Here is a 72,089-nt window from a genome sequence, read left to right as displayed (position 1 = left end):
GTATAAAAACTGTTAAGAACTAAATTCTAATATAAAAAATAATAATAATTAAGTGGTATAAAAAGTAAGGGAGTAAAGAAATCATAGTAGAACAAGATAGCAGGAAGTATCTCTTAAACATTTCATAGAGAGGGAAATGGAAATAGCTGAAAAGAAAGTGAATTAATATTGGGGTGATTAGGTCAGATGAACATAAAATAATGTTAGTCAGGGTTGGTACAGGGGCACAGCCATTGTGTTTTGAGGTAAAGCTTGAGTTTCTTTTTAAAGAGAGATTTAGAGGGAATAGATGAGAGTTCAGACGGACTTTCATTGGTTAGAAGTCCTTGTTTTTGCGGTGCATTCCAGTCCTTGCTAATATTTGTTGCACCCAGTCAGACTTTCTTTGGCAAGTTTATGCCATTTTACATGCCTCTTTGCCTATTCGCACATCTGTTATAATGTCAGCTCAATTAATACATGATAGCTTTCCAGTTCCAGCTTAAAAACAGAGTGTATAACCACACCTATGACATTAAAAAACAGAATGAGTTAAATGCCTTAGCGAAGCATGTACAAAGCTGTCCGGGACACTCCTTTGTCTTTAGAGTACTAGAAATAGTTGAACCAAGTTTTAGAGGAGGAGACTATATCAATTTATTGGAACTCAAAGAACTGAAATGGATTTTCAGATTAAAAGGGCATTACTATCCTGGTTTGAACCTCTACGTATCTATTAAACCCTACCTTAATGCACGTAGGTAATATGTTTTAGAAATTTATATTGTTAGTTCCATGTCATGTAGTTTGTTTATGCATTTCTGTTTTAGTCCTAAGAATTTAGTTCATCCTGTTTTTGGGTTAAAATAGTGGTATTGCATTGGTTAGAAAAGGTGTAGTTGTCAGCTATTTTATTTATTGAATGTAACCATTTGGTTAATCGATGATATACTTCTTGTTTTCCTTCCCCCCCCCCTCCCCCCCTTTCCCAACCTTTAGCCTCTTCACTTTCTCCTTCCCCTTGCCTTTTTTCATTTTTTCATTTTTTCTTCCCTCTTCCCTTCCCCCTTTTTTCTTACTGTTACCTTTTTCTGGTTTTCTTTTAAGGTCTTTAAGACTTTGCAAGCTACGTAATAACAGAATAAACTAAAATGATGAAACATACTGCAAAGAAATTATGAAGCATTCATGCATAGAAGTTTTTAGATTAGATTTTTAGAAAGTTTTTTAGAATGTTTTAGATGACGAAAGTATACTTTTTTGATGAATTAGTTTTCGTATTCATATTTATACCTATATTAATATTCAGATTTGCATATTTATATATATATATATACTTTTTATCTAGATAAAGAAGCTTATCTTCTTAAAAACCATAGTGAACATTTTATAGTTGAAGTCTTTAGAAGACGACATATATATAGCTGTATTATCTTGAATATAATTTCATATATTAAATTTTCCTAGCACTATTCTAAACTAGAAGACAGCACCACAGTCTGTATAGTTGATGTGTAGAAATTGACCTGTTTTTGATGCATACTTAACTTTGTAATAGTGAGTGCATAGAATCAAGTTTCCACAATGCTTTAACTGAACTTTCTTGACTATAGTCTTTTTTAAAAAAACTTAATTAGTTTAATTGAACAATTGATTATGTTAATTGCTACCATAATTAATCAATTATAAGAAAGTTTTGAGTATATAACAGGTTGTTTCATTGTATTGTTTTATGGTCTGAAGAAGCGTACAGGAGTACGCGAAAGCGCTTACCAATACATTTTCTGCTTTTTATCAACAAAGTCGTGCAGAGTCCGAAGTTTATATTTTATTACATTATTATTATTATTATAGCTTTCCAGTTATGTGAACTTGTTTCTTTGCCATCTGTACAAATCATATCAGGTTTTCTACAGGGCTCTTTTCAGAGGACTAGGCCTTTACAGTGAATATCACAGTATTAATCCCACCTTATGTTTCTGTAGTAAAGTTAAGATTTAAAAAATAAAATTGGTAGAAATGTATCACCATTCTGCTAATGGTAGTGAGTCTAGTTTATTCATGCACTATACTAAATTTGTACTTTTTTATTGTATTAAGTATGTTCTATCGCTACTACAATAAGCCCATATCGACAATCCAAATTTGGAATTATTAGTTTACTTTGCGATGGTAGGAAGTATTGCTAGCTATGGCAGGAGGAGTAGGGCAGTGGATACGTAACATATGTCAGTATAGCTAGCTGGAGTTTTATAAAGAATTATATGTCAGTTGTATATCAAACTTATTTGTACAGATGCTTGTGGTGAAATTGTATTTGTAAAGCTGCTTATGTTAAAAATGTAGTAACAGTGGGTTCTGCTTAACAGAAAAGAAATACGCCTGTATGTCAGATTGTATTGTAACTTTTGAAATGAATATATTGTAACAGAGGATACTGGAAGAGAAAAGGTTAATCACAGTCCAGCTAAATTTGAAAAAAATTAAATTACCTCATTTAGGCCATAAAGATTGTATCTTACACTTCCGGGTGCAGCCAGAGATGAAATGTCTGTGAAAACCTGGACTAGGAATCCTACTGTATTGTCCTTAAGAGTGAACTAATTGCTGCCATGGAAGGGTGGGAGTTTTGAAATGGTTTTATAGCTTCCAGATGCTATAATGCATCTCAGTAAAGCTCTATCTGTGTGTATGGTAACACATAAGTGCTAGCAAAGGAGGCAGTGTGGGAACCAAAGTCAGATGACCAGATGTATGTGATGTCATTCTGTAATCCAGCACTAAAATGATGTTTAGTATGATGTAAAAGGATATGGTAGTAAGAATGGACCAATGTCAATTTATTGCTAAAATAGAAAATATGTTACATAATGCACTTGAATATAAAAGAGTTGAAATAGGTGACATACACAATTGTTATAAATATATTTCAAGTTTTCTTTATGACAGTTTCATGTCTGGTGACTTAAATGACATTACATAACATTTTTGCAATATTAAAAATCCTAAAATTGTTGTTTTGTTTGGTATTCTGAAAGCTCATAAATGCTTATCAGACCCCCCCCCCCATATAGGCCTATCATTTCGTCCCCTAATTATGTGACAGAGGGCATTTCTATTATGGTAGACACCTTTTTAAACCCTATTGTTTCAAGTATGGATTCTTTTTTGAAGGACTCCTGGATTTTTTTAGAAAATATAAGAATGTTTAGTAATGTTGTGACATTTGATTACAACAAACATATTATGTTTACATTGGATGTGGTATCATTGTACACTTGTATACCACATGATTCAGGTATAGAGCATGTAAGAGCCTATTTAAGTCAATTCACCAGAAATAATAGTACTGCCTTTAATTTTTATTGTGAATTGTTAGACATCATTTTGAATAACCATTATTTTTTATTCAACCACAAGTATTATAAGCAAGTTCAAGGTATTGCCATGGGCTCTCCAGCAGCTCCATCTTCTGCTAATGTAGTTATGGGATGGTAGGAACATCATGCTTTAAAAGGTTTTTTAAACACTTTTCATGTTTTATTCTACAAGCGATTTATTGGTGACTTGGCATTTATCACTGAAGGAGGGTCAGAACATGTCATGTGCTTTGTTGATCAGTTAAATGCATCTTCTGTATTTTTTAAATTTACCATCGGAGAAGATGGCAATATCCATAAATTATTTGGAAATTAATTTAAAATGGGATATTGTAATGAATAAATTTGTTAGTCGTATCCACAGGAAAACTACTTTCATGAATAGTTATTTACACTATTCAAGTCAACATCCTAGGTCCATTAAAAATAACATTCCCAAAGGACAGTTTATTAGAGCAAGTAGGATGACTAATGAAAATGATTCTTTGGAATAAAAATTTTTATTTATCAAAAAATGTTTTTAGATCATGGATATGATGAAAGTTTATTAAATGAACAAATGAAATATGTTAGGGACAGGAGAGAAGTTTGGTATCTGCCCATTTTAAAACAAGCACTTAAAACAGGCCCTAAGCTCGAAAGTACAGTAGATTCAGAAAATAGACATTCATGTTTAGACATGCCCATGACTGTTGATGTGGGCATTATTCATAATGTGGTTGAAAAAAACTGGAAGAATCTAGAAGGGAATCATGATTTATTAAAAGCTGTTGGATCAAAACCAAAATTTGTGTACAAAAATGAATACAGTTTAAAGATGTTATCTGAAAAATGTAGAGACTCATTTAATATAAACACGGCATCAGTAACAAATAGTAGGATAGGCATGTATAAGTGTAATGCTTGTAATATGTGTAGAGACATCTTAGAAGGGCCTTACATTGAATTGCCCCATATTACTCATACTATTCCTGTCAAGGGATTTTTTAATTGTAAAAGTCAGGGAGTGGTTTATATAGCAATTTGTAGTTACCGCCAAAGATTTTATGTAGGCATGACCACTAGACATCTGTATATCAGAATAAGAGAGCATATGTATGACATGAAAAAGAAAGATAGTAAAAATGCTCTGTACAGACATAGTATTGAATATAAAGGTTTAAAAAATGATTTTCTGTTTTGGAACAAGGAATATTAAGTTAGATAGGAGGCAGTTTCAAATATTATTTAGAACAAAGGGAGACCAAATGGCAGATAAATTTGAAAGCAGATAGAATACCAGGATTAAATGATGTAATAAACATTAAATGCTTTTTAAAAGACAGAAGAGTATACATGAAGAATTGAATGTGTAGCTGTTTTTAAAAGTTGATTAGTTAATTGTTTTATTGCATTATGCTCAATTTCTGAGAGACTTGGTTGGCTACAATCACCTACATTAGAAGCTGAAGTTAAGTGCAAACTTGCAATACTGTATTTTAAAAGTCTTCTGTTAAGTGCAAACTTGCAGTTTTAAAAGTACTGTATTTTATTTTTTTTTTCTGTTACCTAATTGTATCACTGAGATTCTGTGGTGGTGCAGCGGTAGCATTGTTGCCTCACAGCAAAAGGTTCTCCCATTTGATTCTTGGCTTGGGTTGGGAGTGCCTTCTGTGTCTAGTCTGCATGTCCTCCCCACGATCGAGTGGGTGTTCGAAAGACATGCGTTGAATGGGCACGACCTTTGTTGAAGGTTGGGCATTGGGCTGGCAAGTCGATACCATGAAAAACAACTGCCAATCATTAGCGGACCGGAGTTCCGCTGTGGTGACCCCTAACCGGGGAAAGACAAACAACAATCTAATTGTTTCACTGAATAGTGTGCTGTGTGTCTCTCTGCTGTAAGAGGGGGTGGTGGTCTTCTCTCTTCTTTGTTATCTGATATTTAACTGTTAGCATAGAGGGTTTCATCTGTACTTTAAGTGCTAGCCACAAAGTTTAAGAATTCATTTTATGCTCAATTTCTGAAAGACTTGGTTGGCTACAATCACCTGCATTGGAAGCTGAAGTTAAGTGCAAACTTGCAATACTGTATTTTAGTCTTCTGTTAAGTGCAAACTTGCAGTTTTAAAAGTACTGTATTTTATTTTTTTTTTCTGTTACCTAATTGTTTCACTGAATAGTGTGCTGTGTGTCTCTCTGCAGTTAGTTTCCTACCCACCCTCCCTGTTCTTGTCTTGGTCTTAGTGTTGGTGGCTCTGGAATTGCCCGGCCCTACTGTAAGTCTGTATTTGAACACTCCTCCTGGGTCCATCTCATTGCTCACTTAACCATGTACAGTAAGATCATATTCTGAGTCTAGTGTTCACTCTGCTTAATACAGAGAGAAGATTTGAGAAGTCCAACCCACTTAGGTTCTTACTTCTTCTCTCCTTGCACTTTACTAAAAAAAAAAAAAAAATTGTACTTTATTCAACTGCTTTTACTGTATTTATGTTTCCTCCTACTTTATTTTGCTTTTGCCTCTTCTTAAAAATACTCAGTTTTATTTATTCTGCTGCATTTATTACTGCTTAATAATAGCCTGATTCAATTGTACCTGTTATTCTAAGTCTTTTGGTTTAAGCACTTGGACTTCGTACCAGTTGTTTTACATTAAAAAGGCTTGTGGTCTGCACTCTTGTGGCAGGACAGGTAGCTTACATCCTTCTAAGCTGGGAATTGCTGATTGAAGGCTCAGTGTCTGTTATTCTAAAAGTGTAATAGTTCTGGTTTAAGCACTTGGGCCGCAGACCAGTTACTCTACATTAAGAAGGTTTGTGACCTGCACTCTTGTGGGAGGAGAGGCTGGATTCTGCCCTTCTGAGTTGGGAATTTCTGGTTACAGGCTTATTATGCCTGCTTATTTGAACTGTTTCTTTCTGAAATTGGTGTGCCTTGTTGCTGTAACATAGACCAGATTCAGGCCTGCTGAATCTAGCTTTGTTTGTATAACTTGAGCACTGATCCAGACCATCTTTTTTTGGAGAAGTTTCTTTTGCACCCTAGTGGCAGGAGTGTACACTTAGAACTTGTCTGATTGAATACTGCTGGAACACAGCTCAGTTTTGAGCTTTTTCTGGTTAATTAGGTAACTTCAGTTTGTTCATTTCCTATTTTATATATATATATATATATATATATATATATATATATATATATATATATATATATATATATATATATATGTGTGTGTGTATATATATATATATATATATATATATATATATATATATATATATATATATATATATATATATAAAATGGACTTTATTCATCTGCTTTTACTGTATTATTGTTTCTTCCTACTTTATTACTAGGGGCATTGACTACAACTCTGATCTGAGATATATAACAATAAGTATAATTTTTTGAGCATTTAAAGTGTTTTTTTGATTGTATCTGCTTTATTTTCTGAAACAAAAACAAAAAATAACTAAAAAAAAAACTCAAGGCTGTGTTACAAATTTCTGTGTCTACCTGTACCCTACTTGGATAGAAGGAAGTTTCTCTGTTCACCTGTGAGAGAGGGGAGCTTTGAACAGCCTATCTGTCCCTGGAGGAGTGGTTTCAGCCCAGAAATTAGTAGTTTATTGGCTACTTTGGGCTAATTTCTATCTCTTTCATTTCCCTGCTATAAAAAATGTATTTGCCCACTTTTGCACACTGGCCAGTGCCTGTTAGCTAGGGTATACTATTCCCAGCTCCACAAAGTCTACTCTTCAATTTTTCCCTTGGAACTAGACAAACATTCAACATAAGCACCCAAGCCATTTATTTCTCAGCCTGGCATTTGCTCAAAACTCATAGCAAGCACTTAGAAACCCTAGCACTAGATCCCCCTATACTGTACAAAAGGAGAAGGCTCTCTATTTGATCTCTCCAGCCAATCAGTAAAACAGTTCACTGTACCTATCCAGGCATGTCCAAATGGCAGATTCAGGTGTACTCTCCAGTCCAACTGGTGAATCTGGCCATTTTGAGGCAATTTTACAACTGCCTCATGTACACAGACAACCCTCTCCTCCTACCACCAAACACTAATACATGTGACCAAATTGGAGGCTAAGCTCTCTCAACCCAAGACTGGATCAGGCAGTCAAGAGAAGAAGGGAAATACTTGCATGTCACCACCAGTCTCACATAGACCCATTAAACCAATACACATAAATACATGAAAACATACTCAAAGGCTCTAAATAAAAATTTGCAAAAACAACAGAGACCTCCAAAGCGGACAGCCAAGCAAACTCCACCCCCCCAACACAAACCATGAAACACATACTTCAAAAAACCAGTGTGCCACGCAATCAAAGCCCTTAAGGCAAAATAACATACCCAACACACTAGTAATAGGTGATTCTATAGTCAGACACACTGATGTCCAACTCACTAGACTGAATAAGGAGAAGGTTACTGTTAGCTGCATCTCGGGTGCCAGGATTTGCCACATAACACAAGCACTCAGGTCACTCCAGAACAAGTACAAATACAACTCTGTCATTGTCCATGTTGGTGTGAATGACCTGAGCCGTACCTCCCTGGACTACATGAAAAGAGACATGGAAGAGCTCTCTGATCATGTAGCCCAGGCCGGTATGACCCTGACACTGAGTAGCATCCTGCCCTCACCAAGAATGATACCACAGTATAAAGAAAAAATTCTCAATTTCAACAATTGGCTAAGTTTCTGGTGTCATTCAAAGGGGATCCAGTGTCTGTCCACCTGGGATGACATGCTCAACAAGCCATGCTGCTTCTCTAGAGATGGCTTGCACCTATCACCTTTAGCCTTTTGAATACTGGCCAAGGCTCTTTCCACCCCCATAGTGCCTTTTTAGGCAAGGCTCAAAAAACAAACCAACCGCCGTAAATAGCACAAGTAACAAAAAATTGAGGGTAATAGTACTCAGTGCCAGAAGTCTAAACCTCAAAATGCACGCACTCGAGGCACTCCTCAGTATGGAAAAATTTATATATGTGTAGTAACAGAAACCTGGTTTAAGGCTTCAGAGAGCACCCCAGCACTACCAGGCTACAACTCATACCATACATTTTGGCCACAGAACCCAGACTGAAATACAAAAGGCGAGGGCATATCCATATTCATCAAGGATACCCACACGTCCAGGTTAGTGGCATAGCACGATGCTTCAGAGATCATCCTGATGCAACTAACAATGGGCAAAACTGCAATTCAAATTGTAGCTTGCTATAGATCACCCACCATGTCCCAGGACCACCACTCCATGTTTCTGGAAACACTGGGAAATATAAAGGTCTTAACAAACACCTTAATATTGGGTGATTTCAATTACCCAGACATTAACTGGGAGAACTACTCAAGTATGAACTCCCTTGTCAAACATTTCTAAGAATTTATAAACTCAAACACCCTGGATCAACTGGTCAACACTCCCACCAGAGGTGACAACATATTGGACCTGGTCATCACCAACATGTGTGACCAGTGTTCCGCACTGTAGGCAACCCCTTGCTGGTTAGATCTGACCATAAACAAATCACTCTGGATATCCACATTTTGCCCCACCTCCGGACAAGGAAACCACCATGAAAAACTTTTCAAAAACAAACTTGACATTACTTAAGACCGAGGTGGAAAGTTTCAAAGCTCCCATGCTAAAGGATAACGCTGTCCAAGCTGCAAAATCCTTTACTAATGCATTCTACTGGCACCTACAAGAATGCATGGATCATGCTATCCCAAGCAAAACCAAGACTCACTCCTCCAAGAAAAGGAAACCAGTCTGTTGGATCCCTGCCATAAACAAGCTATACAATAGAAGGAGGAAACTAGTACAGAAAAGAGTAAACCCTCAAGAAGGGGAGACATCCCTGAGCAGTATCAGCAAGAAACTATGATCCCTCATAAAATCATCCAAGGCGAGCTTTGAAAGAAAAATTGCCAAGGACTCCAAAGATAACCACAAGGCATTCTTTAGCTATGCCAAAAATCTAAGTGGAAATGCTCAGATCTGATTAGAGTTAGTGCAGAATTGCACAGAATACACTGAACCATCTGATATCACCAGCATCCTGGCAGACAGGTTCAGTGCAAACTTCACCCCTTGTCACCCCCAAAAGGGCCCATAACCATACCAGGAGAATGTAGAGTCCCTAAAATCACAGACACTCAGATTAAAACAGCCTTCTCCAAAGCCAAAAACACAGCATCAGTGGGACCGGACAGTGTCCCAGGCTGCGTCCTACACGAGTTCAAAGACAAACTAATCCCTTGCCTAAACACACTGTTTAAACTCAGCCTCTCCACAGGCTACATACCCATAGAGTGGCACACAGCAATGGTTATTCCGCTCCACAAAGGTGAAACCACAACAGACCCCGGGAACTATAACCCTATAAGTCTGACTAGCTTGGTCTGCAAGGTTATGAAGCGCATCATCATGGAACTCATTAACAGAGACATTGAGAACCTGCAAACACTGGACCCTACCTAGTTCGGCTTTGTTAATGGCAGATCATGCCTCCTAATCCTGGTGGACTTCTTTGAGACAGTTACCAAGACTATAGACGAGGGAAAGGTGGTATACACAGCCTACCTAGACCTTGCAAAGGCCTTTGACAACATTCCCCATTCTGGTATTATAGACAAGTTCACCAGCCTGATCATAAACCCCTACATCACAAGATGGGTTGCCAACTGGCTGACGGACAGAACCCATATGGTGAGAGTTGTGGGAGCTAGTTCCAACTCTAAACCAGTTACAAGTGACATTCCCCAGGGCTCAGTCCTAGGACCCCTCCTGTTTGGCATATACTTCTCAGAGGTACAGGCAAGTACAGGAGGACTATGGCTGATCAAGTTCACAGACGACTGCAAACTAGGGGCTATAATTGACTCAATGGTTGACACAGACATCCTCCAAAAGGTCTCACTGAAACAAATACCAGGTGTCAAAATCATGGCCTCAGGCTAAATGCCAAAAAGTACATAGTTATCCCCTTTGGAAAAAAAAAAACAAAGTACCCACAAACTACCACATAGGTTGTAGTCCCCTAAATACAGAAGATGTAATAAGGCATCTGGGGACCCAAGTAGATAGTAATCTCACCTTTGATAATCCCATTGCCAAAGTGGTTAGAAAATCCTAATATGTGGCTTACCAAATCACAAAAGGGTTCACATTCAGATCAAAAAAGGTCATTGTGCCCCTCTACTCATCACTCATCAGACCCATCATAGTGTACAATGCCCCATTTGGGATGTACCTTACAAGACACCTGCAACAGCTGGTAAGACCACAGAAGTACCTCACCAAGAGGATCAGTGGCCTCAAACAGATGCCTTATGCAGCTCGACTGAAGAAACTCCAGCTGTACTCGGTTGCATACTGCCTACTCAGAGGTGACCTCTGCCTGACATACAAGGCCATATCCAACCCAGAACTGATGGACATGCTCGACCTAAAGAAAACCATGTCCCCTCAAGCCACACCCTCTAGGGATCTAAACCTCAAAACAACAATAAATAGGACGTGCTGGAGGGATAGATTCCTGTCCCAGAGATTTCACATGCTTTGGAGCAAAATTCCAGTCTACATTAGGCTGAGCTCCTCAGTAACACTCTTCAAGAGAAACCTTGACGAGTGGTTGGGAAACAGAAAGTTTACCCCGGGGATCACTTCAGTGGCTCTGATGGACAGAAGCACAGGGAACTAATCTAAGGGGCAGCGAAAGCCAACACATTCTGGCTAGGTTATAAATGTCTTTGGACAGATAGCCTAGTACCTACCTATGAACCTATTAATTGAATGGAGTGTTATTCAATTATGTTGAGAGTATTTAAACAGTGTTATATGTGCAGTTTTTTATATTTCTGATGAAGTCTTGCTGACAAAAGTGGTGATTAAAAAATATTTACGCTAAATTCCTGTCTTTATTTCAGTCGTGGTAGAAGTTTTTTTCATTTTATTTGTTTTTGTGACCGTGCACTTTTGTTTTTTTGCACTACAAATAAAACAAGTATTGTAACCAGTTTTCTACATGATCCAGATTCACAATTAATACGATCATATCCTGTAAATTGCCGAAATCATTAAACAGTGGCTTATAGTCCCAGCTGACAGACCAAATCCTCTACTATGCATTATCTTTGGAGCTGAATATCTGAATGTGTAATAAGTTGCCTTTTGCATACAGACAGCCAATCACTGAATGGAGACTGCCACCTCTACATGTGTTCTTAGATGTTACCTGCCCATAATAGTGGCCTTCAGGAAGTAATCCACTCTTAGGAACTATCATATTGACAACACACCCCTTAGGCTTGATCCAGTAGTTAGGGACTTAGGGGCACACATAGACAGCAATCTAGCCTTTGACCATGATATGTCTACAGTAGAGAGGAAATCATGCTATGTTGTGCAACTTATAAAGTATGGTATATAGGTCCAAGGAAGTCATTTTTCCACTGTATTTGGCATTCATTGGATCTATCACTACAATGCCCCATTTGGTATGTATGTAACCAGGCATATCCAACAAATGGAACATCCGTAGAGGTTCATCACTAAAGGAATACATGGAATAAGTAAAATGCCCTATGCAGACCACCTCAAGGTACTATCCCTGTATTCTGTCTCTTACAGGCTGTTGAGGGGAGATCTATGCCTGCCATACAGAGCATTGTCAGACCTCACTTTGATAGACTTCCTGCATATCCACAAAATAAACAAGACCAGAATAACCCTTTCTAAAGACTTAAAACGTATCTGTGATATAAACAGGGCCTGCTGGAGAGACAGATATATATCCCAGAGAATACCCTGTTTCTAGAATAGGCTCCTCCTCCATGTGAAGCAAAGTTCCTCCCTAACTCAATTCAAGTGTAACTTGGACAATTGAATGGGGGACAGGAGATTCATCCCTCGCTTGGCACTTATGTCTCTAATGGAAACAGACAACCTGTAAATGGTTCATCTCCCAGGCCTCTGCTTGTAAATGTTTCACCTCCCAAGCCCCTGCTTGCACATATGAAGTGTACCAGAACTTGTCAGAGATTTGGAAGGCATGGCTAGGCTTAAATAGACCCTTGTGTTTGTTACCCTAGTAAAAACCTATGACCCTATGAACCTATCATGCTCATGTCCAGGGTACATCATTCCCTACCTTTGTAATAATAAGTGGAAATTCTTGCACATAAGATAGGTCTTCTGTTACCTGACATCATTCAAGCTATTATATGCAGAATGAAAAACAGAAACTGCATCTTAACCACAAACATTTTCCTCATACGCTTAATTTCAATGAAACCTTAATGGAGGAACCCAACTATTCAGATTTTGTTTATTCTTACTGCTAGAAATACAGGAAGTGCTGATGATGTTTTTGTTAACAATTCATTTTTAATCACTTGCAGGTTTTTCTTTTTTGTAACTTAATTACTGTTTATTAAATTAGTCTGCACACTTGTAATATTGTGCACTAATCTTCAACATTGTCACGGCATTTTAATACATTATGCCGTTTATTTACTTAACAGTTTTAAACATACAATGCAGTTAGATTTTTTCCTTTTATGTGTGAAAGAACTATCAGCAAATCTTGTTGCTGGTAGTTGCAGAAATATTCTGTTAATAATAATACTGTATGATATTCTCCCTCTGCAGTACCAATGAAAAGTAACACACATACAAGTCAGCAGTAGATTTCCAAGGACACTGGTTTCCTCATTCATAAGGCATTTTATTGGAAATATAAAACATAAACATCTGGGTTAGTTTCTAGTCAAAACATAATACAGAGTAATATAGGATCTTCAGTGATTTCTTTATTAATATTTTATAAATATTAAAAATGTAAAATAATGTAAAACCTCAGGCACGTCAACATTTTTATCATATCATTCTAACTTGTGTCTAGATTAGGTAACATGCAATTCTGTAATAAATGGAAGTGCTTAGTGTAAAGAATACACTTGTATTGAATTATTTGCATTTTCTGTCAGCAAAATATGAAAGTAACATTTTATGTTAAATTTTAACAAGAATGGAAGACAAAGAAAAGGGTTATGTTTGGATAGTACAGAACGATGGGTCTGATATGGTTTTCAGATTTTCTGGTGACAAGATGAATTACACAAGCAATACCTTACTGAATAGGTACAACCTGTACACAGATCGTATATCATTGGTATGTTTTCACTGTTGTGCATGAATGTATGAGACCACGGGTTAGGCAAAATATCTATATTCATGCTTTTAAAGTAATTGATGGTGTAAGATTTGCAGATGTCAGCAGATGTGCCTATATGTTAATATAGCAATAACCCATGCTTGGGTGTGGGTAATGCTGGATTTACCCATGGTTGGTGAGGTTTGGTCATGAGGGCGAAGGCTGAGTAGCCAAGCAAAGACAACAGTGGGTAAATCCAGCATTACCCATACCCAGAAGTGGGTTATTGCTATTATCCAATGACATTATTTAAGAAAAAAAAAATTACTTTTCTTAAATAATGGTATTGTATAATGCCTCCTTGCTGCCCTTCCACAGCTGTCTGGCATTCTGCGGTAGTTCTGATGCACTGCGCATGCGTATACATACGCAGTACATCAGAGCTGTGGGCAAAAGCAATGGAGAAAGCAAGATCTCCGTTGCTTTTTACAACTTGTCTCGCTATGTTAATGAGTTTAACATAGCGAGACAGCTTTAAAAAAAGCAATGGAGAATCTCTGTTGTTTTTTTTAACGTTGTCTCCCTATGTTAAACCCATTTAACATAGCGAGACAGTTTTGAAAAAAGCAACGGAGAAAGCAAGATCTCCGTTGCTTTTTAAAGTGTCTCGTTATGTAAAATGGGTTTAACATAGCGAGAAAGCTTTAAAAAAAGCAACGGAGATGCACTGTTGCTTTTTTAAAACTGTCTCGCTATGTTAAACTCGTTTAACATAGCGAGACAGGTAAAACGCAATAGAGATTTTGCGTTCCTGTTGCTGTAAAAAAAAAAAAAAGAGTTATACTAATTGAAAAAGTCCGGGCGACCGGACCTTTTTCCATTACTACAACTCTGATTTACAACGTGCATGCTGACCAATCAGCATGCACATTTTGGAATATTAATGGGGGGGGTCGTTGTTTAATGATGTATATAACCATGTCTTATAAAAGAGTGGTCCTAGATAGTTTTTACAGTAGTACTTCATTTAAATCACAATTGCATCTTGTCAAGAAATTCCATTATTTTGTCATATTGTGAAAGCTCGGAGTTGATTATAATTTTAAGTTGAAACATAGCCCCTCAATTTAATTATGTTTATTTATTTGACATTTGTTTGACATTTGTTGACTGGGAATGTTTGACTGAGCTTGCACCCTTTTTCAGCAGAGGCCCAGGGAGAAAAACTCCATAAAGTATTACATGCACCATAAAACTATTTACAAACAGTACAGTATACATGAGGTAATAAAAACCTGCATTATCATTCTTGGATTCCCAATTATAGCATGTGAGTTTAAAATATGTTATTTACAAAAAAGGCAATAAAACAATATGTTATAGTCATTCATATATCTCCACTATATAAGGAGTTCTCCATTTAGAGGGGAAATAATAACAATTAACTCAGAGTTTAAGATCAGAGTACAGAAAGTACTGTATATCAAATCGTAGTTCATACAGGCAACAGCATGCACGTCAGTAATCAGAAGCAGATGGGAAGTTGATAGAGAGAGCAGGTGATAGAAAGAGGCTGTGTCAAGAGAAAGAGGGGTGGCTATGGGTAAAAGAGGGAAACATTAGAGATTTTTTTTTTAATTAATAAATAAGAGAGGATAGTAGTAGTAGTTAGAATCAAGTGAAATCTGAGAAAGGGAGTAAGCTAAGTGGGAAAAGAATGGAGGAAAGTTAATATGAGTAGTGGAGAAATTTAGTGAAAAAAGGAGTTTCGAATTCTGCGGCTAGAATTAAGTATACATTGAGAAGGGGCTGTATGCAATGGGGGTCAGGTGATTAAGTTCATGGTGGTCGTGTACAGGAGCAAGTCCAGGTATTAGTAAAGTGGTTTTTTAGGACAATTTTAAATGGGTGGGGTTGTGTGATAGATCTGATTGTTAAAGGTAGCTTATTCCAGTGGATAGAGGGAAGATAGTTGTAGAGGGTTTCTCCAATTGATTTTTTAAGTTTGTAAATGTCAAGAAGGTTTTGGCTGGTGCTTCTAAGTTTTCTGGTTGGGAGGTAGTAATTTAAGATGTTGGAAATGTTAGGGCAGAAGCAGGGTTTATGGAGGATGGAGTGGATAATATTAAGTTGAGAGAAAAGTTGATTGGGGAACTCAAGCCAGTTCAGTGTTTTCAAGGCTAGGCAGTGATGGGATTTAGGTTGAGTGTTGGTGGTGTAGCTAGCTATTTTGTGATATGTATTCTCCATCTTATTCAGTAGTGTTGTCTATAGGTTAGTGAGGATTTGGGAGCTCACCTCACAGTAAGACGCTCTCCGGTTCGATTCTCAGCTAGAGCGTCTTCTGCGTGGAGACATGCATGAATGGGCGTACCTTCGTTGAAGGTTGTGCATCAGGCCTGGCAAGCTGGTACGTAAAAATCAACTGCCAATCATTAGCGGACTGGAGTTCCACTGTGGCAACCCCTAACTGGAAAAAGCCGAAAGACACAAACAAACAATAAGAGACAGGATAGGAGGTAAGCAAGAGAGTGTAACCATCTTGCCTCTGGTATGAGATATCTTTTCTTTTGGTATAGTAAGCCAAGCTTTTGATTAGTATTTTTAATACAGTAATTTATATGAAGGACCCCTAGAAGTTTGGCATGGGATTCAACATTGATGGTGGTGTTGTCTAACAAGGTGATAGTGAAGGCTGAGGTGTTATGAGAGAGTGATTTAGGCAGAAATAGAAGTAGTTTGGTTTTCTTAGCATTGAGTATTAGCTCGCTATTGGTTAGCGAGATCTCAATACTTGTGAAAGTTTGCTGGGTTTTGGAAAGCAGGTCTGAGAAATAATCAGTGGAGGTGATGACTGTAAAATCATCTATATATTGGATGAAAGTTGAGTTGGGGCAGGATTTATAAAGATTGTTAGTAAAAATGTTGAAGAGAAGAGGTCCTAAGATGGATGCTTGGGGCACACCTGTGGTGACTGGCAGAGGAGGGAACAGTATAAAAAAAATCTAACAAATTGTTGCCCATTGGACAAGTAGCTGCTGAACCAAGAGATACTGGATGGGGACAGACTAATTTCGGTTAGTTTAGTTAACTTTGACTTTTTTATTTTACTTCTATTGTTGTGCTTATATTTGTGTGTGTGTGTGTGTGTGTGTGTGTGTGTGTGTGTGTGTGTGTGTGTGTGTGTGTGTGTGTGTGTGTGTGTGCATGTGCGTGCACGCACGCACATTGTGTGCATGCATGTGTTAGTGTGCGTCTCTATTTACATTTCTTTCTACATGCTTTTTCCTCCCATGCTTGCTGCCAGTTGCGCCTCCCTCCTATTAGTCCAGCCAATTCATTTCCATATCTTATTTATTATGTATTAAGGGTAAGAGTAGTTTTTTTTTTGGTCATAACTGTAACAAAGGTACCTTGATCTCTTCTTTCACATCATTACAATAGTGTCCAGTGCCCTCTACTTAAATATCTATGCTTAAATACATATGCACTCCCAGTGATGTGCCCATTGAATACAAGTAAATCTCCCCATACACAGGAGCCAATTCACCTGGCAAGGATCACTATCTCTTTCCCCCCAGGATGAGCAAATTAGAAAACACCTCTCACTGCAGTCCTACCCCACCCAACTATTATAATGCCTCTGCTATTATTTGAACTTAAGCTATAAGAGACACAATTCTGGATTCATCCATCTGTCTCACAGAGCTGAGTTAATTATTTCAGCAATAACCAATGACGTGGTGTGGTTTATTGAAGATTTACAAATGGCTGGTGTGGTTTAATTATGAGGGCAAAGACTGAGTGATTAAATAAAGCCAAACATGGGAAAATGTTAATATACCACAACCACGGAGTCGGTTATTGCTATTATACAATGACATTATTTAAGAAAAAAAATACTTACTTTTCTTAAATAATGTCTTTGTATAACGACGCATTACGGTTCTTCCGCTGGTTGTGGTACACTGCCTCCTTGTTTTGATGTACTGAGCATGCGTATGGGACTTGCGTCCCATGCATACCCAGTACATCAATGCTTTGAAATGGAAGCAACAGAGAAAAGAAAGTCTCCATTGCTCCATTTTTTTCTTTTTTTTTTTTTGTTTTATTTGTTAAAAAAAAATGTTTTGAGCACTTTATACCAACAGAAAAAAGTCCAGGCGACCGGACCTTTTTCCATTGGTATATTGTGGGAGTTACAACGGGCATGCTGGCCAATCAGCATGCACCTTTTGAAATATTAATGGGGGGCCATTGCATAATTTAAAGATTTAAACGCACATTTGAATTCATTAGTGTTTAATTATGGTTCTGTATGAATATTTTTTTCCCATGAAAAATGGTCTATAAAATGTCAAGGTAACTACCTTTGACACTATGCTGTTATTCTGAGTGTGAGATGTAAAGAGGGAAAAAAATTATAACCAAATATTTTGACTTTTTTCACAACAACACAAATATTTGCATATGCATCTCATGTGGGCAGGCCTACTTTCATCAAAAGGGGTTTTCTCCATGTATGTGTCATTGTGGTTGGTCAAAAGTGAAAAGCTCATATTGCAGTGAGATTTCCATCCATTATTGTGTGAACATTTATAAAGATACAGATATATAATATAAGGGATACCAAAAACATTTTGTTATGCTTTTACTTTGCTTGATAATAGAAGCTGACTGCATAGTTCTTTAGACACATCTCCTCAGGCCTTCATACTCGCATATTGCTAAAACAAATGAGTAAAACTTCAATTTTCACACTTTTTTTGCATTTATGTTTGGCACAAGATGATTCACCTTTAAGTATTTAGAGAAACCTTTCTGAAAATTGAAAGCTATGAATTCAGTGGGGATCCCCATTGTTTGTCACTGGATAGGTAATCCATGCTGAGAACATTGAACCTAAAAGATAGCCACAGTCCTGCCATGGCAGCTAGACTTAGACATGAATGAGAAAGTGAATACATTCATGCATGTGTGTATGTCAGACTATAGAACATTTAATCAAATTGTAAAAACAAACAATGATGCAAAATACATGCTAACACATCAAAAGCAAACATACCCGTAAAAAAAAAAAAAAAAAAAAAAAAAAAGCTACTTTTAAAAAAAAACAAATATTTTCATTTTGCAGTCAGTAAACCCCAAATCCTAATGTTATCACCAGACCAAATTTGTTTGAGTAGAAACATTGCTAGAGGAAAGACATTTTCACAAATTGATATGTAGGGTTTCTGGCAGGAGCAAGGACAAGGTTAGGTTTAGCACTTATATTTGTCTTGCCTGGGACATAATTTAAAGGCCTTCAGTTAACCCTGTGCTGACTATGCATACAAATGAAAAAAAAAATGACAGAGGCTGTTATTTTAAACCTACCATCGCAAACTCAGTTAAAGTAGCCAAATAATATTGCAATGCTTGTGAAAAACATGTTATGATTAAAGGTAATTATGCTTTACAGATGAAGAATGACTGTGTTAAAAAACTAACAAACAAAACAAAAAACAAAACAGAGCAAAATATAGACAGGAGAGAATTTTAAATATGATTGCAATGAAACAGCAGTTAGTCAACACACGCACACATTAAAGAAAAATATTTGCACTAGCCTTTAGCTTGAATATCAGAGAAGTAATTTGGCTTGTAGTGTACGTCATTAGTCAACTAATGCTTTTGAGACCAGGTTACATAACTGTAATGCAAAAATTAATTTTATTGATTACAACAATGCTGATGGGTTTAGAAGAAGTAGTGTTTATGTGATTTGTACATTATTGCAGGTACAGAAATATATGTCACAAAATGCTGAATGTGTGTCACAAAATACTGATGATATTGTGATACATGCTTTGACTGAGGGCTAGGAAGGCTTGGGGTGTCTCCAAATTGCTAACATCATACTAATATTTCAGCTAAGGCAATAACTGTGATTTGTTCTGCAAGAACTCTAAAAATAAATTGTATCACAGCTGCGGAAGGCATAGCGAAACAGGCTGGATTGAATGGGTAAACAACATGGTAACATTAGTAAAGCTGAACAAATAAAATATATGCAAAGACATCCAGAATGTGAACACAGATGCTAAAAGGGAACACTGTCCATTTAAAATGGTAGAAATAGTATCACAATTGACTAATAGTAAATTCTTTGTACTTCATGCTAACCAAGGATTTCAGAAATTTAAGGTAGATGAAGTTACTTCTTAATTGTGCAAAGTCAGTGCACCTTTTGCAAATATAAATTTCTGAGGTTGTCATTTGGAAACTGCTGTACTCTAGACCAGACAGCTGAGATCAAAATAGATGAAGGGCTTTGTGTTGTAGTAAACACCACCGATGAGGTTTTACTCTTTGGTGTCATAATATTTAATAAATCTTCCAGTCAGAATAAAGTAGAAAGGTTTAAAGTTGAACTAAATCAAATGCCACATCTCATTAACTCTATTCCAGTCCATCAGCTGTATTGTGTTGCCACTGGACTTAATCTTGAGACCTGTAAAGTGAATGCAAACATAAGCTTTCTCATTTCTTGTGACAGATAATCTTATATTTACTTCCTATGCATGATACTATAGGTTAGTTTACCCCTAAATTACCAGCTGTAATAGCACCACTCAGAAAGCGACATATTGTGGTTTAATTCAACAAAATATGAGAGCAGCTTTGAGATTCTTAAATGTATAGTTACTACAGCAAATAGACTGATATTCTTTGATGTGCCCCCAGACTAGTATTTTACAGTTAGATGTAAGCCAAAAATGAACTGGTATATTCTTATTGCAAAAAGGCAGACTGATAGCTTATGGGCAATTGGTGAAAAGTCTTAAATTTTTGATTTTCACATATAATATACTAGATCAAGAAGTTATTGTTAGCCACAGTTCTTGGCTGGCAGAATATTAATGACTACATTTATGGCAAAAGAGTAGTAGTGGAATCAGATAATAAAGCAGTTCAGGGCATATTTAAGAAAGATTTATATTAATGCATGCAAGGGTGTAATGTCATTACAAAATTATGACCAGAAAGATGAACATGGATAAAGCCCCTTAGTCTGACCCTGAAAACTCCAGTTCGTTATAGTGATGCAGTAAATGCAATCAATGGCTGATATTAGTGTTCTGGTATGAGTGTGAGATAAGTGATATGACCCCAGCTAGAAGACTTCAAAAATGTATAAACAGATGCTGCTTTGTTGTGGCTATTTGCTTTATATAAGCCAAGGTGGCATGCTTATGCATGCAGAAACAAACATAGAACCCCTTATAATAGCAGCATATATGGGGGCCATTAAACATTTGTGGAGAGCTTAAGCTATGGGTTTGGCTCAAAATGACAATTGAATAGCACACCTCCTAACACTTTACTCTTGCTTTGGGGGTGAGTGAATGGCTTTATATGGCTGTCACCCCCAGAAGGGACTGAACAGGCTGTATAATTTTCATTGTAATCAAGGAATTATTGGTCTGGCTCTTGACAAAACAGGAGGAGCAAACAGACTGAACAAAGAAGGGGGTGATTCTGCAAGTTCAATATAAGCCAGGCAAGTCTGTGCAGATAGCTAATACACTAGATAAGGTATGTATTCAGTACTGCAAGTGAGCTTTAACTGAGAGGCACCTACCAGCATTTTTGGCTGTCTTTCAATTGCCAGAGCCTGCTGAGAAGATACATGAACTTAAACTCTGTATTGGTCATCACTCAGAATTGCAGTTACTATAAGATGTCATTATAGAAGGACTGCCAGATAATACAAAGTCAGTTTATGTTGTTCTCAAAGCTCATTATTCCTTTTAGAGAATGAGCCTTTCTTTAGCAAAGGCTTATTATTTAAGGATGACAGAGTGGAAAATATTCAATAGAACTCATTAGACACATCTAGGTATGAACAAATGCAGCAAAGAGTTTGTCATATAACTAAAATATAGTTGTGTAAGTTGAACTTACCAAAACAGTAGATGTTTGAATGATCACTGCTGTAGTACCCTTAGCTGTGTGGGTTATATAATACTAAGGGTATCATGGCCAGCCAGCTTCCAAAGTTCAAGGAACCTTCTACACACCTAAACTGTCAAACAGCTTGAGCTCAGCTGACTAAAAGACAAGTTTGGGGACTAAGTCCATTCAGAGCTTTCCTGCCAGCAGAATGAGGGAGGCTGAACCCTGAGAGGACTATGCCATGAACTTCAAAATATTAATGTCCACACCCTGGCATAAAAACACACCAAACAACAATGGGGGGGGTGGAGGGAGTTAATGAGGGAGGTAGAGGCTACTGCAGCAGTGATCATTCAAACATCTACTGTCACAGTAAGTTCAATTTACACAACTGTACTATGTTTATAATATTGATTACTGCTGCAATGGCCTCAGCTATGTGAGCAGATTACAACAGGTAACTACATTTGGGGGGGGGGGGGTTGGAACAAAAAAGTCTAAGAACCCCTGGGAAATGGTCCTAGCAAAGCTTGATCTGGACCTAGAGAAAGAATCAGGCTTATAGTGCTTTGTAAATGTATGTATAGAGGACCAAGTGGCAGTTTCTTGAATATTTATAGAACTCAGTGCTTTCCAAAAAGCCATAGATGAAGCCAAAGTCATGGCAGAGAGGGCATTGACCTTGCCCTGAATAGATTTGATATGATGAGTATAATAAAAGTTAGCCTTAGACAACCATTTTGAAAAAGTCTGTTTTGACACAGGTTGTCCCTTCTTCTTACTTTCACAAGAAATAAACAAATGATCTGAGAGATCTAGTTGTGTCAAGATAGTACTTGAGCTGTCTGATATCAATGCAATGATATATGTAAACTTGGATACCGCTTAAGGCATGAAAGAAGGATTAGTTCTGAAAGAATCATTGTTACTGTGGAAAATGAGGTAAGGTTGTCTCACCATAAGAGCTGGCAACTCAGATACCCTTGTTGCATAGGTAAGAGCAATCAATAAAACTGGTTTTCATGTTAAGAACCTCAAGTCAGTCATGTCAGGTAGTTCAAATGGAGCAAGTGTTAGCTTCTCTATCACAAAATTAAGATCCCAAGGAAAACCTTCACTCTACTTGGTGGCTTCTTATGCAAACCCCCTTTCAAGAATATTTTTCATGAGACTGGCTTGAAAAAGAAGGAGCTGTGGGTAGAAATGCTGAAATGTCTGATAAATTAACATTGATAGAGGAATAAGAAAGGCCAAAGGATAGTAACTTAGACAGATATTGTAAAACCAGAGAACAACTAGCCCTGAGTGTGTACTGGTTATGTTCTTGGCACCAGCTAGAAAACCATATCTGTTTGCTAATCTATGATTTTCTAGTAACTGGCTTTCTCACCTTGATTAGTACCTGCTGTCCATCCTTAGTAAACAGGTGCAGAAAAGGAATTAAAACCTTATCATCCAGTCACTCGAAAATGATTGATGTCAGAGTGTATCAAACACCCCTGTTTTCGTTTGAGTATGTCCAGTCTGTGAGGGAGCTTGTGGTAATCGCCACTGGCCATTTCCTAATGAAGAGAGAACCACAGTTGCCTAGGCCAGAAGTGAGTCACTACAATGATCTTGGGAGATTCCATCTGAATCTTCACAAGTACCCTGGATATTAGTGGAAACAGTGGAAAACATAAAGGAATATTCCTGTCCAAAGAAAAGAAAAGGCACCAGTCTTCCTGGCCTTCTTGCATAGAGTCTTTGACCAGAATCTTGCCAGATGATTGATCAAACAGGAGGCAAAAAGAACTACTTGAAGAACTCACCAGAGGTGTATCAAATGTTGAAAGACCTCCTGATCTAGGTTTCCATTTGTAATGGTCTGCCTTGGTCTAGCTCAGCTTCTCTGCCACACAAGTTTGCTCCAGCAGAATGTAGGATGTCTGTAAAATGAAACTGTGCCATGAAGCTATATTCCAAGCTAATATGGCTAGTCTTCAAAGGGGGTAAGACCTGGTTACCCCTTAATTTTTGATGTACCATGTGACAATGGTATTTTCTGAAACCACTTTAAAGAGGCCCCAGGGCCAAAGCTGATTCAAAGAGTTGAATGCCTTGATAATGGCAAGCATCTCTTAGATATTTATGGTGTTGCATCTGTCCTTAGTGTCCCACAACACTGCACCTTTATCCCTCCTGCAACTGCTCCCCAAGCAAAGCCTGAAGCATCTGTGGGAAATCACAGCTTTGTGACAAGGAAGGAGAGGGAGAGACCTAGATTTAAGGATATATGTTGTCTCCACTAAATGATTTCTCTTTTGACAAACCCAAACACTGGAAACAAATCCCCATTACTCATTACTCATTAGACCCATTATAGAGTACAATACCCCTTTTGGCATGTACCTCACAAGATATCTACAACAACTGGAAAGGCCACAGAAATACCTCACAAAGAGTTTTACTGGCCTCAAACAGATGCCCTGCACAGACCGTCTCAAAAAACTCCAGCTTTAATCTGTTGCATATCGCCTACTCAGAGGCAATCTCTGCCTAACATACAAAGCTATGTCAAACCCAGAGCTGTTGGACATGCTCCACTTAAAAAAATCCTAATCCCTCCGAGCTACATGCCCTAGGGACCTAAACCTTGTCACCACAATAAACAGAACATGCTGGATGGATAGACTCCTGTCCCAGAGACTTCCCATACTCTGGAAAAAAAGTACAGTTTTGTACCCACCATAAATGTAGATGTTCGAAGATCCACATTGCTGCAGTCCTTACACTTGGGGTAGTCCGCTGTCCTCGGTCGGCCCGAATATCAAAGTATTAGGCTGACGTCGGTCAAGGCGCTTAAGACTGACATCAGGACGTCAGGTACAAATGTGCATGACCGACGTCATATCCTCAGTCTTTTCTTGCCCCAGATGTCAGAAGACCCTAAACAGAAAGGTCAAAACCAAAAGACAGCAAAAAACAACCAACCACCCTTGTACTAACCATATGTACAATATATACAATATTCACAATATGTACAACCCAAACCACACAACCGCCTCTAACTACAGAGGGGAAGGAGGGAGGAAATTGACTGCAGCAATGTGGATCTTGAACATCTACATTTATGGTAGGTACAAAACTGTACTATGTTCTTCATCTCACATTGCTGCAGTCCTTACACTTGGGTAGAATCCCAAAGCAGAGCTAAGGGAGGATGGCAAACTATAAAGCAGGAGCTGCCAAAATGCCCTGTAAAATTGCAGTGGCAAAACCAGCCCCTCGATTTAGAGTAAAGTGGAAGGTGATAATGCTTAGAGAAAGTATGCACTGAACTCCAAGTGGCTGCCTCCAAAATATCTTTAGTTGCCACCCCCTTAAAAGCTGTAGAAGTGGCAGTAGCCCTAGTGGAATGAGGCCTAATCCCAGCTGGAATCTCCTTACCATGATGGGAATAACAGAAAGCAATACAAAACCCAATCCACTTAGAAATAGTTTGTTATGACACAGGCTTGCCCTGAGAACCCAAAGCAAAAGAAACAAATAACTGCTGAGACTGCCTGAACCCTTTAGTTCTGCTCAAATAATATCGCGAACTGCCTGTGTATATCCAAAGTGTGCAAAATCTTTTCCCTTTATTTTGGGGGTTTGCATAAAAAGTAGGCAAATGAATAGTTTGGTTTAAAGCCACACTAGAAACCACTTTAGGCATAAAGGAAGGGTTAGTAATAGAAAGATACCCTATCCGTATGGAAAATCAAGAAAGGCTCAACTGCCATAAGGGCCTGTAATTCAGAAACCCTTCTCGCAGAGGTAATGGCCAACAAAAAAGCAGTCTTCCATGATAAATATTTCAACTCAGCAGTAGCTGCAGGCTCAAAAGGTTGTAGAGTGAGTTTCTCCAACACAAAATTGAGATCCCAAGCAGGAGTAGGAGCTCTCCGTGGGGGTCTTATATTCTTTGCCCCTCTAAGGAATTGCTTAAACAAAGGATGAGAAAACAATGGTGGGTCACAGTCATAGTGAGCAGAAATTGCTGCAGCATGAACCTTAATAGAAAAGAAGGACAAACCCTTGTCCAGTAACTCAGTAAGATATTGAAGAGCCACACTTAAATTAGGCTTAGAAACATCAAATTCCTTTGCTGTACTCCAAAATAAAAATCTCTTCCATTTATCTGCATACACTTTCCTTGTACTAGGCCTTCTGGCCTCCAAAATAACATTCAAAACTTGCTGTGGAAGCTGAGACCCTCCAGGGTTCAAAACAGAATATGCCAGGCTGTCAGGTGAAGAGAGTGAAGTTTGACATTGAGTAAATGACTGTTCTCCTGAGACAGCAGGTGTGGAATCGAAGGCAAAGGCCATGGAGGCTCCTGCACCAGACTTCTCAGTAATGGGTACCAGTGCTGTCGAGGCCAATCTGGAGCTATTAAAATCATCTTTGGTTTGTCCTGTCTGACCTTCAGGAGTACCTTTGGGAGGAGAGGCAGAGGTGGAAAGGCATACACATGAAGATTGTTCCATTTGAATGAAAGAGCATCCACTTTCCAAGCTGTGGGATGAAACCTTTTGTGCAAAACTTTGGCAGCTGGTAGTTTAGTGGAGAAGGAACAGATCTATGTCTGGAGTTCCCCATAACACTGTCAATTTCTGAAATACATGAGGATCCAATTTCCACTCGTGGGGATCCATAATTTGCCTGCTCAACACATCTGCTAAGGAGTTCTGTGCTCCCGCAGAAACCTTGCCTGAAGATTTAGCTGTAAACTGAGAGCAGTCTCCCACAAAATCATTGCTTGTCTGCATAGAGGATAAGAATGTGTTCCCCTTGCTTGTTGATGTACCACATCACAGTTCTGTTGACTCTTACAATCAACACCTGCCCTGGGAGATGTAAATCCTTGAAAGCTATTAATGCAATTGACTGCTAACATCTCCTTCAAGTTGATATGTAGATGTTGAAGTCTGGCAGGCCACGTGTCTTGTACCCACTTTCCATTTAGATGAGCTCCCTAAGCTTTGTCTGAGGCATCTGTCGTTAGAATCTGACTCGCCTCTGGCCGGGTCACAGAGAGTCCCTTGTTTAGGTGACATTCCTGAGCCCACCACAAAAATTCCTTTGAATGCAAGGTATTATCTGAATGACAGTGTCCATATCTTGGCAGTGCTGTGTCCATACATTTTTGAGATACCATTGCAGCTTCCTCATATGCAGTTTGGCATTGGGAAGCACCAGAATACAAGATGCCATGAACCCCAAGGCTTGAAGGACTGTCCTTGCAGTCAGCCTGGACTGATGAGACAATTGATGGAAGTAAAGAGAAAGATTCTTTTGTTTGTCCGGGTCAAAAGGCCATCTGGGATGCTGTATTCAGTCTCTCACCCAGAAAGCACATGTCCTGAGAGGGTACTAGACTGGACTTTATTTCGTTCACAGAATACACCAGGCATCTTAGCACTGCTATCACATATTGCAAATGATGAAGAAGTTCGTCCTTTCCTTGGGCCAGAATCAGGCAATCGGCCAAATAAGGATAGATCTGTATTCCTCTTAGCCTGAAGAAAGCTATCACTGAGCCAGAACCTTCGTGAACACTCTGGGCAGTAGATAAGCCAAAGGGCAATGCAGAGAACTGATAATGAGAAGTCCCAGCTCAAAAACGCAGATACTTCCTGCAACTTAGCCTGATAGGAACATGAAGGTAAGCCTCCTTGAGATCCAGAGTCACCATCCAGTGATCTTTGCCCAGCAGAGGTAAAAGCTGTTGTAATGTCAACATTTTGAACTTGGGAATGTCCAGATAAGTGTTGAGGATAGATAAATCCAAATTGGTCTCCACGTGTTCCCCTTCTTTGGTACTAAAGGAAAAGTGACAATTGAATAGCACACCTCCTAACACTTTACTCTTGCTTTGGGGGTGAGTGAATGGCTTTATATGGCTGTCACCCCAGAAGGGACTGAACAGGCTGTATAATTTTCATTGTAATCAAGGAATTATTGGTCTGGCTCTTGACAAAACAGGAGGAGCAAACAGACTGAACAAAGAAGGGGGTGATTCTGCAAGTTCAATATAAGCCAGGCAAGTCTGTGCAGATAGCTAATACACTAGATAAGGTATGTATTCAGTACTGCAAGTGAGCTTTAACTGAGAGGCACCTACCAGCATTTTTGGCTGTCTTTCAATTGCCAGAGCCTGCTGAGAAGATACATGAACTTAAACTCTGTATTGGTCATCACTCAGAATTGCAGTTACTATAAGATGTCATTATAGAAGGACTGCCAGATAATACTAAGTCAGTTTATGTTGTTCTCAAAGCTCATTATTCCTTTTAGAGAATGAGCCTTTCTTTAGCAAAGGCTTATTATTTAAGGATGACAGACTGGACAATATTCAATAGAACTCATTAGACACATCTAGGTATGAACAAATGCAGCAAAGAGTTTGTCATATAACTAAAATATAGTTGTGTAAGTTGAACTTACCAAAACAGTAGATGTTTGAATGATCACTGCTGTAGTACCCTTAGCTGTGTGGGTTATATAATACTAAGGGTATCATGGCCAGCCAGCTTCCAAAGTTGAAGGAACCTTCTACACACCTAAACTGTCAAACAGCTTGAGCTCAGCTGACTAAAAGACAAGTTTGGGGACAAAGTCCATTCAGAGCTTTCCTGCCAGCAGAATGAGGGAGGCTGAACCCTGAGAGGACTATGCCATGAACTTCAAAATATTAATGTCCACACCCTGGCATAAAAACACACCAAACAACAATGGGGGGGTGGAGGGAGTTAATGAGGGAGGTAGAGGCTACTGCAGCAGTGATCATTCAAACATCTACTGTCACAGTAAGTTCAATTTACACAACTGTACTATGTTTATAATATTGATTACTGCTGCAATGGCCTCAGCTATGTGAGCAGATTACAACAGGTAACTACATTTGGGGGGGGGGGGTTTGGAACAAAAAAGTCTAAGAACCCCCGGGAAATGGTCCTAGCAAAGCTTGATCTGGACCTAGAGAAAGAATCAGGCTTATAGTGCTTTGTAAATGTATGTATAGAGGACCAAGTGGCAGTTTCTTGAATATTTATAGAACTCGGTGCTTTCCAAAAAGCCATAGATGAAGCCAAAGTCATGGCAGAGAGGGCATTGACCTTGCCCTGAATAGATTTGATATGATGAGTATAATAAAAGTTAGCCTTAGACAACCATTTTGAAAAAGTCTGTTTTGACACAGGTTGTCCCTTCTTCTTACTTTCACAAGAAATAAACAAATGATCTGAGAGATCTAGTTGTGTCAAGATAGTACTTGATCTGTCTGATATCAATGCAATGATATATACATATATATATATATATATATATATATATATGTATAAGCAATGGATAGTTTGTCTTAAAGTAAACTTGGATACCGCTTAAGGCATGAAAGAAGGATTAGTTCTGAAAGAATCATTGTTACTGTGGAAAATGAGGTAAGGTTGTCTCACCATAAGAGCTTGCAACTCAGATACCCTTGTTGCATAGGTAAGAGCAATCAATAAAACTGGTTTTCATGTTAAGAACCTCAAGTCAGTCATGTCAGGTAGTTCAAATGGAGCAAGTGTTAGCTTCTCTATCACAAAATTAAGATCCCAAGGAAAACCTTCACTCTACTTGGTGGCTTCTTATGCAAACCCCCTTTCAAGAATATTTTTCATGAGCCTGGCTTGAAAAAGAAGGAGCTGTGGGTAGAAATGCCGAAATGTCTGATAAATTAACATTGATAGAGGAATAAGAAAGGCCAAAGGATAGTAACTTAGACAGATATTGTAAAACCAGAGAACAACTAGCCCTGAGTGTGTACTGGTTATGTTGTTGGCACCAGCTAGAAAACCATATCTGTTTGCTAATCTAGGATTTTCTAGTAGCTGGCGTTCTCACCTTGATTAGTACCTGCTGTCCATCCTTAGTAAACAGGTGCAGAAAAGGAATTAAAACCTTATCATCCAGTCACTCGAAAATGATTGATGTCAGAGTGTATCAAACACCCCTGTTTTGGTTTGAGTAGATCCAGTCTGTGAGGGAGCTTGTGGTAATCGCCACTGGCCATTTCCTAATGAAGAGAGAACCACAGTTGCCTAGGCCAGAAGTGAGTCACTACAATGATCTTGCGAGATTCCATCTGAATCTTCACAAGTACCCTGGATATTAGTGGAAACAGTGGAAAACATAAAGGAATATTCCTGTCCAAAGAAAAGAAAAGGCACCAGTCTTCCTGGCCTTCTTGCATAGAGTCTTTGACCAGAATCTTGCCAGTTGATTGATCAAACAGGAGGCAAAAAGAACTACTTGAAGAACTCACCAGAGGTGTATCAAATGTTGAAAGACCTCCTGATCTAGTTTCCATTTGTAATGGTCTGCCTTGATCTAGCTCAGCTTCTCTGCCACACAAGTTTGCTCCAGCAGAATGTAGGATGTCTGTAAAATGAAACTGTGCAATGAAGCTATATTCCAAGCTAATATGGCTAGTCTTCAATGGGGGTAAGACCTGGTTACTCCTTAATTTTTGATGTACCATGTGACAATGGTATTTTCTGAAACCACTTTAAAGAGGCCCCAGGGCCAAAGCTGATTCAAAGAGTTGAATGCCTTGATAATGGCAAGCATCTCTTAGATATTTATGGTGTTGCATCTGTCCTTAGTGTCCCACAACACTGCACCTTTATCCCTCCTGCAACTGCTCCCCAAGCAAAGCCTGAAGCATCTGTGGGGAATCACAGCTTTGTGACAAGGAAGGAGAGGGAGAGACCTAGATTTAAGGATATATGTTGTCTCCACTAAATGATTTCTCTTTTGACAAACCCAAACACCGGAAACAAATCCCCATTACTCATCACTCATTAGACCCATTATAGAGTACAATACCCCTTTTGGCATGTACCTCACAAGATATCTACAACAACCGGAAAGGCCACAGAAATACCTCACAAAGAGTTTTACTGGCCTCAAACAGATGCCCTACACAGACCGTCTCAAAAAACTCCAGCTTTAATCTGTTGCATATCGCCTACTCAGAGGCAATCTCTGCCTAACATACAAAGTTATGTCAAACCCAGAGCTGTTGGACATGCTCCACTTAAAAAAATCCTAATCCCTCCGAGCTACATGCCCTAGGGACCTAAACCTTGTCACCACAATAAACAGAACATGCTGGATGGATAGACTCCTGTCCCAGAGACTTCCCATACTCTGGAACAAACTACCTATCTATATCAAACAAAGCTCCTCATTAGCACTCTTCAAGGAAAAATCTTGATGATTGGATGGGAGATAGGAAATTCACCTCGGGGATCACTTCTGTGGCTCTGCTTGACAGGGCACAGGAAAATAATTTTATCGGGTGGCAAAAGCCAGGGTACCATTTGGCTAGACTTATATAAGCCCTAGGGCCAATAGCCTGGTACCTACCTATGAACCTATGAACCTATGAAAAGATAAATTGTTTTGATGCCGATACCAGAGAGACTTCAGATACCACTTTATCTTTCCCATGTGAAGCCTTGCCAGGGGTATCATGAGAATCATAGATGCCATAAGATCCAAAATCCTGAAGTATTCCTTTGAAGTGACTGAAGTTTGAGTCAAAAACCATAGAAACAGATCTAAATAAGGATCTATTTTTCCCTCTAGAATAAAAATTATTTGAACTGACGTGTCTATTTGGCATCCCAGGAAAAGAATCCTGTCTGAGGGATTCAAGAAAAACTTTTGAACATTCTCATGGAATCCCAGCTTGTGTAAGAGGTTTTTCACCCAAGAGAGAGACCCATGACACTTTGAAAACGACTCTGCAAAGATAAACAAGTCATCTAAATATGGAAAACTGCCACTTCATGAATACTCTTGGTGCAGTGGATAGCCCAAAAGTTAAGGCAGAGAACTAATAATGTGATCCAGACACACAAAATCTTAAGAGACATCTGAAGTGTGGATGAATAGGGATGTAAAGCATCTTTTAAGTCTGGTTTTAACAGGAAACTTGCAAGAGGAAGAAGATGTAACAAGTTGTAAAGTGACATCATTTTGAATTAGGGCACTGTCACAAACAGGTTTAGGAAAGAAAGATCCAGAACTGGTCTCCAAGGATTTTCTTTCTTTGGCACTAGGTGCATCATTGAATAAAAATCTTTCTCCAGTTGGGAAGGAGGAACTGCTTCTATCACTCCTTGTGACAGCATGTGATGAACAACAGGTGGAAACAAAGACACATCTGGAGGATGAGGAATGACTCACTGGTAAGGAATTTCCTCCTTCTACAATCTTGATGAATGATATTCCAAACCAGTTTGAAATAATCGGTTGCCAAAGAGAAAAATGAAGATTAAGACTTTCTAGAAGAAAAAGAAGACCAGGATGAGCGTGGTTCACATGATCTCCTGAACAGACCTTCAGACATATTAGACTGTCCTTGGTTTTGGAAGGTTAAAAACTTATTTTTGGAACTCCTTTGTTTAGTAGCAGTAGTGTCAACTAAGGCAATAGCTGCTGGGTTAGGTTTGGGAATAGTGCATAAATATTTACAAGACTGAGGAATTTTATATATCTTATCTTCCTTTTCAGGGGCAGCTGACTGATTAACATAAAACTTGTAGGCATTAACACAAACATCCTTTTAAGCTGACAGAACAGGAAGAATGGGTGTTGGTGCTGGAAAAATCTTTTGTAGCAATTTTTTTCAGAGAGACTAAAAAAAAAAAAAAACTCAGTGCTCTCCCACTGAAAACACTAGGACATTCTACCAATAGCTTCAGAGAAAGAGAAACACTCCCAGGGAGTTCTCTGAGTCCGAATCAGAAATCTGAGGGGGAAAAAAAGCTAAATATGTCCCTGCATCTTCCTTTTCTAATTCAGACTCTTGAATCTGTTTGGGAAAAGAGGATTTCCTCTTTCTTTTATAAGAAAATACTTTACAAGAACAGTCAGTAGCCTACTCCTATCCAAAGAAATATTATGAGTATTAGCCACAACCCTGCTTTGCTGTTTATTTTTGAAAGGAAAAGTGGAACCAACTGTGTTACTAATGGCAACACCTGCATTCCCAGGGAGAGGGGCAGCATTCTGACATAACAAAGAAACCTTCCTTTTTCAATCTTCCATGACTGACAAGAGTGGCTCTCTATTGTCCACTGAGAAGACTCCAACAGCCACACAGAAAGTGGCTAACTCCTGGTCCATGGTGGTTGTAGTGCTACACCAGAGTTATCCAGGTTAGAAGATGAGTGGCCAAATTGCTAGCCTACTGTGGTGGCAAAGGCTGTTTTGTTAAGTTTTTCTATTTGTTGCTGGAAGAAGGACCAGCTATGGGACCGATAGTTGATTCCACAGGAAGGCAAGCAACAAGTGCCATTAAAAGTAGAGAATCTTAACTCCAAGATAGAGAGAGACAGAGAGTAAGAGCGTTTGATGTCTTGGTGCATGATGAGCTCAACCAACTAGTGCATGAATGCAACAGAAAATATATAACTCTGAAGTAGGTCTTATGCAGTGCAGATGGTTTTATGGATTTCCATGCTAAGGTACCACTAAAAAACAGTGATCATACCTTTGTGTAGATTAGAGTAGGGTTAGGGGGTAAAAATGAAAAAAAAAAAAAACAAAGACAACTACTGGGATTTTTAAAGAGTAGATTTTATTATGCTGTGTTTGGGGTTGGTGGTCAAATTAGGTGACTGGGAGTAAATTAAGAGAGTAAACAATTAATAGGTTTATAGGGAAGTACTAGGCTAGCTAACATTGTTGGCCATTTTAAGCTTAGTCAATTTCCCTCAAAGGTGAGAATCAAATCTTGTATCTTGTGTTTGTAAGGTAAAGACATCAGCCTTTATACAGTAAAAAAGAAGGAGAAGCCCAGTTATGAAGTATAGGAGTAAACACACCAAGGCAAATGTCCAGAAAAAACATAAACTCCTAATGCTGCTAAAACCACAATGAAGGAGCAAAAAAACACTGTAAAAATCCAATATAAATCCAATGCTCTTTATTGTAGGCAAGTGCTTTCACAGCCAGCCCTGGTTGCTTCCTCAGACCAAAGATTACAAAAAAAACTTCATCCCAAACTTTAAAAGCCTTGAATCCTGTGTCACATAACTATGACCAATTAATTAATTAAATGAGTTAAAAGGACAAGTACATTCAAATGCAAATACACTCAAAAAGCACAAAATTTAATTCAAGGCAATATATAAAAAAACAGCATATAATATAATATAATGTAAAAGAGACATACAAAGAACATACATAAAAATACTATACATATAAAAATATATAAAAAGAAGTCAGAAGGAGATGACAACATGGATTTTTCTACTAAACGACATGATGGGAATGTATGCCTGCAACGTTTTATGCAACTGCTTTCTATGGACTCTAATCCCCTTCTGAAAGGTGATTTTACTTCTCCTGTAGTCTATGAAAGAGATGAGGCTCAGGAGCATATGGATATTCGACAGCAATTACGGACATTACAGAATGGCCTATACAGGCTGAAGAGACTGCAATACCAAAGGATGCATATGGAAGCCAGTATAAAACTTAAAGTAGTCCCTAGGGGCTTATGTGTTTTAAATATGCCATCTTATGGGACTCTATATCCTGAGCTTAGTTAAATGGCAACAGTTGAATATAGACACTAGCATTCAATATATGCAACTGATTATTGACTTTTTTTCACCTTTAGAAACTGAATTTGGTGAAAAAATACATAGTGCACAAGAAACATTGTATAAAAACTCACAAGACAGCTTGATAGATGTTTGTATCTCTGAATTAATTGAGCAGATTAGCTCTTATGAGCACAAGTTGCTACAAACAAAACAGAAGAAACTCAAAAGAGATGTAGCTGATTTCCAAAAGGGCAAAGTCTTTGCATGTTCGAAAGAACAGAGAGCGAATGCTCCCCTTGTGGGATTCAAGGCTTTTAAAGTTTGGGATGAAGTTTTTTTGTAATCTTTGGTCTGAGGAAGCAACCAGGGCTGGTTGTGAAAGTGCTTACCTACAATAAAGAGCATTGGGTTTATACTGGATTCTACAGTGGTTTTTTGCTCCTTCAGTGCGGTTTTAGCAGTATTAGGAGTTTACGTTTTTTCTGGACATTAACCTTTATGCCAACCCCTAACCCCTTGGAACTTAATGGAAATTGGTCAAGTATAGAGTACTGAAGCTATGGACAAGATGTGAGGCGGTGTCAATAAAGGCTAAAAGAGTAGAAAAACAATCTGGCCACAAAGGAATGTCAGACTAGCAGTTTGAACAAAAGATAGGGCCAATAAATGCTGCAACTGTTAGGGTGGGTATGTGGTGTTGCGACCACAAAAGGTGGTGTGGTCAGTAATAGTAAATGTTGAATGGCAGTTAATAGAAGGGAGAAAAGAACAGAAACAGAAGAAAAGATAGCAGAAAGAAGGATGAATGGGATTTGACCTGGACAGACTGAACAAAATCAGAGGGGAATCGCAGAAGAATGGGGGGGGAGTATTAATTAAAAATATTACTTCAGACTTCACAAAACAAAGCAAGGAGAGGGTGCTGGACTTGTAGGATACATGGTATAATGGGGAGGATGGTGTAAATATAGCGGTACAGACAGGAAGGAGGTGAACACACACCTGGCTGTCCTTAACTCATTCCTTTCAATGGAGCTCTGGAAGTTTGCAGTGTGAGTTCCAATGGGCAGGGCCTAATCTTTTTGATAAAATCAAATTAGTTCCTCATATTTCAAACACATGTTCATATCTCTGGAACTTTAAGGGTTACTAAAGAAGAGTAAATGGCAAACTTCAGCACAAACTACTTTTTATAGTGGTAGTATTCCTTAGATTCTAGGTCTGAAACTGGATTTTATAAGTCATAGTAAACATAGTAACTATTAAATTTATATATTTTTAAACAACTTAAAATATCTCAGCAACTTTCAAGAAACACACATGCTGTCAGCAGCATTTTGTTCATCTAGATGAGAGCTTTCATATGAAGTTAAGCAGTTCTGTCTGTTACTTGATTCTCAAGATAGTTAGAGAAACATGACATGTATGATTATATAAATAAATATTATATGAACAATTAAATATTATATGAACAATTACTGTCTCTTTTCCTGCACAGAACAGAGGTCACGTGTCTGTTTGCCATTGTGTAAGCTTTACTATGAAGTGTTTTAATATTTTGTGTGTAGCATGGTTTTGGAATTATTAATGCAAAAACGAACAAGCAATATTTGACTCTTAGAGGCATCAGTAGGAAGTAACTGCATAAACACCTAGGCTGTAATGAGTTAAGAAGGATACAGTACAGAAAGCTGATGTGTAATCCTCAGTCCTTAGAACTCTGAACAATGTTTTGGCACTCCCTCAATGTAAATGTTCAACATATTTCTGCTAACATAGAAGTACCAGAAGAAGGGGGGGCAGCAGTTGTGGCACTTGTCCAATGAGGGAGCAAAAAAAAAGAACAACGGGCAACAGTAGAGGAGTCATGGAGAGAATTTTGAGAGAGGGTAGAAGGATTTCTAGAGGATGATAATTTCCAGGACAGCAACCAATATGGTTCCACAGCCAGAAGGTGTTATCAGTCACAAGCCTGATCCATGTTTTAGAGTAGGTTGCAGTTGAAAATGGTAGGATAGCACTAATATATATTTACTCTTCCTGGGTTCATACTTTGATGTGTTTTTTACACTTAAGGCCAATAGGAAAACTAAAGGTGTTGGCTGCAGGATAATACATGGACAACTGGATGGCAGCATGCATGACTGGTAAGACACAGAGAGCTGGGTGAGAGTGGCAATGTTAGAGTTTAGAAAAGTGAACAAAAGGGTACAATGGGCTCTGTCTTGGGTCAGGTATGCTTTATCTATCTATCTATCTATCTATCTATCTATCTATCTATCTATCTATCTATCTATCTATCTATCCTTTGTTGACTGGTTTAGTGCAATTTTATATCTGCCTGTCAAAGTTAAGATTTTTATCTAGTGTCATCCCTCATAATTTGCTATAAGAAGTGATTTCAAAGACTGCATTCTTAAGAGACAAGATTTTAAATTTTGTTTTTCACGAGAAGGAGATATGGGGAAAAAGAAGAATTTTTTTAGAGGGGAGGTGTTGAGCATGAATTGTGAGTTAGAAAGCCATATATCAATGGCCTTTAAAGCTTCCTGAGTACTTTTTGCAGATGTGCCAGGTTGTCAGATGTGAATAAGAGTGCAGAGTCATCTGTGTATACTGTTATGGATGCCTGTTGTTAGATCTGTGGAGAGTGTTGCTGAGAATGTTAAAGAAGAGGACAAAGAATAGAACCTTTTCATACACCAGTGGTGACTGGGAGGTATGGGGAGAGGGTGGAGTATCATTTTACTGACTGATTCTCACTGGACAGGTAGCTTGTGAACCATGGAAGGGTGGGCTGAGATTGACTAATGAGGACATTTGAAGTAGGTTTGCTGTGACAAACTGTGCTGAAGGCTTTAGACAAATATAGAAATAAGGACAAAACTAATTGCCATTATCACCAGATTTATTTACAGCATCTATATGGGTTAGAAGTGCAGTGTTAGCACTATGTGAGGGATGGAAGCCATGTTGTTTGGGGGATAGGACTTCTTCCTGCAGGAAACAGTTTTGCAACTGGTTCTGAATACATTCTTCTCATGGATAGATTTAGAACTTAACACCTCCCCATACCATGGAAAAAAACTTTCCCCAAATGTTATGAGGTGTAGAACCTTAGCAACATCCTCATTTCTTTAGATGAATGGATGGAATTCCATTAATTCATCACAGGAGTCCCTGGCTAAAGCCTTTTGACTGACTGTGCCAGATTAAATATTATTACATGGAATCTTCCCTATTCTTTCTTTGCTTGCCTTTTCTTCCCCTCTTTCCAATGTCTCACTAGTTTCTTCCCCTCTAGCATAATCCAGTCTAAATATAGTTTGCCTCTATTTCCCTAATTAGCACTATCTCCTACAATTATTTTCTGAGTTTTTAGTTTAACATGAAGAGCTAATCTTCTATGGTATTTTTGGTTAGGCCTACAATGGCTGACATACTCCTGATTTGATAAAAACCAGCAAACATCTAAGTCCCAACTTTATATGCATGTAGCCTTTGCTTGGTGCCTGCCATTTTCTACAAGATGATATACAAAACTCTGCTATTTAGTGTGCTCATGTCACCAAACCTAATACACATAGCTAGTGTTAATGTTTAACTCTATTATTAATATTTTCTATTGCTTTGCATCTGTTTCTTATATTCTAAAACTATCAATGGCATCACTAGTGATATTTTATATTAACTCTAATGCTTCATGAAAAACATAATTACTGTATGTTATACTGAAACTGTGCCAGTTGCCTTTTGACTTCACAGCTGAAAATAATGTCTATGACTCCAGTCTGTCTACCCATTCAAATAGATATGTTACCTAAACACATGAATTCTCATTGTTTTTATTCTGTTTGTTAGAACTAGACCTAGGTGATCAGTAAAAAGTTATTGGTAATCAGTCTTCAGACAGTTGCAAGCATAGCCACAAACCCTATTCAAAAGTACCCTCTAACCTCAAGGACAAGAATAGCTAAACTGGGGGGGATTTAAGGTTGCTCATCCAATTATCTAAGATGACCTTAAAGGTGGCAAAGGTGATACTCTGCTTGACATATAGTGGAATTTTGTTCCAGAGCTGAGGAGTACATAGGGTTATGACTGTATCATACCAATCTGTCTTATTTATATGTTAATAAAGGTTTAATTCCTTCAACTGAGCATTTGAGGTGCCATTAGTTCTGCGGAGAAATAGTAGGTCAACTAGGGTTGAATCTTTCATAGCTGGAAAACTTAGGCACCGATCTCCATGGAGAGTTTGTAAAATATTGAGTACAAAAAAAACAGCTGACAGTATTTCCTGATAACTAAGATTTTTGAGGCCAGTGATCTTTTTCTTATGTATTTCTGAGGTCTCTGAAGCTATGTGATATGTTTAGACAGATATATGCCAAAAGGAACTCTAAATTCAGTAATGGATGTGACAAGATAAGAGTAAAGGAAAATGAAGACTTATCTGGATCTAGTGTAGATGCCTTTGGAAATTAGTTGAGCCAGAAAAAAAGCTTATCTAACTACTGTGGAGTCATGCTGTTCAAATGATGAAAAATTAACAACAAGATTTTCTAAATCCCTTACAGCAATGTTTGATTTGAGTGGGGGCATCACTTATATGGTAAGATACAGGTTTTGTTTAAAAAATGAACTATGCTACATTTTTTTTTACATTTAATTTGAGACATTGTCCTTGTGCAAATTATTAGCATGGTCTGACCCATGTTGCAGCAATTGTGAGTCAGTTGAAGATTGAATAACAACACCCAGTTTACAGTAATCTGTAGTCTTAGTTAACCATATGCCAAGACTACTAGTGTGAAGTACAAAAAAATATATACCAAATATGAGAGGTCCCTGTACTGATCCCTGTGGTACACCACTGATACCATTTCTGCTTTCAGAGGGAGTACCTGTGACTCTAATGACATGCTTTCTGTTAACCAGTTAGCTATCTCCGACCAGTATAAGAATTTATATTCAGATTTACAAGTCTATCAATAATACCAGCATGGAGAATAGTGTCAAAGGCCTTGGCCAGGTCTAAATATGCTGTATGCATTGCATAACCACTGTTTACCTCATTGGTTACTTTTTCAAAGGAATTAATGATTTTAAAAAGGCAGGACCATCCTTTGATAAAGTCAAATTGATGAGGATCCAGGGAAAATATATTTTCATTGTCTGTATTAATGACATCTGAGATAATTCACTCCCTAGTTTTACATAACAGGCTAATAAGACAAATGGGATTATATTTGCCAGGATCTGGGAATGGGCCACCCTTGCATAATGGTATTATAATGGCTGTCTTTCAGAATTTAGAAATGTAACCAGTAGAGAAGCTTAAATTAAAGAGGTTATGTAGCGATTCAGAAAGGCCATATTTGGCGCAGATAATCACGGAGACTGGTATGTTATCTGATCCCATGGATGAAGTTTTCTTAGTTTTCTGAGAGGCTACAATAACTTGTTCCATAGTAATAAAAGAGGATGGCAGAGATTGTGGAACCTGTGGAATAGTTATAGCTATAACTGTGGGTGGTATACAATTACACTAAATATGCTAGCTTGGATGTTAGCTGCTGTTTTTCGTTTGGGTCAGAGAGTGTAATTTTACGGCTGACTAGTTACAAACAATGTTGGTTATTTGTTCTTAACTTTTTCTCATAGTTAAAGAAAGATTTGTAGTTATTTCCAGTTTTACTGGCTCTTTTATGTTCATACTCATCTCTGAGGTTCTTAATGGTTCCCTTTAGCTCTTTGTTGGTTTGTTTACGTGTGCTCTTAAGGCAGGTAGAATAAGACCTCTTATAAGCATTAAGCAGTTTCCTTATCTTGCTATATAATCTGCTTATGTGGATATTCCACTAAAGAGGTTTCTTTTTAAATATTTCATTATAGTTTGTGCAGATAAGGACTGCCTTATTAATGCAACTATTTAAGTGGGAGTAGAAGTCAGAGGCCTAGGTAGTAACTTGAGTAATAGGATCCTTCAGAGGAAGATTACAGCAGAATATATTTATTTACGTCATAAAGTTACTGAAGAAGGTTTGATTTTGAGAAGTCCCTAAAGTCAAAACTATTTACCGGGGAAGTAGCACTATTTTAAAGAAAAAAGTGACAAAATTATGCTCTAATTTAACAAGGCATGATGATATATAAGAAGATGTGCAAGAAAAGAACATAATTGTATGGACTAGATCAACAATATTTGGGCCCCTAGTTGGATGGCTAATCATTTGTGAAGTAGTTCACCCTGTTTTTCTGTGTTTTTTTTCTTTTAAATATTTACTGCAGTTCTGCATATAAAAGTCTCATTTATGCACCGGTCCTGGACAAATTGTCTTGGGAACTTCCACTCTCGTAAAGCAACAGCTGGAGATATTCATTGCAAAGACAACCAAAAGAAGGTACTAAAATCAGAGACCAGAAATACTGCCACTAAATGTGAGGACACAGGGAACCATGGCCTAGTCATATCCAGAAAAGGCTGGTTAGATTTTCCTTTCTGTTATGAAATAATGTCAAAATATCACACATATGTTTTCTTCTCATTTTACAGTTTCTAAAATAGCAAATTTGTGACTCATTTTCCATAGGTTGCCACAGCACTCTGTCTCAGGGCATGTAACCTACATGAGCTGTTACACTTAAAACTTCTCCTTACAAACTAGATATCAACGTTTAGTATAAGATTTTGTGTGATAAATTGTTAACATAATCTGCACATGTACACAACGAGCTAGGTAACATTTGTTATGGTTATCCCCTACCTGGAAGTTTTTTGCAGGGTTTGATTTCTTCATTCCTCTTTTGCCTACTGTGTGACCTCATGCAAACCACTTAACCAGACAGTGCTTGGGGCAACTGGGAATTTAGGCTAGGTTCTTCAATAATCTCCTGGACTGCAAGCCTATTTTCTACAGACTCCCCTGCAGGTAATTCTCGTCTGACCCAAAAAAGTAATCATATAATTTTGTTTGTTTTGTTTGTTTTGGTCACTACAGTCAGGTTAAATGGTAAAGAGCTTGCCATGGAAAAATGAAGAGCAATGCAGGTTTCTCCAAAACATACAAACATGAAGCCATTTTTATTATAAAATGAACACATGTAATGCATGTTTTTCAAATAATTACATAGATACAATATAAAAAAAAATGTTAGCTAGTTATTCATTTATTTTTCAGACAGAATAGTTAAAGCAAACACCTTTGCATTTCTCATGTTGTCTGTTTCTATCTCTCTCTCTCTGTCTTCCCAACTTATGTTTGTCTGTGCCATGTTGGACACATTAATGAGAAAAGTTTAGAAGAGTGAGCTCATTTGTTGCATATGAACAATGGAGTGTTTAGCAGCTGTGCAATGTGTAACTTTTTGGAATGTGCTTCAGACAAAGATGACAGGATAAATATCAGTCACCTTCAAACAATATGTGCAGCATATGTGGAGAAAGAATGAGAACATGGTCTCATAATTCATCAATGTGTAATCCGGTTTTGATGACAGAAAATGAGGCAGAATGGTTCAGAAACTGCAGTGTAGAAAAATTACAGCTCTCAAAAGAGAGATAAAGTGAGAAAGTGAGAAAGTAATGTGAGGCCAGTTCATTATTTTTAGACTACATGTAAGACATCTTAAAAAGTAAATAGGGCAACAGGTAATATCACATGGAAGCAATATGAATTATTACCAACTGTATTAAGAAAAAATATTTACAGAGTGATTTTATAGCTATCTGGCAAAATTAAATTTTCCATTTCACACACAAACATACACACACACACACACACACACACACACACGCACGCACACGCACACGCACACGCACACACACACACACACACACACACACACACACACACACACACACACACACACACACACACACACTGTTGATGATAGTGTCCTCAGGAAGGAACCTGTAAGTAGTACAGTGAGATCAATGGTAGAGGTTGGTGGTCTGCACCTGAAGGTTATGACCATCCCTATAGTTTGTCTGAACTAAAAGAAAATTATGACCTCCCTTAATGTGGACATCTTATCTCTATCAGGAAGCAGCAAATACAAATTAAATCATACTTGATTTTGTCAGGATGACAGTTATGCAGGTGGCTCAATCCCCCCCCCCCATCACACACACATTGCTGATATCCAACTGACCAGATCTGATTGCTGCACCTTAGAGAATTTGGATGCTCACATAGCAAGGCAAATGCTGATGCTGCTTTGAGTAGCAGAGGGAAGTCCAGCTCTAGACATGCAGGAGTGCAGGAATTGTCAATTTACACTAGGAAAGCCAACTCAGCAGAAGTGGGTAAGCTATGGTAATAGAGAGAGAGAAGTATATTGATAAATTGATAGACTGGCTGAGTGAATAATTAACTGTTACCACTACAAAACTAAAATGCAGATGAACTCACTTAATGTCCTGGAAATTTTCAAAGCATATGATGGTATATGTTTCATAATATATTTAGTAAGGAAAAGCTTTGGGCATTGCGGCAGCAAATTACATGTTTTGAAATAAAAAAGAAACAAGACACCTAGATGCAACTGCTAGCCAGGCAGGGAAGATGGAGTGAGTCATTTTGAAACTCTACACATAACAAAAGATATCTCTGCCAGGATTATATTGTACAGTTGTAAAGATTCCCTTGATAAAACAGTAACATATTGTAGACAGTGAAGATGAATGCTAATTATACAATGCTAAATGAGGTGTTTGGAAAATTTTACATTGAAATACTCAGTTACTGAAATATATATTTCCTGCAACACATAAAGGAGGGGAAGATGAAGATGAAACCTTATGTTACTTGATGAGTTGTGCAGGTTTACAGATCTCAAAAGTTCTTTGGTACTACTATGTTTGATATCTGGAGCTGCATGTCTTGAAAGTGTTAACTATGCTGATAACTTTAATCAATAAACAGGTTGTGATAAACACAAAATCTTATATGCCTATCTAGCACCAAAGGTAAAGAGTCAATTGGAACAGCAATTATAAGTCCACCTCTGATGTCACGGATTTTATTGTGGCAATACTTTTGGCAGGAGGTGGGTTTGTTGTACAACCATCCATGACTGTACAATTATTGTTGTTATTTCCTAGAAGTGGTTGTGCTGGTTCTTTGAAAGTGTTTGATTAAATTCTTACTCTTTCAGGAGATGTAACTATATTCCATATCTAAAACATTGCACACATCAGGTTGAGAATTAGAAGGCTGTTGCATCTTAACTTTGTCACATCCACAAGAAAGGGTGACAGAATTGGCATATATCTTAAAATATGATCCTGGTGTAGATCAGTGTGTATATTGCACCTAGTCAGCCACTGTAGTCTGTGAGCATGTACATATCAGTTCCTGAGCATGTGACAGACCAGAGCCATTTTGTATAGTCAGTCAGTGTGATTGCTACCTTGAATGGAGATGCACATGTGAGTGTGTTAGAAGTAATGAGTCAGCCAGTAAGCATATGCAGTTCAAAGTATATGCTCCAGCTATAGCTGCTAATATGTTTATGTACAATAAATGACTTGAACCCATCCCGTACCTCAGTGTCTCATTTGAATACACAAGACATGCAACATGGTGTCAGAATGGGACTCAAAGTTGATGCAGCTCACAAACTATGAGGCACGCAGTTAGAAGTGGAGTAGTATACAGGACCGAACTCACAAACAGGTCAGTGGTTATATGAAGGTACTTAAATTTGTTTAAATGATTTTCAGTCACCAAACATGTAGCATAGCATTCAAAGTGTTCAAAATAACTACTAAGTTATTCAAAAATGTCTGAAATAGAGACATAATGATTATAGTGTTTGAAATAACCTCTGAAGTGTATAAAATGTACAAAAATGGTAAAATGTCCAATATGTTTTGCAATGCACAACTTTTCACAGTAACTTATATTTGTTTTGAATTAGGAAGTGTCCAGAGTGTTTGAGATATTTGCAGTGTTAAAATATAGTATTTTCGAAGAGAGAGTTGTGCATTTGTGCAAAATTGCAAGTACCAGGTCTATACTTATGTAGAAAAGAAATTTGTTGTTATGGCAGAAGGATTTCACACACCTGAACCACTGGTGTTTGATGATAATATTACCGAGAGTTGGCAAGTTTTTGAGCAAGAATATGATATTTTCATAAAGGCTGCATTTTCTGATAAAGATGCATGTGCAAGGGCATTTATACTTCCAATTTAGCTGTCTCAGAGGCCATTGAGTGAGAATGAACATGTGTGTATGCACCTGCCATGTATGCAGGGGAGGGGGGAACTGCCATATTGTGATACAGGCTGAAACGCAGGAAGACCGTGAGTGCTTAAAATGTAAATTTAGAAAAATGTGTAATCCTCAAATGAATATTACAATGGAAAGGCACAAATTTTACACAAAAAATCAAAACTCCAGTGAAACTATTGTAGCATATATTAATGACTTAAGAAATAAAGCAAAAACATGCAGAATTGTTGATCTACGACATGAGTTGATAAAAGACCACCTTATATATGTCGTTAATAATGATGTAGTGAGAAAGATTTTGCTTGAGGTAGTGAATTAACATTGAACAAAGCCATTGAGATTTGGCAAATACATGAGCTGACAGAAAAGCATACAAATATGCTTATGAATGAGAAAGCATGTTTGTAGTATCTGCTATTGTGAATGCTAACAGTATACAGCAGATGAAAAAGAAATATCAACCAATAGGTAGTGCCACTTCCAACCTAATTGTTAACTGTAAAAATTGTGGAGCAGTCATGAACCTAACTGGGAAATGTGTTTAGCTTTTGGTCAGCAATGTCACACATGTAAAAAGTGGAATCATTTCAAAAGGCATTGCATATCCAAAGAAGTAAGTAGATCAGATAGAGACTCTAGTAAACTCTGAGAGCTATGAGCAAACATTCTGTATTGATAGAGTCTCTGTGATTGTTGAATCAATTAATACAGCAGATTATCAGTTGTCAGCAAACAGCAAAATATTTTGTACAGTGCAAATTAATGGGTAACCTGTAGAGTTTAAACTAGACACCAGATCCAAGTGCAATGTTATATCAGCACAAATGTTTACTAAAGCAAAAGCTGGTGAGAAACTTGATTCAGCAAAGTGTGCAAAACTATTTGCTTATGGTGGTGAAGATATTCAAACTGATGGCGCAATAGTTCTTTCATGCCATTCTGCTGGAAACAGCTATGACTTGCAGTTTTACATATTCAGAAGACTTGTGAAGTCACTGTTAGGCCTCAAAGATAGTCTGAGAATGGGAGTGATTTTATTTAATAAAGAGGTTCACCATATAAGTATGAACAACAACGACAGTTTTACACAGAGTATTTTTTAGTGAATATCTTGATATTTTCAAAGAAGAGCTTGGTAAACTTCCAGTCATATATTCCATGAAGTTAAACCATGAAGTAAGTCCAGTTGTCAGACAAGCACAGAAGATTCCAGTAGTGATGGAGAGCAAAGTGAAAGCAGAACTGGACAAAATGGTGACTGTAGGCATCCTTACTCCAGTAGAAGAATTGACTGAATATCCTCCATGGCTGTAGCTCATAAGAAAAGCTCCGATGATATTTGAAGCATCTTAAACATTCTCATCATTCAATGTGTACAGTAGAAGAGGTAGCTGCTTTCATAATACATTTCACAGTTTTTTCAGTCTTAGATGCAAAGAGTTCTTTTTGGCAAATTACGCTGGATCGCAAATCTTCATTGTTAACTACATTCAGCACTCCAATTGAAAATGGCATTTGGAATCAGTTCTGCTGGTGAAGTCTTTCAACGTGCTATAGAGCATATTTTTTTGGGTTATCCATGAGCTATTATAGCAGATGACATTATTGTCTGGGGCAATGGTGAAGATGTACATGATAGAAACCTCATAAAAGTTCAAGACCATACATGTGAAGTAAATCTTAAACTGAATTCTCAGAAATGTGAATTCAAATTGAAATAAGTTACTCATGTGGGATATTTGTTTACCAGTTCTAGCTTATAATCAGATTCATTTAAGCAAACAGCAATTCTTGAGATACCAGTTCCAGAGAATGACACATCTGCACCATTACGTGAGTTGACATGCAAAAATGTACACTGGTCCTGGTCGGAACAACACCAAAGAGCATTTCATATCCTGAAGAAGAAAATTGCCAATCCACCCATATTGAGATATTAAGATGTTGACAAACTGTAACTCTTTTTTGTGATGCTTTAATGTATGGCCTTGGTACAGTATGTCTTCAAGAAGTTGCTTATGTGTCCAGAACTTTAACCAAATAGAGGTGCATTTTGCACAATTTTTGGCAGTAGTGTTCGCATGTTCAAAGATCAATGATTATATTTATGGCAGACCTATCCAAATAGAGATTGGTCACCAACCACTAGTGACAGTTTTGAAAAAAAAATGCATACAGCCCCAGCACAATTGAAACACATGATGTTAAAATTGCAAAAGTACAATTTCAATATTGTTTACAAAAAGGGCAAATGATTGTACCTTGCTGATGTTTTGTCATACACACCCAGACAAACAGCAGAGCATGAAAATGAAACAGCAGAATTTGAAGTCATGGAAGTCAGAAATGTTTTGTCATCATGTCTTAATGAACTAAGAAATCACACAGCTTCAAACCCAACACTCCAGAAGCTGAAAAACATTATCAGTCAAGGATAGCCAACATGACAAGCAAGTTTACCACTTGACATTCAGCAGTATTTCCTTACCAAGATGACCTCATGATGGAAGATGGAATCACCATCAATAGTCCAAAAGTGGTAATTACTAAAGTATTGCAATAGAAATATATCAACATGTTGCACTGTAGTCACCCAGGTACTGATTCAAACAAAAGAAGGGCAAGAGGCATTTTATTTTGGCCTACTATGTACAAAGATATAGAGAAGGAAGTTCTACTCTGTTCAATTTGCAACAGCACCAAACCACATCAGCAAAAAGAACCACATCAGCTACACCAAATTCCTGAATTACCATTGTCGAGGGTTGCCTCAGCTATTTTTGAATGGAGTGGTCAACATCACTTAGTGTTAGTAGACACTTACTCTAATTGGATTGAAATTGATCTATTTCCTAACTTGACATCCAGCACTGTCATTACAAAATTGAACAGACATTTTTATGTCGATGGTAGTCCACACATGTCTGACAATGATGATCAGTTTAGAAGTCAGCAGTTTAAGAAATTTGCTGAGCCTTGGGACTTTGTCCATATTACCAGTAGTCCCGAGTATCCACAATCCAATGGGTTAGCTGAATGTACAGTTCACGGTGCAAAATGTCTGTTAGAGAAATCCAAGAGAGATGCTACTGATGTTTCCCTTAATTTACTCAATCTCAGAAATGTTCCTCGACATACCTATAACCAGTTTTCTGCAAAATGTCTGTTAGAGAAATCCAAGAGAGATGCTACTGATGTCTCCCTTAATTTACTCAATCTCAGAAATGTTCCTCGACATAACTATAACCAGTTTTCTTTGTCTTAATGTACAGATCCTGTTATTGAATTGTTTTCATGATTACCTTTTAACAAACATCCGTATTACTTGTTTAGTTCACCTGCTCAGAAATTGATGTCCAGTCAGACACAAACAACTCTACCATTCAGTAAATTATTCTTAGTACCAAATGCAAAGAACAACAGAATAGTCAAGGCTCAACTTTCAGGAAAATGTCAGTCACAAAAGTTGTACTGAGATAAGACCAGTAAATCCATTAGACCATTACTACAAGGAGAAAATGTGAGAATGCAAACATTTAAATGATACAACCAAGTGGGAATCATGAAGACCATTTGTGAGGAACATAGATTTTACATCATACAATCATCGGAATGGATTTCAGATGGAATTGAAGATGTGTTGTCTCTCTCCAAACCGGTGATGCAGCAGATTGCCTGTCCCGATGGCACTAATTCCCAGAGTGACTCTACACCTGTTTGAATTCAAAAGGACAGTCTCCTTCCTTCAAATAACATTGAGGTAATCCCTAATATTCCAGTTGTGAAAGAAACCCCAGATACTGCCCCTGTTGCTAAACCCAGTCAAAGTTTCTATGTTACTAGCTCAGGTAGAATTTCCAGACCAAATTGAGAATACATAGCGACATGGACTTGAACTCAGTTTTGTTTGTTAAAATGATATATTGTTTAGCTCATAAAATGTATTTGTTCTCCTATTTGCATGCTGAACAAAATAAAAGAGGGAGGATGTAGATCAGTGTGTATATTGTACCTAGTCAGCCACCACTGTAGTCTGAGAGCATGTGTGAGATCAGTGCCATTTTACATAGTCAGTCAATGTGAGTGCTAGCGTGAATGGAGATGCATGTGTGAGTGTGTTAGAAGTAATGAGTCAGTCAGTAAGCATATGAAGTTTGAAGTATATGTTGCAGTTACAACTCCTGATGTGTTTATGTAGAATAAATTACTTCAACCCATCCTGTGCCTCAGTGTCTCATTTTAATACACAAGATATTTAACACCTGGGAAAGTATCTTGGGCTCGAAAAATGACTCCACACATGTTAGTAAATACTGTCATCTGAAAAAGAAATGGGGAATGAGGACAGGATGATGCACATCGTTAGCAGGCATGGGCCTCAGATGCAGCTATTTTTTTTATAAACATGTCAATGAAATGTTAAAGAATCTGGGTCTTGCGAGATGCTTGATTTCTTTAAATAGTTACAAAATCATGCATTATAGAGATAAAAAAAGGAAGGAAACACTCCTACATAGACTTTAATAGTCTGTGTCCTTATGGTTTGTATGTGCTTATATCAGAAATATTCTGAAAAGAGTAAGGTGTTTTTAGGGCAGTGCAAAAGGTTTATTTTCAGAGCAAAGATGTGAAAGAATCAATTAAATGTCAGTGCTTTATTTTACAATAAACCTATAGTGAACAAACATCCTCAGAGGACAATGGGCACCACATGCTGTAGTGAAAAATGTAACAACTCAAACATGCAAATCAGTTTGAAATGCATTCAAAGCACATGGATAACAACTATGTGGAAAGACAAGGAGTGTATGTAGACTGCACACAAAAGGAATCATAGTCAAAAACTTTATCAGAGAACTGAGTGCTGTTAGATTGCAGCAGTAATCTCTGCTCCACTGTGCCAGTAATTGGTTATCATACACATCTTGCCCAAACCACCAAAGACGTCCAACTGAGTACAGTGCTGTTTGACTATGATGGAAAATGAAAAAAAAATTACAGCCAATGTGCTTCTTCTACATATACTGCACCCCCCCCACACACACACACACACACACACACACACATACACAGCCATTTTCATAAAAGTCACTTCCCATAATTATCAACTGCAGTGTCTTTTTTTGAGTATGTACCTCTAAGATATCTAATTGTGTTAAAATAGTAGCCAGATGATAGTATTCCAGCTGGCTTCACACATGCTTATTATTTTGCATAGGCAGAATAATGACTACTTAACTTCAATAAACAACAGGAGAGTCAATCACTTTCATGCACACACAACTCCGGACTCAGACAAGCATTTTTCTGTTCTCATCTTACTGCTGGCAGAATACATGGTTGAGTCCAGTGCACCTCTCAAACTTCCAACTCAAGAATCAGGGAGAAAACTAAACTATATTGGTGGACAAAGAACCAAAATCAGGGACAGCTACTGTCTTCATATATTAAGAACTTTGAAAAGATTACAGACATTGCATTGCTATGTTTTCTGTAAGCCATTAAGTCTGAAATTCTTACGTCTATCATCATTATTTAGTGACTGAAATCATCACTGATTTGCCTAGTAAAAAAAAAAGAAAACAAACTTTATCAGGAACCAACCAAAATATTAAGCAAAAATGAAGACACATTGTGGAAAATCAGACATATGAGATAATGCGCACATACATGCGCACATACACACACACACACACACACACACACACATGTGACCATCAATTATAAATAGTTGCATGACTGTCACTATATACCTCAGATGTTTGATTGTGATCAAATGAATAAATAAATATATACATAAATTCCAAAAAGGAATTTATCTCCTCAGCTGACTATTCACAGAACACAGGGCGGTATTCATAGTGGTTGAGCTTAGGTGTAACAGAAAATTGTGATGACTGAGCCTACACACAGATAAGGCCTGATTAAGAGACACGTTGCATTTTGGCACATCTATTTGAACCAATTTGAGAAAGTAGTATGCAAATTAAGGTAGAGTGGCATGAAAACTGAGGAATATATGAAAATCTACAACCGTATTTTGATAATTAGGGAGTCTTCTCACCTTTGTGTGATTCAGAGTCATTTTATTCACTTTTTTGCTGCGTACATAAGTGATATAAAAATCTAGGATTCATCTCTTCCTTCTACTTTGCAGTTCACAGAAATGCTTGATTTTGCTGCCAGCTTAACAATTTCTGTGGTGATTGTCTTCAACAAGGTGGTGCAAATAAACTACAGTGGCAGGGCTAGACACCAAGTGGTGTAAATCTTGGCTCGAGATAATTGCCACTGCAGAAGTGACACCCTGACCCCATGTGCAAAATGGGAAAAGGGGTTGAGGATGGATGGATGTCTTTGACAGCCACACATCAGGTGCACCTGATGGTGTTCACCAGCTAAGAAGCAGGAGATACACCCAAAGGCTGAGGCATTTCATTTTTTGCTGCTCAGGAAATCCTGGAAAAATTTAGAGTAGACAGAGACAGAGTATAGGCTTTGGTGAATTTGTATCCCCCACAGATTGTGACTGGAGAATCTGTGGCCTCACTATAATAATGTATAACAAGGAATGTATAGCACTTACTATACTAGCCATGGGAGACCTTTCAAAGAAAGCCAAAGATTTTGTGTATATTACAGGCCACTGCCATTAGGGTCCCATTTGGATCACATGAGGGAGCAGTACAGGAAAGCTACCCTTCCGTCAACTGCCAAGTTGTGTCTGATGCATGGGAAGGCATCTTCAACATGTGATTCCAGCCTCTTGGCAGTGCCAATGATTCCCATATTTGGCACACAAGCTCATTATGCTGCATACTAGGAGCCCTCGTGGTTACGTGCTTGGAAAGTACAAAAAATTGCAATATTTTAATAGCTATGGAGTGATACAGTCACTGTTGAGTAATCACCCCCTTTTTTGTGTATCCCCTCCCTATTTTGTTTTTCAGTTAAGGCAGGCTACCCACCCATAACCTGGCTAGAGATACCAGTCTATAACAACCAGTGAGCTGTTGAGGTGTGCTTTAACACTGTGTAGTCCCAGACATGGATAGTCATTGTGTAAGTGTTTCACCTGTGGAAAGCATGTTTCTGTTGCCTTTTAGAGTTTGGAAGATGCCCTTCAATACAACCCTGCTTCTGCATACAGGATGTTTACTGTCTGCTGCATTCTGCAAGACACGATCATGCACTGGTCTGGTGTGCAACTGCCACATCCAGTCAAGGATAGTGACAGAGCAGCTTATCTCTCCCACTAGTGAGGAAAGTGATGGTTGCCAGCTGATGGCAGTAGCATGGCAAGCTCTCTGGCAGGCTCATGTGTGCTGTACTGCTGTGCAGGCAAAGAGGTGGCATGTAGTCCACAACTATGGTGAATGATATTCACTTAGTAACAGTGGAAAAAAAAAACAATTGTACAGGTAATACTTGAAGCATGTGATGTTACTTGTAAAATAAAACCACATCAGCAGAGGTAGACACGATAAATGGTTCACTAACTAAACAAGTATAATCCAAGCACATAAACCAGAGTGAACCAAACAATGGCACTAAATCCTATAAACACACACAGTTCAGATAAAAACTGGAAACCATTTATTGTAAGTGCTTTCGGAGTTGAAGAAATACTTCTTCATCAGACAACAATACATCACAGGAAACTGTTTAAATACATGTGAAATGTATTGTAATATGCATGTTCATCTTTAGATCTATATAAGACATTTCTCATTTTTTAACAATAATAACAATGCCATCAGTCATCACTTTTACAATGCTGCAGGGTAAGTGGCACAAGTGCTAGTTATATTGGCAAGCATGGATCTATTACAAGTGTTCTTGTACCATGCACTCAGAAACCACTGTCTCAAAGCCAGAGACATGACCATATTTTGAGTCATACTGGCTGCCACATGCACTTGAACTCAAATATGAGTTCATGCAAGTAGCTGCCACATCTTTCACAAACACATTATTCAAGTTTGAGAAAGATAAGTACATCGGTCATAGGGTGGGATTGGGGATGGGGGAGTGTAGATTATGGCAGCCTTTGGGAAGAGAATTCATGTTTACTGAAAAGGAGGGGAATTTTAGGGATTATGGAGTGAGAGGGGATATTAGAGTTAGGAAATAAGGGAATTGTTGGTTTAGGGAGTGGGAGTGCAGGGAGATTGTAGGTCTGAGTAGAGGTAAGTGAGCTATGGTGAGGGAGGGGCATTTTAGATTTAGGAATCTGGAAGAGAGTTTAGGGCTTAGGAGAGATCAGGAAATTTAGATTTAGGGTGGGGGTTGCAGTTTAAGCTTTAGGAAGCAATCTAGGATTTAAAGTTTAGAGAGAAGAAGCAGAATTTTAGGGTTAAACAAATAGTAATGGGTTTATGAACTGGGTGGGAGAGTTAGGGTTAGGCATAGGGTTAGATTGGGTGTTGGGAGGAGTAAATAGTTGAGCAAGATAAAGCTAGTGGAAATGTGCACACTTGGCTTTTCGCATAAGTGGTTGTAAGCATGTGTGTCATAATCTAATAGAAAGCAAATTGTTGTAATAGACCAGTGAGGGACTGGGTGTTAAAAAGCAGGTGCTGTGAAACGTTTTTGACTATGCAGTTATTTTTTCCTGCAGTGTTCATAGGAACAGACTATGCTGACTGTTATGGAGCACAAACTTCCTCCCTTAGAAACACTGGCTTTATCTGTCTCTCTCTCTATCTCTCTCTCTCTCTCTCTCTCACTCTCTCTCTCTCTCACTTTGTATTTTTTCTCCCTTTGGCATTCTTTGCTTTCTGTTTTTTCAGATTCAATTAAGTAGTGCTGCAGTAGCCATATGTATAAATGGACTTCTGGGTGTGTACTGTTTTCTCTTATTGATTTAAAGACTGTAAGTTATATTTGTAGGGTGTCATACACAATGTCCCTGAAGGAAAGTATGGATTATGATTCCCAAAGATTGAGAGTAAGTGTTGGCAGGAGAGCTTGATTCTGCACTGCTCCAAAGTCAGGATCTGCTCAATGTAGAAGAACCTCCTGATGTTAACCTAACTGTGCTGTGGGGTCCATGTATTGACTAAGAGGTTTGACTATATGTTGTGTAAGTTGTCCAGGGCATGGCTACCTTCTTACTTGTGGAATCTATTTAAATGCCCACAGCACTTCATCGATAAGCATGTGGTGTGTAGCCTACTTCTCCATCATGCATGCAGACATTTCCCCTGGCCACATTGACCTTTTCTTCCAATGTATGTATGGTAAGCCTTTATACATGGATGCATGGAGGCTGACTATACCCTATGTGCACAACTATGCTGAACTTGAGAATCATTTTGCCACTGTCCCTGGTCTCCCCCATTTCCATGTATTGGTAAAACTCCTCCCGTACCCTGCACTATTATAGCCATGCCTAACTAACTATCAGTGGCAGTAGCCTGTGTTTGAACTATGTCACAGAACTTCTGGTGCTGGATAGGTAAGGCCTTGCATATCTCTGAAGCTACCTGTGACACATGTCTTCCCCTGTAACCTTTGTGTATAGGTTTAACAGCAAATACTGCTACCCCTGAAGGGATGGTCTCTTCATCAAGTGGTTCAGGCTGTACACAAAAAACAATTTTGAGATGTGTGGTGTCCCTTTGAATGTAATAGCATGTTCTCACTCTGGTGAGTGTGTGAACCCATGTCCCTATCTAAGAAGATATCCATCTACTGTGGTATAGGTGCGGGTATACTTTACAACTGTGTGCCACTTTGCTCAGGCTGTGTTATGAAAATGAGAGTTATGGCATCACCATCAATGGCCATTCTGCTGTTAGCATCAGCCTGCAGTGGTAAGACACAGGAAGAGTTTGGTTTTGGTGCTGACATTTTGAAGAAATATGTAAACATGTGGTTAATGTGATCTGTGACAGGTAGAATTATTTGTACATGTAGGTTGGATAACAAAAAATACCATGCATTGAATGTAGATGTTCTGCTGCATCTGATGTCGATGGCATACCTGATGATGAAACATGTTAAGGTGATATGTGCCCTTATAATGGCAAATATATTTTAGCATAATGTAATAAACTGACCTATACCCTAACTCACTGCCTGACTATGACTGTTTTTGGGGTCTGAAGGTAGTGGTAGCAACACCACCTGAGATGATACTTTCTGCATCCTTATCTGTTTCAAAGTCATCACCTCTTATAGAGAGAAGCTATAACTTATCCAGTGTTAAAGGCTGCAGTGTGAAAAGGTCATCACCTATGCTGGAAAGGGCAGCTGCATCCTGCCTAGCCTTTGTCCTGGCACATATTGCCATGCCACTGGCTTTTTTCCTGCACTGTGCTAGGATGCAGAACCTTCCTTCCTATACCATTAATGTCGGCCACTGCTTGAATCCATGCTTTATCGCAATCTCCCTGTTTTGGCTCCCATTTTTCAGATAGGCATTTTTCATATTTCCTCAGATCATCCATAAGGATGTGATTCTACTCAGAACTGAAATTGTCTATCCTGTATAATCTTCACTGCTGTTGCATCATGTACTAACCTGCAATCACATATTTAATAAAAACGACAAAGTGACATCTGCTATCGTCCTATGATACTTTTTAAGAAATGTAGACCATGAATGCCGCTGCATTATCCATATACTCATAAATGGTGATATCAACATTGCACCACTATTCCTGAGTTGTGGGCTTAACACTTTTTTCCATACTGCCTTTGTATTCTACTTCTCTGATGCAATAGTAATACATATGCCTGCATATGTTTTCTGTGAGGTTGTGATAGTCATTAAGCTATATATTATGTCATTTGTTTCATGTATTAAGTAATTGGCTGTCCTTTATCTATTGGATGAGACCATTGTCAGCAGTAAGCTACCTGAGACATGTAGGCAGTGCTGAAGATGGTGTCATACATATTCCCAAACATGTTACCTATAACCCACCAAAATACTATTAACTGTTGAGTCTTACCAGGAAATTTAGGCTGTTGTTGAAGACATCAGAGTGAATTACATAGGCAGCCACCTTTTCCTGATTATTTATGTTTATCCCCATTGTTTATAAATGGTTTTAGTTCATCTTTTGGGGAAGCACAGAGTCTGGCATTACTAAAGAGGTGGCTATAAGCCAGTTTGTGTAAGTCGAGACTAGAATGTCTTATGCAAATTATTCTCAGCCACCTGAATCACATTATAGTCTACATATACACCCCCTATTGTAGTTCTAAATTCAATTGACTTACCATGGGTGAGCTGTGCTTAATTTAGATGACCACCTACTGGGCCGTAATTGAATGCAGAAGTGCTATACTTTATGATATTACTGTGTCTGAGAGTTATTACTCCACCTTACCTTACTTGTATCTCACAGTCCCCAACACAGGGTATATAAAAATAACAATTAACTATCACAAGATAAAAAAACATAATAAAACATAAACTGCAGTGTTTCCTGAATTGGTTGGGCAACCCCCCCCCCCCCCACACACACACACACACACACACACTCACACACACACACACACACACACACACACACACACACACACACACACACACACACACACACACACACACACAAATGTGCTATAGGAATCAGCTTCAGCATATATTAATAATGCAAACACAAATGTGGTAATGTATTTAAAGTATATTCCTTTTTCTTAAAAAAATATATAAAAAATTTAAAAAACTGCATGGATCAAACTTAAGTCCTGATATATCATTACAGAATGGTTTTCATTTATTTACACAATGAAAATGGAATTTTTTTCTGACATGTAAAAGCTCATGTCTGGTTAAAAAGAGTTCTAACAATATATGTCTTGGCTGTACAGTTTCTAACATATGACAATTTGTCTGTGATGATTTATCAAAAATATAATTCTGAGTTTCCATGCATTATAATATAACTATACTTTTTATTGAAATATGTTGAATGCACTAAATTATTATCAGTGTAAATAGTCCTGGTTATTGATACATTGCATGTATAATGCTAATAGCTTTTATTGTTTTATTTCAGTCTGGAAGCCAATAGTACAGTCATTTTGTTTTGTTTTGAACTAGCAGCCAAGAGGGCAATTATTCTGTTTCACTGGATTATGTGGAATTACTGAATAAACATATGCTTTTGTATATGTCTTGACTACAGTTTCTCTTTCATATTATGACATATGATATTAAAAAATAATTATGTTTCCAAAATTATCTTTAAAATGCATAACCATATTATTGTCAATGTCATTTATCTATTTACTTTGCCTGCAAATTTTATAACTCACATAACCCCTTCTTCCTGGGGTTTCATTGTATACAGTGATTTGATATCTGATATAATAAAAATATTAATTGTACATAACACATCATAATTTATCAAGAAAATCAAATGAATCTGTCATGTAGTATTGTTTTTTTTATTATTATTATAAGGGAACACCTTCTTTTTAATACTTTTATTGAATTATCACTTGTGACATAGGCAAATTTACATTTATATTATAAGGGAACATCTTAAAACAAGAGAAGAAAAAATAAACTAAGACATTAATTACAATTAGCCAGTCATTTGTGGCAAAAGACCAGATTTTAAGTATCAAAGCTGTCTAAAATGATCTAATAGTTTAAAAACTCTTCCAAATCAACTGGAGAAACACATTTAAAAGAAAAAATAAAATTAAAAGTAATTTATTTTCAATACATTCATTAAGCACTTACAGTCTAAAATTTCAGCAGATAAAAATCATTAATTCAAACAAATCCTTATGTTCAAGTAACATTGATTTAACTTCCAATCTTAATCAAAAAAAGAACTTTTAATTAATATCAAAAATACTGGAACATTTTATAAAATGGTACTTCCATTTGTAGGAGGTGAGAAAAAATGCTGTCAAAGGCTTCTGGGTTTCAAAACATTTTTAAAACATAAGTGCTAATTTAAGCCTAGGCATGCAAAAGCATGCATGTTGACTTGCTGGATTCTACATTGCCTATAAAACATTATAAAATGTCTTAAACTGAAACAGACAATGCATTTATATAAATTGTCTGGGCATGTAAAAGCATGCATGTTGACTTGATAAATATATTTTTATAGTTAAGACAATTCTCATTATCTCTCTTTGCATACACTGTTCCACATTGCCTATAAAACATTATAACATGTCTGAAATTGAAACAGACAATGTGTTTATATAAATATTTTTCCATTAAGTAGTATAATTGTGCTCATATAAGAGTCTTTAATTGTTTGTTTCCAAGGTTTGGGGCGTGTTCTGTCCAACCTGCTGCATATCCATCAGTAAAAAATAGTTTAACCGACATAATGTTGTATTACTTTCTCAGTACTGGCACAATAAAATAAAGAAGTATTAGAAAGAATTCTGCATCATTCAAGTATAAGTAAAAGGGTGGTGTTCTCATTCCTTCAGGGATGTCACCTGATTCTGTAATGTGTTTCATATCATGACTCTTACTAATAAAAATATGTCTCTCTCCTACCTCTCCTTTATCTCTCCATTCAGGAAAAAAAACTCAACAAACTTCAGCTAAAAAAGAAGAAAAAATAAAAAAAAAGCAATGCTTGAAAACCTAAAATAAATAAAAAAAAAGTACATAAATCTCAATTTTTATATACTTAATATTCCATGTACACAAAGTAACATAACATTTAGGCACAGCACACACCAATTATATAAACCCAGCTACCAGAAGATAGCATACATTGGAAACTTTGGTTTGGCAGTGTCCAGTTAAGCATCACTCAGACTGCCATAAACTGATGATCAATGGATTGTTTTAATCAAAAATTAAAGTTGCAGAAGAGGAAGAAAGTGAGTGCTAGGTTTTTTCCCTCACTTACTTTCTGTCTTCTTTTTCCAAGTCTATAGTTCCTCAGAGTTAGCATGCATATCTATTTCAAACTCTTTCAAACATTTAATTTTCAGTCAAGTACCATTTAATCAAATGACAGTAAACCTATATATATATATATATGACCTCCACTATGGTGCAACAGTCACGGACCTTAGGGATAGGGCACGGGTTAGGGTAAGGGGATAGTTAGTAAAGCTATCACCTTACCCTAACCCATGCCCTAACCCTAAGGTATTGCTATGTCCTTCACTGCACTGCCGTCATCACACCACACCCGTTCATTATACTGAACTTTTCTTAAGTGCACTTTCGATTAAGTGCACTTTCGCTGCAGTGAGCATTCCATGTACTATTTCGAATTAGTGAAAATTCAATCTAGTGTATGGAACCTATATATAAATATATATATATATATATATATATATATATATATATATATATATATATATATCTTACATGGTTTACTATTAAAATAGTGACGTTGAGATATTTGCAGATGAAAATCTGAAAGACAAATGTTCAAAAGTTCATCTGCTTGAACATCTCAATGTCTGAATGTTTATATTAGCAAATGCACTGTGCATTCACTAATATAAATTCAAAGAAATGTACAGAGATTGTGGTACAGTGTGGTTTGGGAACTTCATCCCTAACCTCACTGCAGTGCGATCTTGGAGTTGGAATATATAGTTACCGGGGGTGTGGGGTGCAGGGGGGCTTGACCCCTGCAAAAACTTGATGTCAGCTATAGGAGTTTTGTTTACGTTAGCTCCTATACTGACATCATGTGATATATTCGGAAATAATGTTGAATCTGCTGAATTCAATCAGTGGATTCGACATTGTGTCCTGTTCATTTTTTTTTAATTTTTACAATTTAATTTCGATATGTTGAACAGAAATTGTTTTGACATTCGACATATTGATAGCAAACCATATTACACACACACATATGTATATATATATATATATATATATATATATATATATATATATATATATATATATATATAAACATCAACATCTCAGGGGTATGCTAGGGTTTATCTCATTCAGAAAAAAATGGAAATGGGTTTTCTATGTTTTATGACCCACATAGTAGAATATCTCTGTTATAAATCTATAAACTCCCATGCTTTTATTCACTTTAGATTTGCTTAATCAAATGTCACTAAAATCAGAAGAAAATTATTCTTATTAAATCTAAAATGTGTACTGATACATTAAAGTGTAAGACACACTGCCTTGGAACATGTAAATATTAAACATAAGAGAAATAAATGTCTAAACATAAGTACCACATCATCCAGTAATAAACAATATCTACCTTTCTGTGTAATCCTAATTTGTACTAGAATGTCTAAGGAAAGAAACCTAACACATGAAGAGCAACATCATAAATGAGCCATTCTTTTTCAGTGAATGAGTAAAAAATAAATAAAATAACAAAAACATAATGGATTGAAATTAGGCCACTTAGAGAATACAAAACACTCCCTCAACAGTATAAAAAGCCTCCCTTCTGGTACAAATTATACACTTTATGACATAATAATAATAATAATAAGAAGAAGAAGAAGAAAAAGAAGAATTATGACACATTATGACATAATAATAATTATAATTATCATCATCATCATCACTGCAGCAAGTCCAGTATTCTCCCTAATATAGACAAACTAAATTACAATAGAAAAAGAATACGCCAGCAACTGTAGTTATCCGAAGTATAAAATATGCAAAATAATGAACAAATCAGGCAACCTGTCCCATAACCCATCATTCCAGACAATATCAAAAGAGAAGTAGGCACCTGTGGATACCAGCCCAGACTAATCCCAAAACCCTCTAATTGCAAAGGCTAAGTTAAGTAAAAACACACATATTTCATGCAAACCAAAAGGACATAAAATTAAAACCGAGCTCTTATAGAACTAGCTAATGTTCTCAATCTGAATCCAGTGACCATAGTCATCCATGCACCCCTCCCAAGAATCTTAAAAGGCAAAACGCCACATTGTTCAATGAATAAAAAAAAAGAAAGAAAAAGATATCTACCACCTAAAAAGTCTACCAAAAGGAACAGCAAGTAGCATAATTCTGTTCTAATTTGTGATGGATCCTTTCAAAAATATGATAGCCCCACTATTTAACAAATGTATTCAATACCACAAAGCAGAGGTATAAATGAAGGCTGTATCAGAGAATTTAAATAATTATTAAATTGATTATGCAGGGAAAAGTTTATTTTATGTATTTATTTTATTTTATTTTTGTTAATTCAGATAGGTGGCTGGACAAAAAACCCTTTTCGGCCAAGACCTAGGCTAATCATGGCAGCAGTAAGACAGAAAAAATAATTAACAACATTTCCCTTAGAATTCTAAATTTAGAAAAAACACTAAAAAACTTTGCAATATTCCCCATCACTCTTCCACAGTGTTCACTGACACATCTGAGGGCAGCTCCCTTCTTTGGACAATGCCTCCCCTTAAGGAGTATCATCAGTGAAGGTGTCCACCCCCAGACGGGCACATTCATCCCACCATGCCACTCTGCACTCTGTCACTTGTGCCATTAATTATAACCAGGTTGTCTGGGCTATAATCAGGGCTTTACCCATCCACGCCACTAGAATGGTATATCATGTCAGTATTCTTGAGTATAACGATTTAAATAGGAGTCCAATCCATACTTGAGCTGCAGTTCATTAGAGTATAGAAGAAGTAATGTCCCAAAATTTGAAGATATAAAATTCAGTAGCTGCTATTAAGTGTAAAACGTTTCTCTTAATTGTCACAATAGCACCATGTTGGTCTTTTGTTGATGAGTGGAAAATTTTCATTTAATATATCAGATTACTTGGTTTGGAGGGACTTCATCTCATTTCATTTGAACTTCATGTTTCATTTATTTAGGAGTGGATGTGTTTATACTTTTTTCTATTACTTTCTTATATGCATTTAAACTGTTCATAGCACTATAATACTTGTATTTTCTGTTTTTTTTATTTAAGTTTTTGTCTTTGTATGTGTAAAATGGTGTCAAATTATAGATAAAAATGGACCACAGAACAGCCCAACGACTTGTGTAACAAGAAACAGAATATATAAATAAATAAATACAAGCAGTTTCTAGAAGATAAGTGAAGGAAAGTCATGCAATACTTAATAAGACAGGCATAGATAAATTCATAGGTTCGCACTAGGCTAACTGCCGTTGCGAGCCATTTTAAGCCGAGCCAGTTATCCCTTGGGAGACTTGAACCCTGCACCTTGTGTTTGTAAGGCAAACACCTTAACCATTTGACAACCCTCCCAAATAAAGTAATAAATGAGTATAGTAAACATACCTATACATCCTATTCTCTGACTACATACTAAACTAAATTAAGAATATTAAGCATAAGTTACACAGAGCTAAATTATAGTACCAAGTTATTATAATGTTGATAATAGAAATATTGGGTATGAATCTTTATACTTGCAATCCTGGTATATAAAGCTAAACATTCTCTCCTTCCAGCACCTTATGCTGAGTACAAACTAACAGAGGTTAGCAGTTCAGCAACATCAGTGATTATGTAACTAGACTTATACCTAGGCTATGTGTCTAAAGCACTTGCATTAATTTTCTTTCATTGTTACCAAGTCTCTTAATATTAACAGGAATAGTGTTCCAGTTTGAAGAGATGAGCTGGAAGACAGCATTTTCTATGTCTACTAACTTCTCCAACAAAACTAGCATCTACCACCCTCTAAGGAAGAACCTTCTAATCTCTATAAAATTCACTATGTTATTAACATCTACTACCTCTGTAAAATACCAACAATCCCAATGCTAACTGTATCTTATTTACATGGACAACTTTAATTACTGTCTGAATGTAAAATCATTGCTTTTCCAATTCCTCTGTGTTATGGCTTTAGACCCACGTGATATTTTTAGATGATTGTTACACAGATGTAAATGTGTTATGTGTACCAAAGCCACTGTATTGTATTTTTTTGCTTGAACTATTTGGTAAATGATACTTGGAGCCTTCCTCCACAGAAGGCCCAAGAACCTGTATTATACTTTCTTGCATGAACTGTATTGTAAAAGATACTTGGAGCTTTTCTCCCCAGGCCTCCACTGAAAATGGACCTGTGTCCAGTTGGAATATCCCAGTAAACAAATGTAAAATAAATAAAAATAAATGTTACTCAGTTTGAAAGGAGGTTTTATCAATAACAAGGGATCAGAGCTTCTAGGGCTGTAAGGGTAACCTGACAGAATAATTTGTGGTAAAGTGGTGTTCAGTGATAAGTGCTGATGAGTTTAAATGTTATTATGTTTAGGAGTAAGGTTCTGACAGTGATGGGTAACTGTTTGATTTTACTGATAGTATTGTAATGATGTTCATTCATTTTGGAAAAGGACATGAAATGAAGGTTTTTGTTTTCTGCTGCTTGTAGAAGACTAATTCTCAGAACTGAAAACATGCATGTTATGGACAGTGCATAGTTAAGCATAGGTATCAAGACAGTAATGACAATTGAACACTTGTCCTCAGGGGTAAAAACATTAAAAATAAAGTATGAACATTTTAGTTGAGCTAGCACTCTGTTGATGAATTACTAGGTATGCAGTAAATGAAATGGTCTAATCCAGCATACTTCCAAGATATCTTTGAATAGTGCTGCAGGGAAAATGTTTACAGTAAGGATTAGTGACTATCTGGGTGTGAGTACTGTTTAGTGTATAAGTTTTCCAAAAAAAAGTATGACTGTATGTTTATTGTTGTATACTGTTAACTTGTTTGTAGTCAGTCATTTCAAGAGTAACCCAAAGTCACTTTGTGAAGAGTTTGAGATTGCCCTTTCAGCTTTTCCTGGTCCAGAAATGAAAACTCAAATTGCATAAAGTATGCAGTTGAGTGTGGGTAGATCTTAGGGCATATCATTCACAAATGGTAAAAATAGAAGGGAATACAGAACACACTCCTAGGGAACATTTATTTATTTATTTATTTTATTTTATTTGCAGTTGGTTTACCAGGATAGTCCATTGGGCCAAAGTGAACCCATTTTCAATGGAGTCCTGGGGAGAAAAGCTCCATAAACAATCAAGGTTACAAAATTTTGTAGATAATATGTTTACATGTGTTATAATATAGCGCAGACCAATTAATATAACAATATGACATAGATTGAAAATATACAATTAGATTCGACAAGAACAGACATTGCAAACAGTATAGGTTTTAGATAAATGAACAGGTAGTGCAGAATTTTAAGGAATGATTACAAGATATATACAGGAACATTAATATATAGAAAGTTTAAGTAAGAGGTGTAGACTAGAATAATATCTAGATAGAAACAACTCTGATCCAAAACAATACCAAACAGCAAAATCTTCAGAAGTCAGGAATCGAAAAACAGGAACCAAAGTCAAATCCAAAAGCAAATTCTTTATTCTCCAGCGCCTCGGTGTAACCACCTTTCAAGAGTATACATTCTCACTGAAAGAATGGATATATGTATATACTCATAGCAATTAATTAAACAATTAATTAAACAATTATGTTCAAAAAAGTTTTAAAGCAGACACCTCCAGTTTATTTCATTATTCAGTCCACAGGGTGTCATTGTATTGTATTTCAAAATAAAAATACTTTCCTTATATTGTAAGTTATATTTCAAAGCATTTTCATCATTACAATGACATTTCACACTTTATAAAACTGTTCCTGTTAAAAATGAAGCATCACTATTATGATAAACACTAAAATGTGTGGCAATATACATAGGAAGTTTATAGATGGTAATCAGTACCTTCATGCATCTAGTTGCCATCCTGTACATACTTTGGAAGCTCTCCCTTATGGGGAATTGGCAAGGGTATCTAGATTATGTAACACACAAGAAAATCTACAAAGGGAATGGGATATCACATATAATATGTTTTTGAAAAGCGGGTACAGTGTGAATATTTTAGAAAATGCCCTTATGAAGGTAAAAAAGGAGAATAATATGGTAAGGAATAAATGTAATAAGGGTGAATATCACCATTATAAGAAATATCATCTAGCAACCAGTGATAAAACTTGTAAGGATATTTATTTTGTCTCTACATATAATGTAAAAAGTGGAGACATAAAGGATGTAGTGGAACATTTTTGGAAATTTTTAGTGAAAGACAAGGTGTTGATGCACATTTTGCCACAAAAACCTTTATTCTCCTATAAAAGGGGAAGAAATTTGAAAGATATGGTGGTACATGGTAAATTTGTAATGCCAAAATTTTGTTTACCAAGACCACTAAGTGAATTTGGTACAAGATGTTGCAGTAGATGCAGTGTTTGTAGGAATATAGTTAGAACATTTAATTATATTAACAACATTAGGTTCACAGTAAGAGATAGTAGTGTGACTTTTGCTCAAGTAAAAGTCCAGGGACAGACCTATCCGCCTGCAAGGTTCCGTTTCCTTATTCAGGGTAGCCCCAAAGCCAGACGCATACCGCGTGGCACAGGACCCCACAGGACCCCACCAGTGCGAATGCACATACAACGTTAAAAACCTAATTACCACTACTCCAACAAGTGACTCAGGGTAAATAAATAACTACCCTTTTCATACTGTTTTGTTTAAATACCTAGCATTCTACTACTGGAACCAGGCAGAATAACTCCTAACGAATACAGGTTCCTTCTAAATAAAACTAAGGAAGCTGCCATTAAACCTGGTTACCTTTAAGACCCAGGGAAATCTTTGTGGTGAGTCCCCTGACGTCAGCGAGGTTATATTGCTCCCCTCGTGGATTTCCGCCATTACTTTTGCTCAAGTAAAAGTCCAGGGACAGACCTATCTGCCTGCAAGGTTCCGTTTCCTTATTCAGGGTATGTGGTGCACTAATGAAAACTGTGAAGGTTTGACTGTTTCATAAGGAGTAAATGCTAGTCTCGGCTTATGCTGTATGTGGTGCACTAATGAAAACTGTGAAGGTTTGACTGTTTCATAAGAAGTAAACGCTAGTCTCGGCTTATGCTGTTCTTTTCTATCACTTCAATGTATATGCTTGTAGAGCGATTTCATTCCAGTGTAACCCTATTGAACTCAGTGACTCTTTTCTGTGGAATGTGCTTATATTACGTGATTTCACTTTAACACTCAATATGAACCCGAGTGCTTGCAACTAAAAAGTAAAACCTTGATCTATTGTTACTAGCAAGCTCAGCTGCTCTATTTCTGGAGTTCATTTTGGTTTAATTGTCAATTCTGTTTAGCGTGTGGGTTTTCCTCGCAGTAACGCTCCTCCTGATCAATTGCTTGCCTCGTGGCGTATTTTTAGCGTCGCTAAATTAATTAAATGTGTTCATTATGTTATTGATGTAATTTCTGCTTAGCGTATGGGTTTATCTCACAGTACATGCTCTTCCTGACTAATAGTGTACCCTGTGGCGTACTTTTAGCGTCGCTAAGGGAATTAAATGGTAAACTTTCTCATAATTGCAATTACTGCTCTACCTGATTAATAGCGTGCTTTGTGGCGTACTTTTAAGTCGCTAAGGGAATTAAAATCACTGCATAGTCCTACTAGCTGTAACATAGTGCTTAAGATCACAAATTTCTGTTGAATTGATCTTTTATGCTTTACCAACTGACTGCACTGTTTAACTGTCTTTTACTGCACTAAACTACTTAACACTATAAACGCTATCTCTTTCTGTTATCTCCACCTTAGGTAGCCCCAAAGCCAGACGCATACCGCGTGGCACAGGACCCCACAGGACCCCACCAGTGCGAATGCACATACAACGTTAAAAACCTAATTACCACTACTCCAACAAGTGACTCAGGGTAAATAAATAACTACCCTTTTCATACTGTTTTGTTTAAATACCTAGCATTCTACTACTGGAACCAGGCAGAATAACTCCTAACGAATACAGGTTCCTTCTAAATAAAACTAAGGAAGCTGCCATTAAACCTGGTTACCTTTAAGACCCAGGGAAATCTTTGTGGTGAGTCCCCTGACGTCAGCGAGGTTATATTGCTCCCCTCGTGGATTTCCGCCATTACTTTTGCTCAAGTAAAAGTCCAGGGACAGACCTATCTGCCTGCAAGGTTCCGTTTCCTTATTCAGGGTATGTGGTGCACTAATGAAAACTGTGAAGGTTTGACTGTTTCATAAGGAGTAAATGCTAGTCTCGGCTTATGCTGTATGTGGTGCACTAATGAAAACTGTGAAGGTTTGACTGTTTCATAAGAAGTAAACGCTAGTCTCGGCTTATGCTGTTCTTTTCTATCACTTCAATGTATATGCTTGTAGAGCGATTTCATTCCAGTGTAACCCTATTGAACTCAGTGACTCTTTTCTGTGGAATGTGCTTATATTACGTGATTTCACTTTAACACTCAATATGAACCCGAGTGCTTGCAACTAAAAAGTAAAACCTTGATCTATTGTTACTAGAAAGCTCAGCTGCTCTATTTCTGGAGTTCATTTTGGTTTAATTGTCAATTCTGTTTAGCGTGTGGGTTTTCCTCGCAGTAACGCTCCTCCTGATCAATTGCTTGCCTCGTGGCGTATTTTTAGCGTCGCTAAATTAATTAAATGTGTTAATTATGTTATTGATGTAATTTCTGCTTAGCGTATGGGTTTATCTCACAGTACATGCTCTTCCTGACTAATAGTGTACCCTGTGGCGTACTTTTAGCCGCTAAGGGAATTAAATGGTAAACTTTCTCATAATTGCAATTACTGCTCTACCTGATTAATAGCGTGCTTTGTATGCACTTTTAAGTCGCTAAGGGAATTAAAATCACTGCATAGTCCTACTAGCTGTAACATAGTGCTTAAGATCACAAATTTCTGTTGAATTGATCTTTTATGCTTTACCAACTGACTGCACTGTTTAACTGTCTTTTACTGCACTAAACTACTTAACACTATAAACGCTATCTCTTTCTGTTATCTCCACCTTAGGTAGCCCCAAAGCCAGACGCATACCGCGTGGCACAGGACCCCACAGGACCCCACCAGTGCGAATGCACATACAACGTTAAAAACCTAATTACCACTACTCCAACAAGTGACTCAGGGTAAATAAATAACTACCCTTTTCATACTGTTTTGTTTAAATACCTAGCATTCTACTACTGGAACCAGGCAGAATAACTCCTAACGAATACAGGTTCCTTCTAAATAAAACTAAGGAAGCTGCCATTAAACCTGGTTACCTTTAAGACCCAGGGAAATCTTTGTGGTGTAGTCCCCGCTCCGCTTCGCCCTCGCTACGCTCGGGCTTGCTCCGCTCCCCTCCCTGCCCCCTATTCCCACCCGCCCCCACTACCTCTACATTTATTTGGTCATCAAGCCCATCCCCCTTACCACTACCCAATCACAACTGTTCACTCCTCCCCCCTCCATTTCTCTGCCTATCCCTACCACTAAGGCTACTCCGCCCACCTACCTAACTCTCTCCAATTATCACACCCTACTATTACCTCCAGCTTTCTACGGACCAAGGTACCTCCCCTAGCCCTATCCACGCAGAGAACTCACCCATCACCATGGATAGAAACTCATTTACCACCCTTCCCCTTGTACTTTTACTCCTTATTTTACCGTATCTCTTAACAACCTATGAAACCCAAGCCCTAACAGGAGTCTACCTTCCCAAGGGTCAGACCTCCCTGTATTCCCATAATCCCACTACTCTCATCCCTCCCTCTCTCTACCCTGCTACTCACCTGATCCCTAAAAGTACACACCTTACTCTTCGTTACCCAAAAGTATCCTCAACAAGGGACCATCTTAAACTACTAACTAGACTACAAAAAATACTAGAATATTTGAAAAAATCCATCACAAATGATGGCGATATCCACCCTAACCCAGGCCCTAATAGTGACCTAGGCCCTAACCTCCTCCATGCAGCCATAAGCCCAGCGGACTCCCTCTTTATGCTTCATCTCAATATAAGAAGCATTAACAATAAAGTCCATAGCTTACATGCCATGCTTGAAACCCACTCCCCTGACATAATGTTTTTATCAGAAACTTGGCTCAAACCAAGCACTAAGGATGAGGAAATTCTCCCACCTGGGTATAACATCCTCAGGGCTGATCGTACAACTAGAAAGGGCGGCGGAATAGCTGTAATGTTCAAGAACTCCTTGAGCATCAAAATGAATTTACTCCAACCCCCAAAAGTTCCTAACCTGGAACTAATTGCCCTGAAGCTATCCCTAAACAGACAAAAAAGTATTAATCTCATAGTAACCTACCTACCACCAGGCAAAAATGTTGAAAACCTTGAACAAACCCTTAGTTGGCTCGCTAATAACTATCCCCAAGAAACTATAATATTAGGAGATGTTAATATTGACTGGTCTCTCTACTCTGCTCAATCAAATCCTCTCCCCATTAACTTACATGGTTTCTCCCAAAATATTCTTTCTCCCACTAGAATTGGACATGCCCAACAAAAGGAGAGCATTATTGACTGGATTCTTACTAATAGGAATCCTAATAACTATACCACAGGGACCCTTCCCAACGACCTTAGTGACCACCTTGCTACCTTTATTATAAAACACAAATGTCCAACTACGAATCCCCCCATAACTAGATTAGTAAGGAATAGCAAGAATTTTGTCCCTGACCAATTTCTAGCTGATCTCAAGGCTTGTAACTGGCACATCCTAAAAACCCTACCCTTAGATGAAAGTGTTTCATACTTTAATGACACTTTCCTCAAGATACTCAATTCTCATGCTCCTAAACGACTTACTAGAACTAAGGAACGTACAGCACCTTGGCTAACACAAGATACTAAATCTAAAATTAGAATCAGAGACCAGGCCTGGAACAAATGGAGAACCACAAAACCCCCCCTAGATCGCATCAAGTTCCTCCAGCTTAGAAATTCAACCAAAGTAGCCGTTAAGTCTGATAAAAAACAATATTTCTGTCACCTCCAAGACAAACATCAGTATAATCCTAAAAAATTCTGGGCTGGTTTTAACCACCTCCTACATCCAGGTAAATCTACTACCCCCACCCCTGAAAAACTCATGGATAAAGATCCAACAGAAATAGCCAACTCCTTTAATTCTTTTTTTACTGAGACCATCCAGTCCCTTGCCAGTAAGCTTGCCACGTCTCCCTCGGTGGCAACCCCAACCATAGATACAACCCAAACTGCCTTTAACCTACAACCCATCTCCACCTCCTACATTCGTACCCTTTTGAAAAAACTTAAACCAACCACCCTAGCGGCAGATCTGCTCCCAGCCAAATACTTACAAATAGCATCTGACGCCATAGCCTACCCTGTCTCAATCTTGATCAACCAGACCATTTCTGAAGCATCTATTCCCTCTATTTGAAAAATCTCTTATATCATCACCCTCCGTAAAGGAGGGTCCTCCACTGACACCTCTAACTATAGACCCATAGCCATACTGTCTCCCCTAGCCAAAATTATGGAACGCTGTGTCCACAAACAACTCATTACCCACCTCACACAAAATAACCTCCTATCGAACACCCAACATGGCTTTCGCCCCCATCACAGCACAACCACGGCTCTCCTCTCCTTTGTTGACTCAGTCAACTACAACCGCAATAATAAATTAATATCCTCTGCGCTCTTTCTAGACCTATCGAAAGCCTTCGATATGGTCAACCACCAACTACTGCTTCAGTCACTGGAAACCTTTCATCTTAGCAAACTAACCATAAGTTGGTTTAATGCCTACCTCTCTTGCAGAAAACAGGCGGTTCAGTGGCAAAACAGCCTATCAGACCTACTCCCCACTAATATTGGTGTCCCCCAAGGATCTATCCTTGGTCCCCTTCTTTTTTCCATTTTCATAAATGGTCTACACTCTATTATTCCCAAGGCCACCTGCATTCAATATGCAGATGACTCCACCCTGATCTGCTCTGACGTATCTCTCGCCAAACTCCAAGCCACTACCCAAAACTGCTTTTCCACTGTCGAAAAATGGTTCTCGGAACTTAAACTCTTACTCAACCCAACCAAAACCAAATTACTTCTATTTTTCCCCACTCCAGCTACTGCTCAAGCTATAGAACCCCTCAACACCAATAACCCAACCTTCCATGTGTCCTCCAATAATGGCACCATTATCTACCCCGTATCCCACACCAAACTACTAGGGGTGACCATAGACCATAATCTTAAATTTGATATGCATGTAAATCTAACCATTAAATCGGTCAACAAAAAACTTGGGTCAATGTATAGAATAAAGGCCTTCTTAACTCCGCACACCAAACTAACTATTGCCCGAACCCACCTCCTCTCCACACTCCTTTATGCCTCCCGATATTCTCCTTCCTCAATAAGAGAGAGCTTAATAAACTTTCTACTACCTACAATCACATAGCCAGATTCATAACTGGAATGCCCTATCGCACCCATCACTGCCTAAATCTAAGGTCTCTAGAATGGCTGGAACTGCCTAATATTCTCAAACTCAACCAGCTAACTGAGGCTTTTAAAATTATCAACCATCCAGACAAAACCCCCTCACTGAACAAAATACTCACCCCGTACTCCAACCTTAAGTCCCTCAGGTCTTCCAAAAGTCTACAAGTACTGACCATTAAATCTAACAACGCCGGTGGTGAAGCACTATATGCCAATTCCATTGGCAAATCCTGGAATGCCCTTCCAAACAACCTAAGACTTATGTCCTCTCAGTACCAATTTAAAATACATCTCAGAGCACACCTGAAATCCCAATGGTTATGCCCTTGCTCCAATCCAGACTAAGAGCTATTGTCCCTGCCTCACCTAGGCTTCTCTCAGCCTCCACCTAACCCAAAAACCCAAGAGTCCACTATTTAGCCCTGTTTGTCTGGCTGTTCAAATCTGTACCTCTTTAAATCATTTATATAACTCTTGCTTCTCTTATTTGGCCTTTAAGCGTCAGTGTATTTACTTGTATTTACTTGTTTTAACTTCATCATTGTATTTGTATTTACTAGTATTTACTTGTTTTAACTTCATCATTGTATTTGTTAATCTAACCATGATCTTGGAGCTTTTCTCCTCAGGCCTCCACTGAAAATGGACATGTATCCAGTTGGACTAGCCCGGTCAACAAATGTAAAATAAATAAAATAAAAAAAAAATAAATTTACCTGTAGAAGCAAGGGAGTTGTGTATGCTTTACACTGTCCCTGTGGATTATATTATATAGGTGAAACTAAAAGAGAGTTTCGTATTAGGTTAGGTGAGCACATTAGAGACATAAGACATAAAAGGGAAAATAAATTTATTGCCACACATTTTAGTGTTTATCATAATAGTGATGCTTCATTTTTAACAGGAACAGTTTTAGAAAGTGTGAAATGTCTTTGTAATGATGAAAATGCTTTGAAATATAACTTACAATATAAGGAAAGTATTTTTATTTTGAAATATAATACAATGACACCCTGTGGACTGAATGATGAAATAAACTGGAGGTGTCTGCTTTAAAACTTTTTTGAACATAATTGTTTAATTAATTGTTTAATTAATTGCTATGAGTATATATATATATATATCCATTCTTTCAGTGAGAATGTATACTCTTGAAAGGTGGTTACACCAAGGCGCTGGAGAATAAAGAATTTGCTTTTGGATTTGACTTTGGTTCCTGTTTTTCGATTCCTGACTTCTGAAGATTTTGCTGTTTGGTATTGTTTTGGATCAGAGTTGTTTCTATCTGAAGGTGTGTGGAGTGGAGTTTGTGTAATTAGAATAATATCTAGTTTGCAAGTAAATAACAACAGTTTATGAGTTTGAGGAGAAGTTAGAAGGAGCATTGTTGATAAAAAAGGGGAGAAAATGAAATTTTGCAGTGTG

This window comes from Protopterus annectens, chromosome 4.part1 (assembly GCF_019279795.1).
Source record: "Protopterus annectens isolate FY-2018-M chromosome 4.part1, PAN1.0, whole genome shotgun sequence".
Lineage (NCBI taxonomy): Eukaryota > Metazoa > Chordata > Ceratodontiformes > Protopteridae > Protopterus > Protopterus annectens.
Note: the sequence above shows the minus strand (reverse complement) of the source record.